The sequence below is a fragment of the Puccinia triticina genome, chromosome 1A (assembly GCF_026914185.1).
Source record: "Puccinia triticina chromosome 1A, complete sequence".
NCBI classification, from domain to species: Eukaryota; Fungi; Basidiomycota; class Pucciniomycetes; order Pucciniales; family Pucciniaceae; genus Puccinia; species Puccinia triticina.
In genome coordinates, this window is record NC_070558.1 from 5,837,501 (window position 1) to 5,907,272 (window position 69,772).

Genomic DNA, 69,772 nt, shown 5'->3' on the forward strand with positions numbered 1-69,772 from the left:
CAGCTCATCTTTCCGTTGCGCCAAACTCTCCGTCACAGAGAGAGGAGACGCGGCAGACAAAGAGGGAGATGAGTGGAGAACCCTTTCCCACACTCAGGCGGCTTGGGGAGTTGTAAGGACAGCTCCCGGGCCACCTAGGAAATCCTGGAAACACAGGATAGCAAAGAGAAGTTCACAATAGCTGAGTACCGTAGAGGATACTCAGCCCAACCCTACGCGCAACGGTAGCAGCAAGATTGGATGGTCACTTCATAAAGGATATTTTTGATCCTAGGGATATTTAAGTTCGTGGCAACACATTTTGTGCATTGAAATTCATGTTCAAAATTGTGATCACAATGAACCAAACCCAAAATGTTCGAAGAGAGATGTTCATGTGTTGGTTTTGAGTTACAGATCATTCCACAATCACTTTACCTAGAGTTATCCTTGTATTGGGAAGAAAATTTAACAAAGAGTTACAACTGAAATTGAACTCACATCATACCATTTTACTGAAAAAATTACAGTCTGGCACTCTCTAGAGAGTGCCACACATCCCCCCCTGGTGAGCCTTTCCATTTGCATGTGAACGGACAGGACACCAATGTTTTGTCCTGTCTGTTTGCGTGCAAACGGACAGGACGGAGCCGATGTTTTGTCCTGTCCGTTTGCGTGTTGGAGGGGCAACCTGTCCATTTGCGTGCGAACGGACAGGAAACCAATGTTTTGTCCTGTCTGTTTGCATGCAAACGGACAGGACAAACCATCGGCTCTGTCCTGTCCAAGGAAGAGGGAGGAGGGAAGTAGTTCAATAGCATTCAGGCATCCAGACAGCAAAATCAGCGCAGAAATAGACCTGCTCAAGGATCAATGTCTCTCCCTCTCCCTCTTTCCCCTCTCCCCCTCCCTCTCCTTCCTTACCCTCCTCTTTTGCTTGCTGCATCAGGTGGTAGGAGTGATGGGAAGCGGAAGTGAGATTTGAGGGTGGAAAGGAGTCCAAGGTTGAGGGGGGGGGGGGGGAAATGAAGGAATCAGAGTAGAGCGCGGCGTCGACAGGAACGACAGGGCGGACTAGCCAGGCTTTCTGCTCCCTTAACACGCCAGCCTGTTGGGCCGCGACTGATGAGCAAGACCGAGGCTGAGAGCAGTGGGCACGATGCCAGGCGAGTGAGTTGTGGAAGGATGGGTCAGTATCATTGCACACTAAAGAACAAAAAGAAACAAGAGAAAACAACAGAGAGAGAAGAAATGAAATGAAAAGAAATATGGCTGTACCTGAGAGCAGCGGGCACGATGCCGGGCGAAAGAGTTGTGGAAGGATGGGGAAAGGGAATCCTTCCACGCCCGCTGCCTCAGGTACACAATGAGAATTGTGACATGAAATGTAGAGCTGTGACATGTGTGAAGCATAAAGGCAGAAAAGAAAGAAACATGAGAAAGAAATGTAAATATGACTAGCTCAACACCCCCCCTTGCTGATACAATGGAACAGAAAAGAACAAAAAGGATATAAGAAACAAAAATCAGAAAAGAAGAAGTCAGAAAGAAGAGGGAAAAGAAAGGTAAAGGAAAGGAATTGGGATGGGAGAAGAGGAAGGGAAGATGAAGGGAGTTGGAAGAAAGAGAGAAGGGATAGGGGACCACGATAAGTGAGTTTTTCAGACAATACCAAACATTGAGCAATGTTTTTTGAGGGCCACCCGTGGTAGAGGCTTAGTTAGCATATCCGCTAACATTTCCTTTGTTGAGACGTGAAGGAGTGTGATGTCGCCTTCTTGCACGCACTCACGAATGAAATGATATCGTGCGTGAATGTGTTTGGTTCTTGCATGGTGGGCGGGGTTCTTGGCAAGAGCTTCAGCGCCTTCATTGTTGACGTGCAGAGGAATGGCTGTGTCTGGGCAAAGATGAAGTTCGGTGAGGAGATGTTGAAGCCACAAGCCCTCTTTGCAAGGATCAGAGAGGGCCTTATATTCAGCCTCCGTTCTGGACAAAGACACAGTTGCCTGCTTGCGGGATTTCCAGGAGATGGCTCCGTTGCCAATGCGGTAGGTGTACGCCAACGTAGAGTGTCTATCATCTTGGTCTTTGGCCCAGTCGGAGTCCGAGTACCCCGACAGGACAAGTTCACCCCCGAGACAAAGGCGGAGATCCTTTGTCGTAACAAGATAGTTGAGGATTCGAAGGCCAGCATGCCAATGGGCGTTTGAGGGGTCCCGGAGATATTGAGAGAGACGGTTAACCGCAAACAAGATATCCGGCCTGGTGCATTGAGAAACCCAGAGGAGAGACCCGATTAATTGAGGATAGGGGTCCGAAGAGGGCGGGTCAGAGAGAGAGCGATGTTTAAGATCCTTGAAGTTGACATCAGTAGGGGTCGAGACGGATACGTGTTTGCCGTCCAAGAATCTGTTGCATATTTCAGTGATGTAGTGGGATTGATTCAGAAATATGTGTTTGTTAGAAGTGTCACGAGATATTTTGAGAGAAAGAAAGTGGCTGAGCTCCTCATCAGCGCCGATCTTGAACCGCTTGCCCACCGCTAGAATGATTGAGTCAACGAAAGCCGGTTCGCCAACAATAGCTAGATTGTCAACATGAGTTGTTAATGCACCCACGAGAGCGCCCAAGTTCAGCTTGAAGTATAGAGTTGGGTCGTACTTCAAGTTTGTGAGACCTAGGTCGAGAAGAGCTTTGTGGAGTTTGATATTCCACTGTCGAGGGGATTGTTTTAAGCCATAGAGAGAACGGTTGACCTCACAAACCCAGTCGGGGTGCTGAGGATCCTCAAACCCTGGAGGTTGTTCCATGAAGACCGGTTTGTCTAGGTGTCCGTTGAGGAAGGCAGTCTTAAAGTCCACCTGGCGGCCCTTCCAGACGCGGGTTGCCAGTAACAAGAAGATCAGTCAGAGAGTTTCCAATCTGAGCTTCGGCGAGAATACTTCGTCGTAATCAAGGCCCTGTATTTGAGAATAGCCCATGGCCACCAGACAAGCCTTGAGCTTTTGGATAGTGTGGTCAGGGCGGCGTTTCACTTTAAAAACCCACTTTGATTTGATTATGCGCCTCTTTGCCGGCCAAGGAACAAGTCTCCATGTCTGCATCCCAAGGAGAGAGGCAAACTCTTCTTCCGCCGCTTTAAGCCAACGATGCTTGTTTGGCGACTTCAGGAGTTGCCGCCAAGTCTTCGGAGTATTGACGTCAGAGTCGGTCGACACATTTTTGGCCCAATTACCGTAGCGGTCAGGAGCCTTGCGTTCCCTCCCTGATCGGCGACGAGGGGGTGTGGACGGTGCAGGCGGAGGCGGAGTGGGAGATTTTGGCGGTGGAGAGGGGGATGTTCGCGGCGGGGTAGGAGACTTTGGTGGGGGACTGGGGGATTTTTGCGGTGGAGCTGGAGAGTCAGGAGAGCGAGGAGCTGTTGAGGGAAGGGGGGGAAGAGAGATTATTGATAGATCAGGAGTCGAAAGTATTGTAGGAGAGATTGTCAAAGGACTGTTGGTCAAATCCGAATCCAAACAAATTGGAATCGGGTCACGCGGAGTATTTCCAGGAGTGTGAATTGACACAGTGAGTCTTTGGTCAAAGCGAGGTTGAAGAGGAACCTGTAGTGGTGGAAGGTCCGGTGTTGGTATGCGAGGAGGCGGGAAGGAATCCGGCTGTGTTGACGGGAGAGGAGTGGAGACAGACGGGGCCGTTGGTGAGGTACTGGCAGGAACTGGATCACCTTGAAGAGGAGTCGTTGGAATGGATTCCCGCGGCTGTTGGGGCCAATCAATTTCCACTGACTGGGGAGCTGGAGACGCGTTCAGCTTACATCCGTAGGGAAAAGACGTATCATCAAAGATGACATCCCTTGATTTTACAACGGACCGTTTCTCCAAATCCCACAGTCGATAGCCGTTCCCGTCAGATAGGTATGATAGGAGAATTGACGCACGACCCTTCTGATCTAGCTTCTTGCGGTTTGCCTCTGGGATTTTGTACCAGGCTAAGCACCCAAACGGGTGGACAGATTTGATGTCGACCGACTTTTCATTTAGAATCGAGACCGGTGGTTTGAATCCTACGGGGGTGTGGCAAGGGAAGGAGTTGTAAGAAAACATGAAGTGCCGGATTGCATCAACCCAGAAGGATTTTGGCCGGTTAGCGGTCAGCAGAGACGATCGGACCAGATTGCTTATCGTTCGATTGGTTTGCTCTGCCACTCCGTTCAACTCCGGGGAATGAGGAGGACCTGGTTTGTGTTTGATACCTGCCTGAGATAAGTGAGATGAGAATTCATTGGATAGGTACTCGCCACCGTTGTCTGTTCTCAAAGAGAGAATTTTATGACGACCATCTCTCTCAAAAAATGCTTGAAATATTTTGAAACATGCAAAGGCATTGCTCTTGTATTTCATAGGGTAGACAGAGAGAGATTTGGAACAGTCATCAACAAAAGTTATAAAGTATTGGTATCCCTCCCTCGAGACCCCTACGTAGGACCCGACATCTGAGTGTATGATTTCGCCAGGGAGAGAGGAGCGGTGAGAAGCTCGAGATTTGAAGGTCTTGCGAGGCATTTTTGATTGGACACAGACCGGGCAGCGTTGGACATCGATTTCGTTCATCACAGTTGGCGTGATGTCGTGGAGTTTTAGGAAAGCTTCCAGAGGTTTGACGCCGATGTGGGAGAAACGCATGTGATAGGCCATAAGAGAGCGGTCCGATGGTTTAGGGTAGAGGGATAAAGAAGAATTGGAGCTTACAGGCTCCGACACGAGATAATAGAGATTCCCTTGGGGATACCCGCGTCCCGCAAGATCCCCTTGAACTTGAGCCAACGTGGTGGTAAGGAAATCACATGACGTCTTGGTGAAAACCACGGTGAATCCTTCATCGCACATGGCGGCGACGGACAGGAGAGGCTCGTGGAGGGTTGGGACCACCAGAGACTTGACAGATTTGTCGCCGGTAAGAGGGAGTTTAAGAAATCCCTTGTGGGATGCTTTGACGGTAGAGTGATCGGCAAGTCGAACTGGAGTGCAATCGGTTTTTGGGAGATCGACTGCATTGACGTCTGGTGTCATCGACATTGAGCAGCCAGAGTTGATGTTGGCGTCTACACCCCGCGGCAAATCCAAGGGGATAGATAGGGAAACTACAGCATTGCCGGCTGTCACCTCAATTTCCGAGCCTGAGTAGTCGGACTCTTTGTCTTCATCGTATTTGTGCGAGGATTGACCGAGAGTGGCGGCTGAAGTTCTACCGGCTCGAGCTGCGGGTTTGGTGGAAGAAGAGCCCTTGTCTTGTTGAATGGCCTCCCACCGTGCTTTTTGTGCAGCTTTATGCTCCGCGATGAGTTTGCGAGTGTTGTTGCACAAGTTGAGGTTGTGAGAATCGATGTTGCAGAGGGGGCATTGGCGGGGTTTCTTTGAGGAATCACTTCGGGGACCTTTAGAGGAGTTCGATGATGGATTTGGTTTAGAGGAAGTTTTCTTGGTCGAAGAAACGGAAACAATATCGCCCTGTGTTTTGCGATGAACGGATTTGTTTTTCAGAGCGGAAACGTACTTTTCCGTCCTCACGTCCTCCTGATTCATTAGACCCGAGACGCAGCTGATCCAGTCAGGAGATATGGAGCTAAGAATGGCTGTGTTGTGAACATCCTCTGCGGTGAGGGGCTTCTCGGGAGTGATGAGAGAGTTCAGACGCTCGTAATAGTTTGCCAACATGTCAAGATGAGAGTGAATATCATTGCCTTCCATCCGCGCTTTGAGGAGCTTACGGATCCAGTAGATTTGACCGCCAGACGATGAGTCCTGGTGGGATTTAGAGAGATCATCCCAGATTTTTGCCGCATTGTCTTTGTCGGCTAGATGACAAAGATTTGCTTTGTCCACAATCTGAACTAAAACTGCGCAAATGAGGTCGTTGTCCTTGTCCCAGGTGGGGGTTCGACGGTTAGCGTCGACTGAGGTCAGAACGTGATTAACCTTCGCCGATTTGAGAACCCGCAGAGCAACCTTTTTCCAATTGAGATAGTTGGAATCCGAACCGGGGGGTTTGAGAATCGGGAGTCTTGCCGTTGAGATCTTAGGGTTGGAAGCCGACGTCTGAGAGGAGAGATTGACGTTGGTGTGAGAAGAAGATGCCTCCTTGGTGTCGTTGGACATTGTGATTTCGGAGGTAAGATAGGTTGATCCTTAAGTAGTCCACTAAAGAGAGAAACACTCGATACGCCGGTATTTAACGTGCTTAGCGATGTTGTTGGTAGCTGTAGGCTCTCTGGGCTCATAACCTGATGAGCAAGACCGAGGCTGAGAGCAGCGGGCACGATGCCGGGCGAGTGAGTTGTGGATGGATGGGTCAGTATCATTGCACACTAAAGAACAAAAAGAAACAAGAGAAAACAACAGAGAGAGAAGAAATGAAATGAAAAGAAATATGGCTGTACCTGAGAGCAGCGGGCACGATGCCGGGCGAGTGAGTTGTGGAAGGATGGGGAAAGGGAATCCTTCCACGCCCGCTGCCTCAGGTACACAATGAGAATTGTGACATGAAATGTAGAGCTGTGACATGTGTGAAGCATAAAGGCAGAAAAGAAAGAAACATGAGAAAGAAATGTAAATATGACTAGCTCAACAGCGACGTTCTTGACACGGGTATTGAAGCGCTGATAAGCCGGAGCGCGCATCTCTTCCTGCATCATCATCATCATCATCGTCTTTGTCGTTGTTGTCGAGTCGGGGAAGTTGTTGTTGTTGTTGTTGGAGGGGAAGGAGTCAGCTTGAGTGAGTTGGCGGATGAGTGCGGATAATCCGACGGAGACTTGGTGTAGGACTTGGAGACATCCAACAAGGATAATGAATACTTCAACAGTTTGGGGAGAAGGCGGGGTTCTGCGTTGGAGGATGAGAGTGAGAGATTTGCGGGGGGAGAGAGTAGTAGTGGAGGATTGAGCTGGGGTAAAGGTGGAGAAGGGTGGACACAATCCGTCAACTCTTGTGCATCAGTCTTAAGCGTTGTCCGTCCATTTGTCGCCCCACTAGTAACAACACTCAACTAGTGACAACACTCGACTTAAGGAGTCCGAGGTGAACAGCTTGACACTCCGCTTCATGATCAATGGCTCATTCGTGAACGTGCCCATGCTCGTAGGCTTGACTACCATCATCATTGACAAGGGCCATACCGTCACACTTAATACCGTTGGTCAAGCCAGTTGAGCTACATTCTTGCCCGCCTGCACGTCCCGATAACTCACATTGACCTCCAACAGAATCATGTCGTTGTTCATCTCCTCAAACTGGGCCTCATAGAACCGCGTAAACGCGTCCGTCTCACTCATCATCCCTCCCAGATCCGCCTCGCCACCCATCTGGCTCCAAAAGAACGCATCGGTGCCCGTCTTCTCCACAAGTGTAGACTCCATTAAATCCTGGTCTCCGTTGTAGGACCATTGGCTTTGCGTCCGGTACACCTCCCGTGCCGAGCTTATCTCCACCTCCACTAGCACGTCCTGACGCTCCCCAAAGCAGAGCTGGCCTAGCTCGAGATCGGCGTGCTGACCATCCGAGGAAATCACGTGCGAGATCCCAGAGGTTTTCTTCATCTTGAACCACTTGTTCTCTGTGATCCCAATACTCACTTGCGCATTCAACCACCAAGAGCTGAATAAATGAATAATTAGTCTTGCTGTGAGTGAGCAATAATTGATTGGGGAACGCTTACCATCCCCCCCACACAGCCTGCAATAGCCTCCTTGATCAGCTGTATGTCCCGCCGGTATGGTTGGACAGCTGCCAGAGCAAACTCGGGTTATGGTTCTCGCTCCATCCAATTGACTGGATCAGGATCCTAACATCCAAAAAAAAAAAAAAAATGATCTCAACGGCCACTCTGTCTGTATACGTATGCGTACAGTGAGAAAACTTACTGAATCGCCTCGGTACAAGTCATCACCAGTGTCATCTCAGGCTTAGTAGAGCAGTCTTTCGAGTCATTGAGCAGCGTGATCCCACTGAGCGGGTTTTTCTGTTTGCGGGGCAAGATCATGTCATATGCTGAAAAACAGAGAAGAGAAACTCAGTGTAACGGAAGCGGAAGGTGTGCAGGAGAGTGTACCTAGATTGACAGCGGTGACAACAGGAACTTTATCCTCATGTCTCTCCAGCATCCGCAAGCGTCGCTGGACCTTATCCTGGATGCTCCTAGGATCATCGGAGGGTGATGGTTGGCTTGAGGGTAGGCCTTTTTTTCCGCTCTGCTGGCGTTTGTGTTTGATCAGGAGCGTCTCGAGGCCGCAGGGATGGAGCAGACCGGGCTGGTCAAGCTCGTTCTATGAGCCCAGCAGTTTGTCTTTGCGCTCGAGCTCGGATTCTGAGAGATGGGCATCCTCTTTGTACTATCAATCGTTGTCCATCATGTCTATAGCGGAACCGTTTTTGGTGATTTTGTTGGGTTCCTGGTTGTTCTTGGTTGGGGTTGGCTGGGGATGAGGATGTTTGCTTGGGGGTGTTGGAGTGCTGTCGGAGTGAGTGTACATATTGAGAATCAGTGTGTTTGGGGTGAGGGCTGGAGTTGGCTTGAGGATTTGGACGGACTTTGAAAGACGTCGCCAAACTCTCCTTTGCGGATTGTTTCCAGATCATCAAACTCAGCATCATAGCGTAGACGCCGCGAGAGAGTTTGATCAGACAGATGACGGCTGGTTCTGAACTGGTACCATATACAGCCAATCCGAGAAAGCTTGGATGCTTTGGAGGGAATTTCCACTGGAAATTCCTATGGGATTTTCCAACCTTGTATGCAATGAAGTGACAAGGTTGGACATTTTGATATATGCAGGATGCCTATATCAAAATCAGGCAAGCTCAATCAGAGACTTCTGGCTGTTTTTCCCGTATTTTGATTGCAGAATCAGAATCCTTGACCAATTTTCACCCTGGACTCCCACGCTGACAAACGCACCCGGGTGTCATGGTGCCGGTCCCCCCAGCAGCCTCCAATTTTTTTTGCTACCAAACGGCGCCGCCAATAGCAACTGCGCTCGCGGGGATGGATATCCATCTGTCAAACTTTTTTGTTGGATACACACAGGTTGGCAAATCCAGAAAGAATTTTCACTGGAAATTCCATCCAAAGAAGCCAAGCTTTTTTGGATTGGCTGTAATCACCAATCATTGGACTTGAAAGTTGCTTGTTGAATGAAGGTTGGCGCGGAGGCGGTGAAGCTGACACCACCGGGTCAAAAAATTTGATCGGTGTCCGTTTTTCCAACAAATCCTTTATCGGAGACCGTTGGACAAACCAAACCCCACCATTCTGCCGCGGTAAACCGTCCCGGTTTGAGGACGGTTGGGAGCATGTTAGAATCATGCTTGCCCCAACGTTAGACGTTTGCTTTTGTCCGCCCAACGCATACACCACCGGGTCACTTCGTGTGATCGGTGCCCAGGACAAAAATCCAAAACATCAGGGGGGAAGAAAAGGGAAGAAAAATTCAAGTTCCAGGGACGCCACCTTCACGCTTGTGACTCAGCTCCTCGCGCGCAAGACGCGATCCTCCAAACCACTCCAAACCCCGCAGTCTCCTCCAGAGAGGCATTGTCAAGCTCGCCGTTCCTCCAGCCTCAACGCAACAACCATCTCCTATGATCAATGAACAGCGACATCCAGCCTCAAATTGATGTGGGCCAGGGAAGGGGTCAATGGGGTCCCTTCCCTGCTCATGGACTCCTCAAGCGAGCAGCAACATCCAACCTCGAATCGATGTGGCTCAGGGAAAGGGTCACTGGGGTCCCTTTCCTGCTCATGCACTCCTCAAGCAAACAGCAATACAACTTATCCAACTTCCAGTCAGCCATTTGGGAATTGGCACGGCGTCAGTGAGGTCCTTCAAATTTTGTCATTGTGGTTCTGATTCAGCAAGTCTCAGAATTGACATGTGCGTCAGGGAAGGGGTCAATGGGGTCCCTTCCCTGCTGATGGAATCAACAAGCATTTCTTGAAAATCACCATCCGTTTCCTGCCTCAATCCCAACTTGGGTGTGGGTGTGTAGCAGATGTGAATAAACGTGTAAGTCCAGATGACATTTCTTACACCGCCTCGTTGTCTCCAAAAAACCAAGAGATCAAAGATCAGCATAAAAACCCGCCAAGGTATCTGGTGTTAACCTCCACCTCATCTGCCCCAACCCAAATTTTGATCACTTGCTGGTGTACATAAGCCCATTATTAGAAGACCTGCTCCTTGCGCTCAACAATAGAATAAATAAATAAATAGATTTTTTCATTTATGATCCGCAGAAGTGAGGTCGTAGGTTTTGGGCGGATAGGCTCTGGTGAATCAACAAGAGCAGGAGCCGGGTAAAAATGAAGGTGAATCCAACTCGTTCAGTCAACCCATGGAGCGGATATAATCCGTTCTACACGCTCAGTGAAAGTGGTGATACGAGTGTGAGTGTGGTTGGAAGGTTGTTGGGGACTTGTTTGACCAATCAAACCAATGATTGTTCCCGTTTAAGGACGACATGAAAACAAGGACTCAACGTTTGCCACCCAGCCAAACGCATTTGTTGCAAAAACGTTGCCTAAAAAACGTTATGAAAATGTTCAAGTGACCTGGTGGTGGAGTTTTTGGGGCCAGTTGTTAGGTGGGAGCGGGGGCCTTGCCTGAAATTCGTATCAAGCGTGGTCGCAAGGGCGCAAGGTGTGAGCCTGAGTCTCTATAGTGACAGCAGGACACAAGAAATGGGGGACAACAGTTTGATTTCTTGGGATAAAGAAAATACAACTGTAAGAGAAAAAGAGAAAGAGAGAGAAAGAAACCAAGCAGGATAAGATAGAAGAGAAGTACTAGGTTATTCTAGTGGGAATGCACGTCCACTGGCAATGCTACTCTTCAGAAGAGTGCTGCTAATCTGTGCTAGAAGTGCTACAGCTTCCTCTCAGGATGGTATCTGGATTAGATAAGTTTAATCCAGCCACAGTTTTTTAGACTTCTCTCTGGACAGTCAAGGTTCTTAATGGGAAACCTGAGGGACAGCCCTGCAACCTAGATTTTGAGGCAAAGGCCAAGTGATTATAAGGGACAGCCCTGTGATCAAGATAGAGGCAAAGGCCTGTAGAATTGAAGGGACAGCCCTGTGATCAAGATAGAGGCAAAGGCCTGTAGAATTGGAGGGACAGCCCTGTGATCAAGGAGGAGGCAAAGCAAGAAGAAAAGGCAGATCAAGCAAGACACAGAGTTGTACCTCTGAGATAATCAAGGTTCAGTGAAAGAGGTTACTTACTGTCAATATCCTAGGCGCCTGTGACGGTAGGTATACTGGGAGTAGAGTAGGCTCTTTGGTGGTGATCCTGGGGTTATCTGGGTGGTGGTTCTGGTGTGCTGAAGTCTGTGGATCCTCCAGCTGCATGGGGGATCCTGACTTCGAAAATTTTCAAAGTTGGATGACATAATCACACATGTACATGTGGTTGGGAGTGCTCGGGCGCGACTACACGGCTCTGCTGCGCATGTGTGTCACAAACCACAAACTCTATGAAGGAGTAGAGATATTGTAAAGTGATCAGTGAACACTAGGGTCAAAATTGCATGAAAAATCAGAATCTGAAGTCAAAACAACCTTATGTTGTAAGGTTAAAAAGATATGAGCACATTTAGGCATAAAATGGAGATAAAAGGCAGTTTTAGGTCAACTGTGTTGACTCTAAGGCTGACACAAGGGGTCTACAAGCAGCCTCCTTGGCGGTTAGGTAAAAAATGTTCCAGCGTATCAAGATCACAGCGGAAGGGTGCAAAAGTTTGTATCCGTCTTCTCAGTCTCCGGCCCAGTCGCTCATGCCGCACGTGCGGCAGGCGCTGCCATTTCTGAGTTAGTTAGTGGGTCCAAGTCTACAAGGAAACAAGTTGGCCTAGCCGACAAAAGGGGAGTGGGAATGGACCCCCCCCCCCCTGCTAGCCCGTGCACCCACGCAGCCAAACCTAGCCCCCCACACTCACACGTTAGGGGGTCTGGGTAGCTGCTCTGCAGACCGTCTGCTAAGGGCTTGCCTATGAAAGGGGGGGGCTTCACTACCCTACCCCAGCACCCCACCAGAGGCATCTCTTAATTTGATTTTTTTTGCTCTGATACATTTGTGAAACCCCCACCAGCCCATTAAACCCCTCCAGCGCCTCAAATCTCCCCCAGAGCATCATACCCTTTATTGCCTAATTGGATTTTCATTGTTGATAATAAACTTGTAATATCCCAGCCACCCACCAGACATGCCCTTGATACCCCTGCCCCCCCCCCCCCCCCCCCTCACTTTTACACCACCTCACCCCCCAGACACAAGGTGCAATATTGTGGGAAATTGAATTTCTTTGTTCAAAAGCTGAAGAGGTAAATTACTCCTTCCTCTTTGACTTCCCCATTCCACTGACTTCATATGTGCTCTGATCAATGTAGCCTGGTGGATGATCAATCAGCCATTGAGTGGGACGCCACAGACCCTCACCTACTCCACGTTAAGGACAAGACGCTGCTTGATACACTGCTCAAAGGCCTTTTTGCGGAGTAGAAGAAACCATACGCAAGATTCCACACCGGATGCAGACGTATGGATTTGTTGTAGTTATACAATCAGACACAAACAACTGGAACCACGAAAGGGTCACTTTCTTTCACCAAAACCTCAACTGGGACGGCCCCTCATTTTGGAACAGGATTTGGCACACTCCTCACTCTTCTTGCCGCACTTGATTTTTTATCTGTTTTTACCTGTGATTCCTCCTGTTTTCTTTTGAACCTTTCACTCCTGTGACTTTATCTATCATTCCCTGTGGGACCTTAATTTCTTTTGTTGAGTTTCAACCCTTTCTGCCTGCACTTTACTTTTTATGCTTTTTCTGTATTATGTGCATCTTTCAGATTGCCCCTTTACGTACATGGGGCAGTTGGCATAGCTTGGAAGCAGTAATTGTCCTGCTTCCACTAATGAAGCCGACCATCCTTCCTCACAAAACCCCAACTGCCCTGCATTTGCATGGCAGCCCAACTCCTATTAACGGAGTGTGCTTTGGCACACTCCTAATAACGGAGTGTGCTTTGGCACACTCCTAATAACGGAGTGTGCTTTGGCACACTCCTAATAACGGAGTGTGCTTTGGCACACTCCTAATAACGGAGTGTGCTTTGGCACACTCCTAATAACGGAGTGTGCTTTGGCACACTCCTAATAACGGAGTGTGCTTTGGCACACTCCTAATAACGGAGTGTGCTTTGGCACACTCCTAATAACGGAGTGTGCTTTGGCACACTCCTAATAACGGAGTGTGCTTTGGCACACTCCTAATAACGGAGTGTGCTTTGGCACACTCCTAATAACGGAGTGTGCTTTGGCACACTCCTAATAACGGAGTGTGCTTTGGCACACTCCTAATAACGGAGTGTGCTTTGGCACACTCCTAATAACGGAGTGTGCTTTGGCACACTCCTAATAACGGAGTGTGCTTTGGCACACTCCTAATAACGGAGTGTGCTTTGGCACACTCCTAATAACGGAGTGTGCTTTGGCACACTCCTAATAACGGAGTGTGCTTTGGCACACTCCTAATAACGGAGTGTGCTTTGGCACACTCCTAATAACGGAGTGTGCTTTGGCACACTCCTAATAACGGAGTGTGCTTTGGCACACTCCTAATAACGGAGTGTGCTTTGGCACACTCCTAATAACGGAGTGTGCTTTGGCACACTCCTAATAACGGAGTGTGCTTTGGCACACTCCTAATAACGGAGTGTGCTTTGGCATATTCCTAATAACGGAGTGTGCTTTGGCACACTCCTATTGAAGGGTGCAAAGGTTTGTATCCGTCTTCTCAGTCTCCGGCCCAGTCGCTCATGCTGCACGTGCGGCAGGCGCTGCCATTTCCGAGTTAGTTAGTGGGTCCAAGTCTACAAGGAAACGAGTTGGCCTAGCCGACAAAAGGGGAGTGGGAATGGACCCCCCCCCCCCTGCTAGCCCGTGCACCCACGCAGCCAAACCTAGCCCCCCACACTCACACGTTAGGGGGTCTGGGTAGCCGCTCTGCAGACCGTCTACTAAGGGCTTGCCTATGAAAGGGGGGGGGGCTTCACTACCCTACCCCAGCACCCCAACAGAGGCATCTCTTAATTTGATTTTTTTTGCTCTGATACATTTGTGAAACCCCCACCAGACAATTAAACCCCTCCAGCGCCTCAAATCTCCCCCAGAGAATCATACCCTTTATTGCCTAATTGGATTTTCATTGTTGATAATAAATTTGTAATATCCCAGCCACCCACCAGACATGCCCTTGATACCCCTGCCCCCCCTCACTTGTACACCACCTCACCCCCCAAACACAAGGTGCAATACCGTGGGAAATTGAATGTCTTTGTTCAAAAGCTGAAGAGGTAAATTACTCCTTCCTCTTTGACTTCCCCATTCCACTGACTTACACATATGTGCTCTGATCAATGTAGCCTGGTGGATGATCAATCAGCCATTGAGTGGGACGCCACAGACCCTCACCTACTCCACGTTAAGAACAAGACACTGCTTGCTACGCTGCTCAAAGGCCTTTTTAAGGAGCAGAAGAAACCATACGCATGATTCTGATAAACTTTGGCTAAATAGAATTTGAATGTTTAGTAAGAAAAACAATGGAAAAATGAGAATGAACTACAAAAGCGATTTACCTAAATAGAACAGGAACAAATCCTGATGAGAACAATAAAGATAAAATATAATATCCACCACAATCACAAACACTAGGACTGGGGCTAAGTAAATAAATAAATAGGGTTAGACTTTCTGAAACAATGGTCAACAAGACAAAAAAGTAAGAGAAACATGAGGATAAGAACCTAGTGATTAGCCGGCCTAGATTGGTGAACTCGACAAAGGATCCGCGGATTAAGATTCAAGATGAAAAGTTGATGAACCGCAGGATTCAATGGAGTTGTCGAGATGAGGAAAAGAACTTGGATGAACGGTCAACAGCTCCAGAAGGGGGATGGTCAAAAGCTCCAAAAATGGAGTGTTGACACTGGAGACCTTGACGTCATGGCGCACGCCCTCATTGCACATATAGAAAAAGAAATTCCGCCAGGTAAACCGCTAGAATTCAACACACCCATGCACCAAGCCCGTTAGGGAGGAGGCATACCAGCTCTTAACACTTGTAGTACCTTGAAAATTGATGACTGTCCAACTGATTTTGTTAGGAAGTCGGCCAACATCAAGTGTGTGCGTTTGAACACTAGACTGATTGTTTCGGCTATGATCTCCGCGCGCACAAAATGATAGCATAAATTCATGTGCTTTGTTTTGAAGGCGGAGTGATTGGCTTTTTTGTTTGCCAGCATAATTGCCCCCTGATTATCCTCGAAGATTTCAAAAGGCGAAGTGATTTGAATTTTCAAAGCAGAGTTGACGACCATTTTCAACCAGAGTAATTCTTTTGCAACTTCTGTAATGGCAATATATTCAGCTTCAGTTGAGGATAGAGAAATTGTCAACTGTTTCTTAGAGCACCATGAGATAAGATTATCGTTCCATAGAATTAAGTACCCCGTAGTTGATTTACCGGTAATTTGACAGCTTGCCCAGCTGGCATCAACGTAAGAAATAAAATTGGATTGATTGATTGGTGTCTTACAAAGATTTACGCCAAAATCCTTGGAGCCCTTCAGGTATTGTAAACAGTGTATTGCAGCATTCCAATGAAGGATTCCAGGTGACTTTAGAAACTGAGAGAGACATCCAAAAGTGAATGTTATGTTGGGCCGAGTAGTTACACTTAAGTAATTTAGTGCTCCAACAAGACCGCAATATCAAACATTCAGCTTGTTGAGCTCTTTGATTTCAGACTTTGAAGCCTTCACAAGACACGAATTTGGTTTCATTGGAGTGGCCAACGGAACAAGAGTCTCACAGCCGTATTTCAGTAGAGTTTCTTCTATGTAGTGAGTTTGCGTTAGATGAACGGATTCTGGCGATTGAGTGACCTTCATGCCCAAGAGATGCATAGCACTACCAAGATCTTTAATCTTGAAACGTTTACAAATGAGGTCTTTGAAGATTTCTGGTTCTCAACTAAAAATAGTGATATCATCAACATGCACGTAGGACCATGTATTAGATGACCAGAAAACGCAGGGCTCGGCATAAATTTGGTTGAATCCAACAGACAAAAGCCACAAGGAAAGCGTAAGATGCCATTCCTTGGGAGCTTGTTTAAGTCCATAAAGCGCCTTTTTCAACAATAAAATTTTGCCGGGTGGTACATTGAATCCTTGAGGAGGATTAAGCGTGATCCGTTCTCGTATAGGAGCGTTGAGAAAAGCACACTTCACATCAATCTGATGGAACTGAAGATCATTTTGAAGAGCAAAGGTGATGAGTACTTGTAATGAGACTAGTTTCCCCATTGTTGCAAAGGTGAAGCAATAGTCTTTACCAAAAACTTCTTTAAAGCCTTGGACGCAGATTCTTGCTTTATATTCCTCAGACTGATTTGAGGATTCTGGTTTGATTTTAAAAACCCAGGTGCAATTTAGAGGTTTATCTTTGGAGCTTTTATCGATTACGTCCCAAACATCATAACTCTCCATGTTTGTCTTTTCTTTGTAGAGAGCCATCATCCATTTTTCTTTGTCCGCTCTTTCCATAACTTCATCGTAGGATAATGTCTCATTTTCGCAAGACATTTGGCGTTGTTTGTTGTTACCCCCCCTCCAACGATGAGAAAAAATATTTTCAGATGATATATCTCCGATGATTTCATTTGAAGGACAAACGTCATCTTCAGAAATTGAGCGTAAGACTTCTTGATCCGGATAAGGCTCAAAGATTTCTTCAGTTTCTTCATCCAAATCTGGAATGATTTCAAAAGGATTAAAGAAGAAACTGGACTGATCCAGACTTTCTTTTGCCAGCGAAGGGAAAACAGTTTCGTCGAACACTACATTTCTGCTAGTGCAAAAGGTTTTTGATTCTATTCTGACAAAACAATAGGTTGAGAAGTCGTTTGCGTAACCTAGAAAGATAGCTTTCTCTGATCTGGGATTGAGTTTATTGACACGCAAGGCCTCAGGAATTAATAGGTATCCCAAACACCCGAATGGACAAAGTTAGATCTAGAGAGATCTGGCTTCTTATTTAAGAAGGATTCGTACGGTATTTTGAAGTCCCACATGCTTGAAGGCAATGGGTTACATAGGTCTGTAGCCGTTACTATGGCTTCTGCCCAAAAAAAAGGGGACAGGTTTGCCTGAGCAAAAAGACACCTTGATTTATCTAGGATTGCACAATTGGAACGTTTGGCAACCCCGTTATTTTCAGGTGTGTAGGCAGGCGCAAAGTGTTGACTAATGCCACGGTTTTGGCAAAATTCTTCAAAGAAAATATTCCTGAATTTGCCGCCGTTATCAGAAACGATGCGCTTGACCGTCTTGCCTGTTTGATTTTCGGCCCAAAGAACAAATTCTTTGAACTTGTTTAGGGTTTTGGACTTATGTTTTAAGAGCTTGACACTCTTAAATCCAGACTGTTGATCAACAATTGTCAGGAAGTATTGAGCACCAGCAACTGACCGAGTTTGGAATGGTCCAACCAAATCTAGGTGTATAGCTTCCAGAATCTTGGATGTTGGAGTAAAGGAGCCCTTGAACGGCTTCTTCACTCCTTTACACATCTTGCAAGTTTTGCAATTGGTATCCTCACAAGACGGTATGATCCGTTTAAGGTAAGAGAAACTGGGATGTCCAAGTCTTGCGTGCCAGTCAAGAGGTTTGACGGCCGAGTTGTACAAGGAAACAGATGATTTCATTTCAAAGGGATTCGATAACTCTAAGATGTTGTTGTTAATGGTACTGGAGAAACTAAATTTCTCATTGAAGTTAATTTTAAAGCTACTCAAATCTTTAGAGAGAGAAGTGATTTTATTAAATAGTTGATTCATAGAAATTAATGGTCTATGAAGAGTGGGGGCGTAGAGAACATTGTCGAGCTTAACACAAGCTCCAGAGTCGTCCAAAATTATAACCTCCCCAAGAGCGATAGCGTTTACTTGATGGTTTTGATTACCCGTGTAAATTTTTACATCGACGTCCTTGAGTTTTGTAAACATGGTCAAATCGTTAATCATGTGATGAGATGCCCCCAAATCAAGAACGGGAGAGGAGCCACCGTTTGACAAATTGTTGATAAACGCCGACGCTTTGATTACATCGTACTCATTATCGATAGAATTGTTGTCGGAAGCTTCAGCCAAGACCAAATGAGCCTCTGGATCGGCCGGTCTTAATGCGTCTCGCTTGGCAGCTGACAAATTGAAACATCACCAAGCGGGATGATAAGCCAATGGATTATGCTTCCCGGGAGAGCACGGATGAGCGGGTTTTGGTCTTTTGGATTTATTGGCAGCTTTGGACTTATAGGCAGAAACTGAATCCTTTTTGACTTTGACGCTTGATTTGGTTTTAAAGGTGGAGGCTACAACTCGTGTTTCTTTCATGTACACAAGTTCTTGAAGCTTTTGTAGAGTACGGCTAGGAAAGAAGATTACCGACTCGTTTAAGATAAGATTGTCGACCACGTTCCAATAATCTATAGTTAATTTCCCAAGGACTGAAATCGAGATGATGTCATCGGGAATTCCAAGTTGGACAATGGCGAATTCACGAATCATCTTTTGGCAGTCGAGGAGATAGTTCTTTAAGTCCCCACCATACTTGTATTGCATAAATTTTAGCCAGATTTGAGCTTTGTTATTGACCAAAGATGAGGATAGCAGTCCAAATCTCCTTGGGCTTGTCCTTGTTTTTGGTTGTCACAACGGCTTGTAACCCAACCTCACTGAGATGACTGATGAGGATGTTTGCGCAAGATTTGACCTTTTTCTTGCTAGGAGCCAAAGTGCCTTCACCCGTGACGACTTCCCAAAGGTCCTTACTTTTTAGGTATGTTCTCATTCTTATTGACCACGTCGGGTAATTGAGATCATTGAGTTTTCCGATCGAAGATCAGCTGGATTTATCCTTGACATCTACGTCCGACATATTGTGGTTCGTTCCTGTTCTTCGGAGCTACCGTACTGATAATGTGATAAACTTTGGCTAAATAGAATTTGAATTTTTAGTAAGAAAAACAATGGAAAAATGAGAATGAACTACAAAAGAGATTTACCTAGATAGAACAGGAACAAATCCTGATGAGAACAATAAAGATAAAATATAATATCCACCACAATCACAAACACTAGGACTGGGGCTAAGTAAATAAATACATAAATAGGGTTAGACTTTCTGAAACAATGGTCAACAAGACAAAAAAGTAAGAGAAACATGAGGATAAGAACCTAGTGATTAGCCGGCCTAGATTGGTGACCTCGATGAAGGGTCCGCGGATTAAGATTGAAGATGAAAAGTTGATGAACCGCAGGATTTGATGGAGTTCTCGAGATGAGGAAAAGAACTCGGATGAATGGTCAACAGCTCCAGAAGGGGGATGGTCAACAGCTCCAAAAATGGAGTGTTGACACTGGAGACCTTGACGTCATGGCGCACGCCCTTGTTGCACATATAGAAAAAGAAATTCCGCCAGGTAAACCGCTAGAATTCAACAGATTCCACACCAGGATGCAGACGTATGGATTTGTGGTAGTTATGCAATGAGACACAAACAACTGGAATCACGAAAGGGTCACTTTCTTTCACCAAAACCTCAACTGGGACAAACCCTCATCTTGGAACAGGATTTGGCACACTCCTCACTCTTCTTGCCGCACTTGATTTTTTATCTGTTTTTACCTGTGATCCCTCCTGTTGTCTTTTGAACCTTTCACTCCTGTGACTTTATCTATCATTCCCTGTGGGACCTTAATTTCTTTTGTTGAGTTTCAACCCTTTCTGCCTGCACTTTACTTTTTATGCTTTTTCTATATTATGTGCATCTTTCAGATTGCCCCTTTACGTACATGGGGCAGTTGGCATAGCTTGGAAGCAGTGATTGTCCTGCTTCCACTAATGAAGCAAACCATCCTTCCTCACAAAACCCCAACTGCCCTGCATTTGCATGGCAGCCCAACTCCTATTAACGGAGTGTGCTTTGGCACACTCCTAATAACGGAGTGTGCTTTGGCACACTCCTAATAACGGAGTGTGCTTTGGCACACTCCTAATAACGGAGTGTGCTTTGGCACACTCCTAATAACGGAGTGTGCTTTGGCACACTCCTAATAACGGAGTGTGCTTTGGCACACTCCTAATAACGGAGTGTGCTTTGGCACACTCCTAATAACGGAGTGTGCTTTGGCACACTCCTAATAACGGAGTGTGCTTTGGCACACTCCTAATAACGGAGTGTGCTTTGGCACACTCCTAATAACGGAGTGTGCTTTGGCACACTCCTAATAACGGAGTGTGCTTTGGCACACTCCTAATAACGGAGTGTGCTTTGGCACACTCCTAATAACGGAGTGTGCTTTGGCACACTCCTAATAACGGAGTGTGCTTTGGCACACTCCTAATAACGGAGTGTGCTTTGGCACACTCCTAATAACGGAGTGTGCTTTGGCACACTCCTAATAACGGAGTGTGCTTTGGCACACTCCTAATAACGGAGTGTGCTTTGGCACACTCCTAATAACGGAGTGTGCTTTGGCACACTCCTAATAACGGAGTGTGCTTTGGCACACTCCTAATAACGGAGTGTGCTTTGGCACACTCCTAATAACGGAGTGTGCTTTGGCACACTCCTAATAACGGAGTGTGCTTTGGCACACTCCTATTACAGAGTGTGTATTACAAGGGCTTTGGCAAATTACACTTGCTTGCAGAATCTTTGGTCAATTCTTTCAATCAATACATCAAGCTCAAGCCCACTCATGATACCAACCCAGCCATTGCCTCCCAAAACAACTTCATGGACAGTGGAAGCTACATGCTTGGAAAGATCAAGGTTCTTGAGCCAGGCACCTGTGGATCTGGTTCAACCTCAAAATACGGAGAAGTCCTAATCATCTTGGAGAAGAAGATCAGGGAGACTCTGATGTATTGCCTGATGATGCAGCAGTCAAATTTCACCAAGCAAATTGAATTGGGCATCTACAAGAAGATTGAACCCAATCCGGATGCTTTGGTGTCCATGATCAAAGATGTCAGAAGGTGATTGGGGCCGCAGCCTTTTCCAGCATGGCAATACCCATGCAAAATTAATAGCTGAGATCAAGGATTGGGGCAAGCAACATCTGGAGATGTTTGGTTCAATGGCCACATTCTTCCTGTATGGTGCGGCTGGATGGTGATTTTGCCTGGACAACAACCACCACTTCAATTCAAAGGACATCTGGTCCTTTACCAAATTGGCTCAGAAACAGGCAAGGCAGCTCTATCCTGGTGGCCTTCATACCCAGAGACGTGGCAAAGATACTCCATGGTATACTATAGACAGCTTTGTGCGGTGGCTCTTGTGTAGGGCCAAGTTTCACCAGGTCAACACCAACGTGGATCACATGAAGGAGACAACAAAGTTCTGGGATCAATATCTGACACAATCCAACATTGCTTGATTTACCTTTGAAGACATTATGGCCAAGACTCTCCAATCTGAGCCCACTTTGACCCTGACTTGAAGTAGCCAACCTGCTCGACTGGTAAAACTGGACGACAAGGAGGAGGCTGAATTGGCAGCAGCCATGGAGGGGCTCCTTGAATTACGGAGTTTGCTTTGGCACACTCCTAGAAAGGAGGCCAAAGCACACTCCTATTACGGAGTGTGCTTTGGCACACTCCTATTACAGAGTGTGCCAGTGGGTGGAGTGGCAGCCAGGGGTGGGCTGGCGCCAAGTGGGTTGCTGCTGCATATTTGTGAGCCTGAGTCTCTATAGTGACAGCAGGACACAAGAGAAAAGGGGGGAATATTTGGATTTCTTTGGATAAAGAAAATACAAATATAAGAGAGAGAGAGAGAGAGAGAGAGAAAGAGACTGAGCAGATTCAATATTAAGAAGATATTCAAAGTTATTCTGGTGGGAATGCGCGTCCACTGGCAATGCTACCTCTTTAGAAGAGTGCTGCCAAGCTGTTCTAGAGAGTGCAACAGCCTCCTCTCACCAAAGAAACGTGGAGGGCCTCTGGATTTGACAAGTTTAATCCAGCCACAATTTTTTAGCTTCCTTCTGGATAGTCAAGGTTCTTTAAAGGGAAACTTATGTGGTTTTTTTGTTACAAAAACCACAGAAAAAGAAGGATACGATGCAGCAGAATCCTTAGGTTGATGATGTCAAGATAGATGCAGACCTGTGATCAAAGATTAGGCAAAAGCAAGCAGAAGGAGAGAGCAATCAAGAGACACAGAGTTCTACCTCTGAGATAGTCAAGGTTCAGTGAAAGAGTGATACTTACTGTCAATATCCCAGGCGCCTGTGAAGGTAGACATATTGGGAGTGTGGTATCCTCTTTGGTGGTGATCCTGGGCTTACTGGGGGTGTGGTTCTGGGTGTCTGAAGTCTGTGAATCCTCCAGCTGCATGGGGGATCCTGACTTCAAAAATTTTCAAAGTTGGATGACATAATCACACATGTACATGTGGTTTGGAGCGCCTGGTAGCGCTTACACGTCATGGCTGTGCATGTGTGCCACAACTCAAGAACTCTATGAAGGAGTAGAGTTATTGGAAAGTGGTAAGTTGAAACTAGGGTTAAGATTACATAAGAAAACAGAATCTGAATTCAAATGAAGGTTAAACCTTAAGGTAAAAAAGATACAAAGTAATTTAGATATAATGGAGTAGAAAAAGGCAGACTTTAGGCCAGCTGCACTGGCTCTCAGGCTGACAATATTGGTGAGATGAGCATCCGCTTGCTCCAGCTGAGAAGCCCCCCGTCAAGGCAAGCAGCTCAAGGCGCTGGAAGACTTGAAACAAAGCAAAGTGCCCCGTCTATGTACACCATTCTACCCACCCAGTTATAATCTCTTCGGCTTTCCCGCAACAATTACTCCAGTACACGCGCTTTCTGTTGACGTGTCACATGTGTTTCCTTTGTTTTCTTTGTTTTTCAGTATGCTTTCCACCTTGTCATCTTTTCTTTCTCATTTCACAGTCTGTGACACTCTATCTTGTATGTAGACTAGGTCAGTGGGCCAGGCACGGAAACTCTCTTCTTCATCCTTTCCGCATACTGTCCCTCCTGGCCTAGGTCAGTCTCTCTGTTTCTCTCTTTCCTTTCCTTCTCTTTTCTTCTCTCATTGTGCAATGAACTGATCCTTTCCGCGTACTGTCCCTCCTGGCCTAGTTCATTGCAACACTTTCGACCTGCCCGCCACGGGCGTCAGCAAGCAGGGCCACTCAGCACGTTGTCCCTGATCCTTGCGGCTTGCCGGGAGGTGATTTTGGGCAAGATCCCTGTGAGCAGAAGGAAAGTGCAGCGGAAAGCGTCCAAGTGCCCGCTGCAGGATGTTGGTTGCCCTTAAAGCACACACCTTTCCTGCTTCCTCTGGCCGGAGGTGAGGAGTTGATGCAGCGCATCATCCACATAAATAGGGAGGTGATGTGGCAAGTGCCTCCCATCCCCTCCTCATCCGTCTTTCCCCTCCAATTTGCATATTTTGCACTGCTTCACCCTCCATATCCCGTCCTCCCGGACGTTCCCCATCCCTTCCGTGTGTTTCAAACCACTAGTACATCCACCTCTTTCTGGCCCTCAAACGCGACTGTAGGTCTTGATTATGAGATGCTGGCACCAGGAAAAAAAAAGTAGTCACTTCATGGCAAGTGACATGATGCAGCTTTGTTTTCAGCTGCAATGCTGCTCCTCTCCACCAGCACATCTACGGCTCACAGGACAGGTGTCAGGATCAAAGCACTCAATGTGACAAAACCAGATGATGCTCAGCTTTGGCCCTGGCCCAGCTGATGCTCAGCTTTTACCCTGGTTCAGCTGATGCTCAGCCTTGGCTGTAGCTCAGCTGATTCTCAGCCTTGGCTGTAGCTCAGCTGATGCTCAGCCTTGGCTTTAACTCAGCTGATGCTCAGCCTTGGCCATAGCTCAGCTGATGCTCAGCCTTGGCCGTAGCTCAGCTGATGCTCAGCCTTGGCCGTAGCTCAGCTGATGCTCAGCCTTGGCTGTAGCTCAGCTGTTCATGCTCAGCCTTGGCTGTAGCTCAGCTGATGCTCAGCTTTGGCCCTAGCCTAGCTGATTTTCAGCTCTGGTCCTGTCCAAGCTGATTCCCATTTTTTTCCCTGGTCTGGCTCGGCTGATCCTCAGAAAGCTGAGCATCAGCTGGCCAGCTTGCCCAGGACTGGGTCAAAGCTGAGCATCAGCTGGGACAGGACTAGGAAAAGGCTGAGCAAGGATAGGTAAAAAGCTTAGCATCAGCTGCATGACCAGGACTAGTATAAAGCTGAGCATCACCTGGGCTAGGACTTATCAAAAGGCTTTATTCAAATTCTGAGAGTGAGCTGCGTGAAAAAGCTGAGTATGAGCTGAGCAACAAAGCTGAGTATGAGCTGAGCAATAAAGCTGAGTATGAGCTGGGTACCAAAGCTGAGTATCAGCTGGACAGAACTGAGGATCAGTTGGGCTCATCAAAAACGAAACAGGACCTCCTTGGGAAATTTTGGAAGTTGAAGGGATTGTTGGGAGATTGGGGTAGATAGTGGATAGATATTGGATAGATGGTGGGTAGCAGGCTGGAGCTGGTGTGATGTCACTTTTCATCAACTGACTATTTTATTTTCCTGGTGTGGTGGTGTTGGCCTCCACAATTGCTAACCGGTCAATGATTCCATTAGTCTGGAGGGTGACCCAATCGATTGTTTGAGCCGCTGAATGTCTTTCGAGCTTCCCGCTGGGCTGCTCGCGCTTCACTTTGCCTGAGCCGCCGGGCTTCTTGCGCATCAGTTCATCTGAGCTGCTGGGCCATTTGAGCCTCCAAGTTGTCTATTTGCTGGACAACAGCCTTGATGATTGTTTGACCGTGCGGTACATTGCGGCATGCAGTTCTTAAACGGTCAATCAATAATCAAGGCTGTTTTCCAGCAAATAGCCAACTCGGAGGCTTGAATGGCCCGGCGGCTCAGACGAACTGATGCGCAAGCAGCCCGGTGGCTCGGACAAAGTGAAGAGCAAGCAGCCCAGGGGGAAGCTTGAAAGACAGTCAGCAGCTCAAACAATTGATCAGGTCACCCTCCAGACTAATGGAATCATTGACTGGTTAGAAATTGTGGAGGCCTACCCCACCAGCATCTCACGTCTGTTCAATGACTTAAACCCCTCCGTCAATCAGTCTTTTTGTCGACAGAGTGGCCTCAGGAACAACTGATACCACTCCTCATTGTGTACATATGTACAGCTCAATTTATACATCATTCATTATCTGTGTTAGGCTCAACCAATAAAAGCATACTCCGTTATAGGATTGTACCAAAGCACACTCCGTTATAGGAGTGTGCCAAAGCACACTCCGTTTGTAGGAGTGTGCCAAAGCACACTCCGTTTGTAGGAGTGTGCCAAAGCACACTCCGTTTGTAGGAGTGTGCCAAAGCACACTCCGTTTGTAGGAGTGTGCCAAAGCACACTCCGTTTGTAGGAGTGTGCCAAAGCACACTCCCTTTGTAGGAGTGTGCCAAAGCACACTCCCTTTGTAGGAGTGTGCCAAAGCACACTCCCTTTGTAGGAGTGTGCCAAAGCACACTCCCTTTGTAGGAGTGTGCCAAAGCACACTCCCTTTGTAGGAGTGTGCCAAAGCACACTCCCTTTGTAGGAGTGTGCCAAAGCACACTCCCTTTGTAGGAGTGTGCCAAAGCACACTCCCTTTGTAGGAGTGTGCCAAAGCACACTCCCTTTGTAGGAGTGTGCCAAAGCACACTCCCTTTGTAGGAGTGTGCCAAAGCACACTCCCTTTGTAGGAGTGTGCCAAAGCACACTCCCTTTGTAGGAGTGTGCCAAAGCACACTCCCTTTGTAGGAGTGTGCCAAAGCACACTCCCTTTGTAGGAGTGTGCCAAAGCACACTCCCTTTGTAGGAGTGTGCCAAAGCACACTCCCTTTGTAGGAGTGTGCCAAAGCACACTCCCTTTGTAGGAGTGTGCCAAAGCACACTCCCTTTGTAGGAGTGTGCCAAAGCACACTCCCTTTGTAGGAGTGTGCCAAAGCACACTCCCTTTGTAGGAGTGTGCCAAAGCACACTCCCTTTGTAGGAGTGTGCCAAAGCACACTCCCTTTGTAGGAGTGTGCCAAAGCACACTCCCTTTGTAGGAGTGTGCCAAAGCACACTCCCTTTGTAGGAGTGTGCCAAAGCACACTCCCTTTGTAGGAGTGTGCCAAAGCACACTCCCTTTTTAGGAGTGTGCCAAAGCACACTCCCTTTGTAGGAGTGTGCCAAAGCACACTCCGTTTGTAGGAGTGTGCCAAAGCACACTCCGTTTGTAGGAATGTGCCAAAGCACACTCCGTTTGTAGGAGTGTGCCAAAGCACACTCCGTTTGTAGGAGTGTGCCAAAGCACACTCCGTTTGTAGGAGTGTGCCAAAGCACACTCCGTTTGTAGGAGTGTGCCAAAGCACACTCCGTTTGTAGGAGTGTGCCAAAGCACACTCCGTTTGTAGGAGTGTGCCAAAGCACACTCCGTTTGTAGGAGTGTGCCAAAGCACACTCCTTTTGTAGGAGTGTGCCAAAGCACACTCCGTTGTAGGAGTGTGCCAAACCGTTTGTAGGAGTGTGCCAAAGCACACTCCGTTTGTAGGAGTGTGCCAAAGCAGACTCCGTTTGTAGGAGTGTGCCAAAGCAGACTCCGTTTGTAGGAGTGTGCCAAAGCACACTCCGTTGTGGGAGTGTGCCAAAGCACACTCCGTTGTAGGAGTGTGCCAAAGCACACTCCGTTGTAGGAGTGTGCCAAAGCACACTCCGTTGTAGGAGTGTGCCAAAGCACACTCCGTTGTAGGAGTGTGCCAAAGCACACTCTGTTGTAGGAGTGTGCCAAAGCACACTCCGTTGTAGGAGTGTGCCAAAGCACACTCTGTTGTAGGAGTGTGCCAAAGCACACTCCGTTGTAGGAGTGTGCCAAAGCACACTCCGTTGTAGGAGTGTGCCAAAGCACACTCCGTTGTAGGAGTGTGCCAAAGCACACTCCGTTGTAGGAGTGTGCCAAAGCACACTCCGTTGTAGGAGTGTGCCAAAGCACACTCCGTTGTAGGAGTGTGCCAAAGCACACTCTGTTGTAGGAGTGTGCCAAAGCACACTCCGTTGTAGGAGTGTGCCAAAGCACACTCCGTTGTAGGAGTGTGCCAAAGCACACTCCGTTGTAGGAGTGTGCCAAAGCACACTCCGTTGTAGGAGTGTGCCAAAGCACACTCCGTTGTAGGAGTGTGCCAAAGCACACTCCGTTGTAGGAGTGTGCCAAAGCACACTCCGTTGTAGGAGTGTGCCAAAGCACACTCCGTTGTAGGAGTGTGCCTGTCAGCGCCGGTCTCTTATGTGACTCGGTGCTGATGGGATTTTTGGTTGCGGTCCGCGGCGGTAAAGTAGCGGAAGCAAGTTTAGGGTCACACTATAGCTAAAAGCCAGTGGAAGAAAGTCCAACTCGACGCCGAGAGGCGGAGGGACTGGCACCCTTTACGTAAGTAAGGGGACGCGGCGAAAATCAGCCAAGCGCCGTTGCGGTATAAGGAGTAATCTCACTTATCTTCTAGGTTACAGGTGTGATAATAACACCTGTACCTAGGGGAAGGATACAAGAAGAGAAGATAAGGCTGTAAGGGAAGAAAAGGTTAGTAGATTATGTATAAACCCCACTCACTGTATTTTCAGTAAGGTACACGGGTTTGTATGGCAATAATCTTGGTGGGAGAATCTCTACAGGGGAGAGACCTCCCTTTTTATATTGCAGGGATCAGCTCCCTCCTTCGAGTCAAGGTCCTGAAGGATCCTTAACTCCAAGGAGGAGTGATCACGGAATTCAGAAGGGGATTTACACAAATGGGTATGTAATCTCCCCATTTGTACATAAATTGAGCTTAATCAGGATAAATACAGAGAGATAAGATTATCTCTCTTTGTATGTACAACTATGTAATCAGTGTGAAATAAGGTTAATTACATATTCAAAAGAATGTGAAATATCTAATAAGTACATAATAATAGTACATATGAATAAAAGGTACATAATTAATGTAATGACAGGGAATTGAACTCTTGACTTCATGTACATGAGGCAATTATTAAAGCAGTCTTTAACCATTAGGTTATAAGACATGTACTATCCATTGTAGACACATGGACTTAGTGTCTCAGTGTCTGACATTCGCCCCCACCAAAAAATTACTCTTCAAGAGGAATTTTTAGATCTCTTGGAAGCTCTGAATTGCCTAAGCAAGACTTGGCTGTTGCTGATATTCTCAGGTTCTAGCCATAGATCTTCATCTGGTTGGCTATTCTTGAACCTAACTAAAAACAACTTGCAATCTTTTCCCTGCTTCCTTACAGTCTTCTCTTTTAAAATTTTGAGGGGCAATTTTGAACTTTGGTCCACTTCAATTGGTGGAACAACTGGTACTGCAGAAGTTCTTACAGAGTTGTCATCAGGGTCAATGTACTTTTTACATAAGCTAATTGGAAAAGTAGGGTGTCTCTGATTAAATTCTTCAGACAAGATAACTTCTACAGCATTTCTTCCATGAAACCTATTAATAACAAAAGGGCCAATAAAAGCATCTTTTAACTTCCTTGGTCCTCCCAGGTTGTTAAAGTTTACAGTTGAGATAAGAACTCTGTCGCCTATTTCAAGGTTATGATCTTTATGGGTCTTATCCCAGCGTTCTTTGTTGTAGTCAGTTGCTTCTTTAACACATGTAGCTGCTTGTTCACCTGCCTGAAACATCATTTTTTGGAAACATTCAGAGCTAGGGTGTAAAGCAATCGTTTTAGAGAGCAAGAAATCCTTAGGCATATTTGGGATCCAACCTCTTTCGAGTTCAAAAGGAGTGATTCCTGTTGTGGAATGTTTGCTTGAATTATAAGCAAATTCTAGAGCAGGCAAGAGAGATACCCAGTCATGTGTATATCCATCACTGGTCTTGAAGTCTACTCCATAGGCACAATATCTCCTGATCATATCCTCTAAAGTTTGGATCATCCTTTCAGCCAAACCATCTGTTTGAGGGTGGTAAGCAGTTGAAAATGCCAATTTGGTTCCAAGGATTTCAAATAAATTTTGCCAGAAGTCTGACGTAAATTTTGGATCTCTGTCACTAATAATTACTCTAGGACAACCAACATCACTAACAATGTTGTTCCAGAAAATCAAAGCTATGTCCATAGCACTGCTATCCTTATAACATGGTAAGAATCTGGCTCTTTTGGAGAATCTGTCACAAACTACTAGGACAGCATTATAGCTTTCTGACCCTGCAGGGGGGAGTGCTGTAACAAAGTCCATGTTAATGACTTCCCATCTTCCTTTAGGTTCTTCAATAGTTTGTAAAAGACCAAGTTTCTTACCTGTAGACCTATTTGCTTTCTGGCATCTGTCACAGGAGTCACAGTACTTAGATACTTGGTTTCGCCATTCAGGCCACCAGGCTAAACCTTGTACTCTGTTGATGGTTCTTTCCTTGGAAAAGTGTCCAGCAGTAATGCTGTCATGACATTCATTCAAAATAATATTCTTATGATCATCTGATATGAGTACTACTGAAGAATTATGTTCTCTTCTGTGGTACAATAACCCATCTAAGAGTACAAATCTTTCTTCTAAAAAATGCTTTTTCCAAACTCCTTCAAGTTTCTCTACAAGACCTTGATCTGAATGTTTAGATTTAAGCAGCTGGAGAAGAATAACTGTGTTTTTGTTGGACTCATAGCTCTTCTCAATTAAATTCCAAAATGAACTGGCCAAACCTGAGACAGAGACTGCCATTATTGGTTGAGTGTCATCAATAATCTCTTCTTCAAAAGCAGGATTATTTTCGTCATTAGGTAGAGCCCAATTAGCAAGACACTCAGACATCCTCATGGGAAAAGGCAGGATAGATGTAACTGGAACAGCTGTTTCTTCATCTTCTGCGTCATAAGCTGGATTATCTGAATTGTTTGGAAGAGCCCATCTAGAAAGTCCATCAGCATTTTTATGGATAATACCATCTCTGTGAATTATAGTCATAGACCCACGCCATTCTTGGATGGAAATTTGCCATCTTAGCATGTGTCTATTTGGTGTTTTCATATTGACTAAAGATCTTAGTGCAATACAATCTGTGATAACATCAAATTCACAACCATCTAAATAATAATAAAGCTTATCAAGGGCCCAGACTAAACAAAGACACTCTAGTTGAGAAGCTCCATACTTTTTCTCTGAGTCTTTGAGTTGTCTGGAAATAAAGCAAATGGCCCCTTCAATAGGTTTATCATCAATTATTTGGATTTGGTGCAATGCTGCTCCTATTCCTTCCATGCACGCGTCGACGTACAATATGAAGCGTAACTTAGGATCTGGATGGAAGAGCAAAGGAGCATTTGTTAAAGCAAATTTAATTGCTTCATAAGCGGCTACGCGTTCTGCAGTCATTTCGAAAACTACACTAGGGCTACACAGTTTATACAGGCTGGAAGCCATAGCTCCAAAATTTTTAATGTGTAACCTGTAATATCCTGCAAAACCTAAAAACATTTGCATTTCTTTTAAGTTTTGTGGTATAGGTTTCAAAAGAACTGCAGCTACTCTGTGCTTGTCAATTCCTAGAGAAAGTCCACTAACAATGTGTCCCAAGGCTTTTAACTCAGAAAAACCAAATTGACACTTGGAAAGTGAAATTTTCATATTCATTTTAGTGACTTTGTTTAGGACTATTTTTAATCTGCACAAATGCTCATCCCAATTATCAGAGAAGACAATAATATCATCTATGTAGATAATGAGCCAAAGCTGATTCAATTCATTGGCAAATTCACTATCCATCATTCTCTGAAAATGTGATGGTGCATTTTTAATACCAAAAGGCATGCGCAAATATTCAAATACACCTAGATGGCAGACTATTCTCAAAAATTGTCTGCTGTCTGGGTGAATAACATTTTGGTGAAATCCTTTAAGTACATCCATGCAAGTGATGTATTTAGAATTATGCAGTTTACTTAAGGATTCCATAATTTTAGGCATAGGGTACCTGTCAGGATTAGTATAGGTGTTAAGTGCTCTGAAGTCTCCTACTAGTCTTGACTTGTTGTTATGCCAGGCAATAATAACTGGTGTAGTTATATCAACTAATTCATTTGCTCCCACTTTTCTAATTACTTTGAGCTTAAGTAGAGCCTGTATATGTTCTTCTAAAGCTTCTCTGCTTCTAGGACTAGCAGGATATGGTGCTTTACGAAGTACTGGGGGATAAGGTCTATCAATACTTAAAGTAATCTTAACCTCATGGCCTTTAATTGCGCCAAATGGTTCTTCTATCGTGGCAAAAGCTGATTTATTGTCAAAAAGTAATTGAAATAATTGTTTTCTCTGAATTTCAGAGAGATTTACATTTATTTTAGAACTCTCAATTACTTCTTGAGTGAAAGCTTCTTGTGATGATTGAGTCATAGCTACTACATTGTTTTTATCTTTCACAAATTGATGTTTAAAGTTATCTGTACCAATTTTGAAATAGCTGCCTGAGTCATTCATAATAGAAATTTTAAAGTGACTTAAGTAGTCATTTCCTATTATGAAGTAATTGACAACTGCATTTTCAATAACAATAAAATCAGTAGGGAAAACATAGTTGCCAAACTTAAGATGCACTTTAACTATTCCCAATGTGTTAAGCTTGTCTGAGCAACTGTGGAATTTGTCATAAGATTTTGATATGACAAATTTTTCCCAATCAGGGCAGAATTTAGATAAATAATTCTGTCCTACAACTGACTTGAAAGCTCCAGAGTCTAACAGGACTTTACATGTTTTTCCACGACATGTCATGGAAACAATCTTATTGCTACCACTGATAGGTGTGATGAAATAATCCAAAGTGTTAGGAATTACACAGAGGACATTTGGATCAGCCTTCTGGTTTCCAGAATCACTTTCTGAATCTGCTTCAGGTTTTTCTGTGTCATCCTCATCACCTATAGCAGCTACCTTCTTGGAATTTTTAGGGCAATTCCTTGAAGTATGCCCTGTCTTATCACAAGAATAACATTTGACTTCAGTATTGGACTTAGTTGAATTATCCTTATTTTTGTCTGATCCATTAGGATTAGAGTAAGTTTTGCCATTCTGCATATAACCAGGTTTTCTCTTGCCTATGTTAGTATATTCTGCAATATCTTCTAAAGCATTAATAAGAGAAGTTAAAGTCTGATTGTCTTTCATTGCATTTTGAGCAGCAAAACTAACATCTCCTTCCATCTGGGTCAAAAGCTTAAACATAAGACTTTCATGATTTGTTTGAGGTTCACAAGCCATGATCCTTTTATACTGTCTTGTGACCCAAGTTGCTGCTGGTGTAGTACCAGGAACAAATTTGTCTTTCTGGTAAATAATAAGAAGTCTGCGTCTCCATGCTGGAGTCCCATACTTCTGATTTATGGCATCTTTCCAGAAGGACCAAGGTTTATCTCCCACCATAGATCTAACACTGGAAAACCATGCATGGGCTACACCAGTGAACATGTTTTTCAATTTAGAAGTAATAACAATGTCCTCAATTCTAGAGTCTTGTTGAATTGTATCAATCCATTCAATAAAGTCTACGTGATTATATTCTCCTTCTCCAGAGAAGGTAGGCCAGGCTTCCATTTTAGACAAGCCTTGTAGTATAACTTTACTGGACTCTTGAGAAATATCTTGTCTAGTTGTTATTTGGGGCTGGTGAGGAGTAGTCATAGGGATTTCAAACAATTCATTTAGTCTACCAGGGTCCATTTCTGTTTTGGTCTGGTTAACATTGAAAAAATTCTCCTTTCCTTGTTGTTTGGGTACTACTTGTGGAATTTGGCCAGGAGAAAAGGTGCTTGTGTTATTTGGATTAACATTTACATTTCTCGATGGAGCACTGGACTTAGTAACCAAAGTAGTGCTCAGAGTTTTCAACTCTTCCAATTTATCAAGTAAAGTAGAAAAGCGCTCCTCATTCTTCTTCTCCATTGAAAAAATTCTCTCATTAATGTCTTTAATAGGTTGTTCTCCTATTTCTACAAGGAAATCAAGTTTGTCATTGACTTCTTTAAGGAGCTCATGCTCAAACTTAAGTTCAGAGATTTTTTCATGGCAAGAACAAATTTGCTCTGGATTTTTATGACTGTTGGAAGTTCCTACAGCAGGTGGTAATTCAACAGAATGACATTTCTCAACATTTTTCCCTTTATCCCTGCTGGATTGAGCAGTCAGGTTTGAAGGAGGAAAAAAGTCAAGAGAATTATTGCGAGAATTTTTTAAAAGAGTTTGTTCACTCAAGGGCTTCAACTTATTGACAAACTCATTCAAATTGTTTTTATTGTCTTCCAACTTATCATAGACAAGTGCAAAGAGATTATCAAACGCTTTTTTAGAGAGGTCTTCTCTCTTATTAAGTTCAACCAAAGTATCTCGAATGTTTTTGATATCAGTAATAGAGACAGTTTGTTTGATTACCATGTCAAGCTTAGAAGAGAGATCTTTACAAGTTTTATTTGTATCTACAACAAGCGGGGATTGTTTGTACAAATATTCTACTTGAGGTACCGCTCTAACAATTTGTTGCAAAGTAGCAATAGAGTTATCGGAAGAAAAAATGAGAGAGCGAAACTTCTGCTCATACAAGTCGGATTGTCTATTCAATAAGTTACCCAAGCTAATAGTTACATCGCTGTTAACCTGTTTTGATAACAAAGAGCAGTTAGAATCAACTACCTTTTCGATACTTGTAAACAAGTTCTTAAGGATTGGGATGAGCTCACCTGAGGTTAATCCTCGAGCATCTGCTCGTCCTCGGGGTGTTGATGATGATTGTCGTATCCGGCGTTCTGATTGCGCAGAGATTCCAGCGCTTGATATTGCGCTTGGGTCGTACGGTTGAGGCGGATCATCTCGTAATGTATGGATATTTGATGAGAGATCCGCCGGCGCTCTCTGGCGTTGGTCGAGTTGTAAGGTTGATGATTCCTCGATTGCGCTGGAGGAGGGATCCAGGGGTCGGATCGGTTCTGTCTGGAGTTTCTCCGGCCTCTCCCCCTGCGATTTCCTCCCGACGGAGGGTTGCGGCGGTTCTGATCTGAACTCTCGGCAGCTCTTGGGGGAGGAGGTTGAGGAACCGTCGCCTGTGGATACTGGGGCGGAGGCGGGAGGGAATTTATGTTCTGAGTCAAGTTGGCCGTATGCTGAGGAAGCGGCCAAGCTGTCGACGGAGGAGTGTCCGTTACCATTGGTTGGTGGCTGGACAGCGGAGGGAAATGGAGCAAGGACTTCTCTTGCATCTGAGGGGTCATCGGCTCCAACGACGGTGCTAGAGGAGTCGGGCTCAACTCTTCCATAGGTTGGGGACCTGGGGTCGGAGTCGGTTCTTCGCCCCTCTTCCTCATATACATCCGGTGCTTCGGGCCGGATTGGTAATCCTCCCACTCCGCTTCGATGTCCCAATTCCCGTACAGTATTCGGAATTGTTCCGGACTGATGATATGAACGATCGTCGAGTTGAGACTCTTCGCTGCCTCGAGGCACAGGATCATCATGTCGTCGTCCTTCATCTCCTCTGCTAGATTCCGGCCGTCCAGTTGACTTTTCAGTCCCTGGAGCATCGGGTGGATTCTGGGGTTGAGATTTTTTAGCATGTCGGCCCCTAGGGGCCCCGGTAAGATCTTGGGCCTCGAGAAGAGCTGGGCGGTTGCTCCTAGTACGCGAGCGAGACGAGTTGTTAGAACTCATCTTCGGTAGTTAGGATAAAAATGAAAGAAAATGCTGACCAGTGATGATATCTAAATCACTACTGTCAGCAAGTTGATGAGATTCACGAGTATCTTCGGAGCTCGGGATGATTGACGAAGTCGTAGAGTAGTTTGATACGACAGTTCTTCCCCGAGGGACGAAGTAATTCTCGAGCTTCTCTTTCGTCTTCGGATCGAAGGTACCGTCGTCAAATACGGATTTTTTACTCGAAGATTCACTTAGAGCGGGTTGAGAGGGGTTAGATTTCGTCTTTGACTCTACAGTCGCGGAACCTTGAGCAGGTTTGTAAACCTTTTTTATTTTAATCTGAGTGAGAGAGCCAGGAGTGTCTCGATCGATAAGCTTAGAGACTGGTTTGTTGCTTTTGAAGGGATCAGCCGATGGGGCGGCCTTCTTCGCTTTTGGTTTCGTCACCGTAGGACCGGCGGGGTTAGCCGAACCGCTGGGAAGATTGGGAGTTTTAAGGAAGGGAGAAGGAGGACGAGCGTTGTTATCGACAGGCTCCAAGTCCCACTCAGAAGGGACGACAGCTGGGCTCTTTGGTTTGCAAACTATTTTCGGTTTCTTGGGGGCCGCTACCGTTTGAGAGCTCTCTGACGCTGCGGTTGGGATCTTCTTGACAGGTTGTCTAGTGATCGCAGGGACCGGATCGGAGGTAGGAGTGGTTGAACGGACGGCTCCAGCGTACGTAAGCTTAGAAGTAGACACTATTGAAACGCAATAGAAAGATTATCGTTAGATGGTACCGAAGAAAAAAAACACTAAAATATTAGATGATCTCTTACTGTTTATGATACAGGATCAGGTGAAGAGTTCGGAGAGCTCAGTCGTTTCAGTCAAGAGTACTGGTTATCGTGCGATGACCGGAAGCGAGGCTCAAGTCTGTGAGGATAGCAAGAAGAACTCTTTATCAGCCAAGGTGTTAAGTATGAGCCGACCGTGATCGGGGAAAGAGCTATAAAAGCTTCTAAGAGAGGAGGGTTGTCTTAGAAACAGCGACCGGAGTCGGAGCGGACTTTTAATGTAAAGAGATTCTTTATATGTAAGAATTATATGGTTTGCTGGGTACACAGGAAAAGATTCCCGGCCAGACCCCCAATTGTCAGCGCCGGTCTCTTATGTGACTCGGTGCTGATGGGATTTTTGGTTGCGGTCCGCGGCGGTAAAGTAGCGGAAGCAAGTTTAGGGTCACACTATAGCTAAAAGCCAGTGGAAGAAAGTCCAACTCGACGCCGAGAGGCGGAGGGACTGGCACCCTTTACGTAAGTAAGGGGACGCGGCGAAAATCAGCCAAGCGCCGTTGCGGTATAAGGAGTAATCTCACTTATCTTCTAGGTTACAGGTGTGATAATAACACCTGTACCTAGGGGAAGGATACACGAAGAGAAGATAAGGCTGTAAGGGAAGAAAAGGTTAGTAGATTATGTATAAACCCCACTCACTGTATTTTCAGTAAGGTACACGGGTTTGTATGGCAATAATCTTGGTGGGAGAATCTCTACAGGGGAGAGACCTCCCTTTTTATATTGCAGGGATCAGCTCCCTCCTTCGAGTCAAGGTCCTGAAGGATCCTTAACTCCAAGGAGGAGTGATCACGGAATTCAGAAGGGGATTTACACAAATGGGTATGTAATCTCCCCATTTGTACATAAATTGAGCTTAATCAGGATAAATACAGAGAGATAAGATTATCTCTCTCTGTATGTACAACTATGTAATCAGTGTGAAATAAGGTTAATTACATATTCAAAAGAATGTGAAATATCTAATAAGTACATAATAATAGTACATATGAATAAAAGGTACATAATTAATGTAATGACAGGGAATTGAACTCTTGACTTCATGTACATGAGGCAATTATTAAAGCAGTCTTTAACCATTAGGTTATAAGACATGTACTATCCACTGTAGACACATGGACTTAGTGTCTCAGTGTCTGACAGTGCCAAAGCACACTCCGTTGTAGGAGTGTGCCAAAGCACACTCCGTTTTAGGAGTGTGCCAAAGCACACTCCGTTTTAGGAGTGTGCCAAAGCACACTCCGTTTTAGGAGTGTGCCAAAGCACACTCCGTTTTAGGAGTGTGCCAAAGCACACTCCGTTTTAGGAGTGTGCCAAAGCACACTCCGTTTTAGGAGTGTGCCAAAGCACACTCCGTTTTAGGAGTGTGCCAAAGCACACTCCGTTTTAGGAGTGTGCCAAAGCACACTCCGTTTTAGGAGTGTGCCAAAGCACACTCCGTTTTAGGAGTGTGCCAAAGCACACTCCGTTTTAGGAGTGTGCCAAAGCACACTCCGTTTTAGGAGTGTGCCAAAGCACACTCTGTTGTAGGAGGAGTTTTGTTTCCTTTTTTATCTTGCCGTCTGGTGAGCTGCAGCTTTTACATTGTTTGTTACATCTTGGATATTGAGATTTGAGATTTTTATTGTTTGTCATGATGGAAAGGATGAGGGTGGTTATCTGTGTTGGAATATAGATGATGACAGAGCTTGTTGGTGTAGAATGAAGTTTGTTGGTTTGGATTGTCAATTGTGTAAAATATGGGGTTAAACTAAGGGCCCTAACCCGGGATAACTTAGCGCCTGGTGTGAATGGTCTCAGGAGACTGCCCCTAAACCCAGGGCCAACCCAACCTCCATACAATGGCATTGGGTTGGCGGGTTTGGCCAGCTTATTTTCCAATCTGCCTCCACCCAACCCAAAACAAATAGGCTGGCTGCTATGGTTGTCGGCACCATCCCCCATGGTGCGCCTAGGTGTGCCCGCCCCACACCTGCGCACTTTTTCCAAAAAATGGGGGTCAGTGCACACCCAAGAAGGCTGGTTTTGCAAGTTGGAAAATGGATTGAAACAAGTCCCAGGGCCATCAAATGGTACCTCACTTGGTAGATTCAGAATTAGTGAATAAGCTTGCTATCAGTCTCCTGCAGATTGTTCCTCATGCTGCTGGAGTCAAGGGACTGTTTTTGATGATGGCCGCTATGAAGGCCAAAACCCAAAATCAAATTTTGCCAAATACATTGAAAATGATATCTCAAATAAAACTGCTAAGAACTCAAAAACAGTACAAAGAAGACTCCAAGCATGAAAGCATGAAATCATAAAACTCCTTTCTTGCTCCAGCCAAACTATAAGCATTTGAAGTAAGGATGAACATTGGTACCTGTTTGGGGGTACCCGGCACCAGCCAGCCCGGTACCGCTGGCACCAGCCAGGCACCAGCTGGGTGGTGCCAGGTGTCTGTTTTGGGACAGAAATCCAGGAGGTACCCTGGTACCCTCTGCATGTACTGCCTCACCCCCGTAATATTCCCCAGGGGGGCTGCCATGTGCGGCAACAAGACTGTACAATGGACCTGTGATAGGGATGATAATTTGGCGGGCTCAAAAAAATAGTACATTTTTTTATTTTTAACATTAGTTTTGCCTTTTACTGCGTTATAATGTGTTCCTAACTTATCACAAGGGAGGGGCAACCTGTCCATTTGCATGCAAACGGACAGGACACTGATTTTTTGTCATGTCCGTTTGCGTGCAAACAGACAGGAAAGAGCCAATGTTTTGTCCTGTCCGTTTGTGTGCAAACAGACAGGACAGAGCCAATGTTTTGTCCTGTCTGTGTGCGTGCAAACAGACAGGACACCAGTGTTTTGTCCTGTCCTTTTGCCTGCAAACAGACAGAGGTCCTGTGACACTGTTTCAGACTTGTCACAGGTCCGTTGTTTGCATACATATCTGATTGCACTCACCACCTCAGATCCTTCTGGTACTGCTGGTACCGCCGGCACCAAGCGTGGGATGAGGTACTTGTCTCACGGGAAGATGCCTTCATGGGATGTTGTCAGCCGGGCTACTATAATAAGTTAGAGCCCGGCTAACTATTGTAGCATAATAAAAATTGCACGTAATAATAGCGGCGCAGAGCGCCGCGTACATAATATGGTTCTTTCTGGTAAAAAGACCTAACTGCGGCGCAGAGCGCCGCGTACATAAAAAATAAAGATTCCTTAGACAAGTAAGGAAAACAAAGCTCCGGCCGAAGAATCGGCAAGAGAAAGAAAGTTAGTTCAAACCCGTTCTCAAGCCAAGAGAACGGGCCGTCAGATAATCTCAGGAGACTACTAAACCGAGAGTAGTCCCCATGAGAAATAGAAGACTTCGGCCAGGGAGGAGAGAAACAGAACTATACCATTCCTCCTCCCCTGGCCAACGATTAAACAACTGATCACGCTATTCCTTGAGCCGAGGAATAGCAAATGGATCTTATGACAAATAGAAAAACGAACGGGAGTGAAGGGACCAATAGAATCCCCCTTCACTCCTGTCACTCTTGTCAGAAGCACGCTTCCTCCGGCCGAGAACCCAAGGAAGCCTGTGCAAGAAAAGCTACAACCCTACCGGTTGTAGCTCGGATATTTAAACGAGGGCCTTCGGGCGAAGGAAGGCCCCTCAGATACCTTTCATAACCAGCTCGACGCCCAGCCAGTCTCGTCACTCGTCCTACTGACCAGTACGCCAGCCTGCCTTCGCCTCGACTTCGGTTTTTATTGGATCGCTCGTGTTTTTTTTGCCGCAGACTTCCTTTTACAAGTAAGTCTGCGTTTTTTTCTTTCTACCGGGATTTCCATCCCTTTATATCTCCTGGGAGCGTTTCAACGTGCAAATACCCCCTTGTTAAGGGCCCCAGACGCCACAGGTCACAAAAACCCCTACGCATTTCGTGCGCAGGCCCTGTAAGAACTGCGGAGGGCACTAAAACACCCCAGGCGCCCCTGGCCCCTCCGTTAAACCTAATTTTTTGGTTCATTAGAAATAGCTTTCTAAAGCTATTTCGCACTTTTACCACGCTTTTGCTGCGCGCGCTACTGTACCGTGCTCTGTCGCCGGCGTAGCTAGAAGAGCACTCGTGCTCTTGGCATCACCAAGCCTGACAGATGTTGTGGCAGACGGAAAAGTGAAAAAATCAAAAGTTTTTTCTATACTACATATTTACTCACAATATGCCTCAAGATACCACCAAATGGACCTCATAAATGGATTCTACGGCCAATTTTACCCCTAGTCACCACTGGAAGCCTCACTGGAAGCCTGCTGGATTGGAAGTTACACCCTCTTGGACCCTTATGGACACAGCCAGCCCCAGTCATCAACCTGTCACACCCCTCAAGTCACCTTTCCCAGGTATACACATACTCAGCCCCAGCCAAACACATACTTTTGCTTATCCCTCTTATCTCCACTGCATATGCAGGGGCCCAACCCCATTTCTTCTGTATTTGACATGTCCCCGCTTCATTTATGCACCCCTTGCAGCTGCATGCAGTCTTCTGACCCCATTTCTGCACTCCTTGCATTAGTCTGACACCACTCATGAACCCCTGTATTTGAAATTTCCCCACTTTGTTTATGCACTCCTTGCATTATTATGGGATCATCTTTCATTTCTCACCCCACTTTTTGCCTGTATTTAGTATCTTCTGTCACCACTTGTACGCAGCCCACCAGCTAAAATCCATCATCCAGGGTCCCCCTTGTAGCTAAAATCCCTCACATTTGTCTTTATAAGGAGCTCTCTCCCCCCCAGTTGTTTTTCCTCAGTCCAGTACCCACCAGTTATACAGACATCACCCATCAGCCATTATCTTTATCCTTATACTTTATATCATATAACATACCATATCATCCCTCTCATCTGCAATAACACTGAACTCACTCTCATCTCTCTTGGTTGACATATCACATGCCTGTCACAAGTTACCGCGTTCTTGGTTCAACTCCCGACTGAGACATATACACTTCTCAGCCTAGGTACTCCTCTCAATGTTTTATATCACCCTCTTGAGGACCTGTGTCCAACCCCCACCGGAAACATCAATTCAACTTTCACCCTTCCCACTCCTCATAAACTCTCTCATCTTTCACATACAGAAAGGCCAGGAAAGCTTGCGGGTCCGGCAGCCAGAATATCCACCAAACATGCCAGTCCACCTCCGCCACCGGACCTTCCAAACCTTCCAAACCTTCCAATTATTCCCCCTTCTTCCACCTTTGTCCGTCCCATCCCCCCCCCCCCCCCCCCCCCCTCCAGCAATGATGCCCCCCGACAAAATCCCCCCTCCCCGCCCGACCGGACCCACCCACAACCCTGCCAGCCAGCCAGCCACCCCACCGCCAAACGTTTTCTTTTTTGCCGCGATCGGTGAGCCTGCCCCTCCCCCCCAAAAAAAAAACCCTCAGCTGACCCCCCAACCCCCTCCGTCCATTGCCCGGCCCACCTTCCAGACCAGCACGAGGCTGTTGACTGCACCGCCAAAAGATTATTGGCCCTTGTACACCCATCATTCAAGAAGCTGGTGCGTTGTTTCCCCTTCCCTACTGCGCCCCGCATCATTCCGACTCTTTCTGACCGTTTGCCCATCTGATCAGACCATGCAGAACAAAACCCCCGCAACCACCCGTTTTACGCTCACCCGGGGCACCTTGGAGCCGCTGCTGTTTGCAAACGTCCCGGGTGAGACACAGGAGTTGTACCTTGGTCCCTCCCAGCCACCGGACTTGCAGGTGGCTGCCTGCAAGCTATTCTACAAGGGTTTGACAACCCAACGCGACCACCCAAATGCCACTGGACCCCCAACCAAGCCGCCCCCACAGCCGCGCAACATTCACATCAAGCACTGCATCTTTCAACAAACAGTGGCGGGCCAGCTGGCCATGGCCAATCCAAACGCGGTCGTCCACATAAAGCAAGCGCTTGCGGAGGTGCAAAAACACTGGGAGAAGGTGACCCCAAATGGCACCGCCGTCTTGTTGTCGTTTGTGCAGCGGGTCACCTGGGCGCAGTTCCGTTTGGATGTTGTGGTGGCCCTGGGTAAGACCAAGACGCATCTCGGGACGCACATTGACTTGATGGACATCAACGGTCTCCTCAAGTGGCAGGTAGCGGTGAAGAAGCATCCCGTCTTTGGAGTTGGCCGGAACACCATCATTGCATCGGACGCGGACTTTGATTCTTACGTGGACGCAATCGTGTCAAAGCCCGACTCCGAGGTGATCATCCGGGTCATCATGGCCAACCCCTGCCAAATGGCCAAAGACCGGGAAACTGTGAGTTCAGCGGTTCTCTGAACGCTCCCTCCTTTGAGTATTGACGGCTTGTGTCATGCTGCGCAGGAGCGCGCTCAGTCCGACGCCCTGGCAATAGCCTATGGGTCCAACGACAACCAATTGGTGCTCAAAAGGGCCAGTGTCCAAGTTGCCCGCAATGTAAGTCGCGGACAAGCTTTTTTCTTCAACTGGAGAGGGGCTAATATTTTTGATTGGTCAGCCCCATGCAGACGTTGATGCTCAGGAACGGATGAGGATCACCCAAGATCTCTACGAGTATCACCGCCAACTTTACGGTGGCAATCGCGGGTCCATGCGCATCAAAGACCCAGCCAACCCCGCAAGATCTTTCTGTGTCACTGCCGACGGATATAAGACTTGGGCAATGGCGATAATGCACAGCGCACGGGGGGTTGATCAGGATCACCCACCCAGAACTGATCAGTTCGTCTCGGAGAAGGAGGTTGTTTACTCCCTGGCCGAGTTGGCTGCCCAGGCATCCAATTGCCTGTCCAAACACAAGTCCGCCGCCACCGCTCCAGAAGATCCACCATCAGGACTCCCAACGCTTGCTCAATCTACCCCGGCTGTGGATAAGGGGGGCCCACGGCTCCCAGTGTTTGCATTGGTGAGCCAACAGGCGAGCTCAGAGGGGGCTGGGTCCCCACGCCCGCGCTTGGCCACGGATACAGCCGACCCCAGCAGGGCCACGTTGCGTCCCCCCATCGGGGCATCAACACCTTCCACCCCTGTGTACACGCCCGTCCGCAGATCCGTGTCTGGTCAATTTTTACCGCCACGTGTGGTGCCAACAGCCGCTGGGGCGCAACCAAGCCCTCCGGCCAGATTCAATATTCCCTTGCCGTCGCCCACAAAGGACTCTGTGGATTCATTGTTTCCAATAAGCGAGGCGGCTCAGGCGGCCGCAGACAAGCTTGACCTCTCAGACCAAGACAAGCTTCCTTTTAGCCCGGACCCATCTGTACACGTGTGTTCAACCCGTCAGAACAGCTTGGCAAGCACCAACATCAAAATCCTCCCGCCGCCCAAGTCAGACGTAGATAGGAAGGGGTTTGTCCATTGATCTCCTGCATGCAAGATTGCGCGCAGCCCGCACGGGGATGGCATTGCTCACACAATCAGCCGCCTCAACTTTGGGAGGGCCATATCCCCAATTCGCGCCCGGCCCGTCTCGCCAACTCGCAAGACTCCTGCAACTTGTTCCCGCTCTGATTCCATGGCCTCATGGTTTACCAAGTCTGTGCCCACCGCCAACTACCCGCTCAACGACGCGGGGAAGGCCCTCACAATGGAAGCCTTTCTAGACTTATTGTGTTTTGACAAGGGGGATGTTATCACCCGCGGGTTACTCGCGATGTCCCACATCCGCCGATGGGACTTTTTCCTGCAGACCTCCCCTAGGGTATTGGAAACAAAGTTTGGCTTTCCCTATGCAATTGCTTGCCAGTAGATCAAGGGGGCCATGTGGCTCATTCTGACCCACGTGATTGTCCCCAACCCAAAAGGACATACAAGCCCTCCCCGCCAACCAATCTCACACAACAAATCCCTGGCGGCCCATCCAAGCAATATCTCCCACGAGCCGCCCATCACGACGGCAATTGCCCCACCCCCTCAAAACTCTGCCAGCGCCGGCGGCCCGCCTGCTCACACGGAGGATCACCCCACGGGCCATGGTACCGATGAGACCACCGCCGACGGCACCCGCAGGGCGTGATTGACCATCTAGTTCATGGCTGCCAGGGGAGCCATTATGCACAAGCTAGGCCTGGATTCGTGGCCGGCCGGGCTACAATATAACTATTTTATCTAGTCTCACTCTACTTATATCTAGTATCAGTAAAAATATTGATCCCGGCGTTGATTGCTAGCCGCTATGGCCCATTTCCTCTTTATCTTGCTCCCACTTTATCTTGTCCAAATAAAACCATCAACCCCGGCTCTGATTGATGTCCGGGCGCGGCGCGCAGTTACCAACTGAAATATAGCTGTTTTTCCTTTTTTCTACTGTTTGTTCCCAAATGGTGATTCCACCTGTTATCCGCCATTTGCCACAGTAATACACAACTGAGAGAGACCCAGGCGCCGCTGACGCCTTGTGCGGAAAACTGCTTGCGAGACCGCCCCCAGGGGCGACTGCTGACTTGGCGGATAACAGCCCCCAGGCGCAAATGAGGACTTGTGCGGAATACTGCTTGCAAAGCAGCCCCCAGGGGCTAATGCTGACTTGGTGGATAACAGCCCCCAGGCGCAACTGAGGACTTCTGCGGAAAACTGCATGCAAAGCAGCCCCCAGGGGCAAATGCTGACTTGGCAGATAACAGCCCCAACGGGCGACTGCTGACTTACGCAGCCAACAAGGACTTGCCCGTGGCAAGCGCGGGACTTCAGCCTTGACCAATGACTTACGGGCCGCTTTAAAGTGATGTGGGGTGTCAATATCTGGAGCCCCACAAAGGAGGTATAGCTAAATTGCAAGAATAAATTTCAATTTGATTGATTAAAAAATGATTCAGAAAGGAGGAAGAAAAAGAATAGAAAAGGAACAAGGGGAGACATGGTGGGCCTCCGTTGAATCAGAAAGGAGGAAGTCAAATAATAGAAAAGGAACAAATAATAATAGCAAAGGAACAAGGGGAGACATGGTGGGCCTCCGCACCGCGCTGATGCCCACCATCAGAAGCCCCCTGCAGAGTACCCACTGCCAAGCAAGAGGTTCCTCATCATACGAGGATTGGCAACGATTGGGAGCACATCCTTAATGATCTGAGCGTCCTGCCGGGTCGCTGTCAGAATCTCCATGCGCTTCAGGTAAGTTTTCAGGGTGGCAAACGCCTTTTTGATTGGGTTGAAATCCGGAGAATAGGTCGGCAGATACATTAGGAGGACGCCTGTGTTTGCGCATATCTCAGCGATCCGGCCACCATGGTGGATAGGGGTGTTGTCCATGATTAGGACACTGTTTTGGCCGGGGAATGGAGTCATAACTGGCATCTAGGGGGACACAAAAAGCCAGACGTCAAAAATCAGAAGATCTTGGCAGATAAGGAAACAGGGAGGCCAACATACCAAGACGTCCTCCAGGAAATACTCCATGTCGATGTGGCGCATCGTTCCCACCTGAGCAATGCACTCCAGACACCCGTCCAATGAGACCGCCGGGAGAACCAAAACACGTGGGGCCCCCAGGGGCTTAGGGATGCGTTGAGTGCGGCGGCCGCGTAGTGCCCAGGCTTTGTCACGTGAGTGTGTCCCAAGCAATACTCCCGCCTTGTCTATAGAAGAAAAGAGGTCAGACAACGTTTTTCCTGTGGGCTGGAAAAAATCTGGAGAGTGGCTTACCCACAAACACCAGAAAATCCGCAGGATAATACCCCACGCGGGCCACGTAGCTTGCCCGTGCCTCGGGGCATTGGTTTGGATTCACGGTCCGGGCGGTTTTCTTTGTCATGAGAAGGCGGTACTTCAACTCCGCTTGTATGGTGCTGATGGGATGTCGAGTGCCGGTCATTGCCTGGATGTGATTCTGGATCTCATCCAGGTAAAGGGTGGGCTCTGCCTCCAGCGCAGCAAGGACGAACTCAGCCTCCTCGCGGCTGAACGCCAATGGGCGACCCCGCTCGGCGTAAAGGGCCGGGTCTCTGACAACATCGCGGGTGTGTCGGTACAAGTTCTTCCACTGGAGGAGGGAGTCTTCGGAGACTTTGTGGTTGAGCGTTTGATTCATCTCCGCAAGCGATTTGCCTCGCACCGCCAATTTGACAACAATCACCTTCACGTTGCGCAAATACTTCACAAACACCATTGGATCTGCGCAAAAAAAACACATTGGTGAGTGGGGGGAGCGTGAAGAAACACCCCAAACGGTGACGGCACATGGCTCACCACTAGCGGTATGGAGATCAGAGGCTGGAGATTCTGTGATCTTGTTGGCGGTGCAGTCAACGGCCTCGTGCTGGTCTGGAAGGTGGGCCGGGCGATGGACGGAGGGGGTTGGGGGGTCAGCTGAGGGTTTTTTATTTGGGGGGGGGCAGGCTCACCGATTGCGTCAAAAAAGAAAAAGTTTGGCGGTGGGGTGGCTGGCTGGCTGGCAGGGTTGTGGGTGGGTCCGGTCGGGCGGGGAGGGGGGATTTTGTTGGGGGGCATTGTTGCTGGAGGGGGGGGGGGGGCGGGGGAATGGGACGGATGAAGGTGGAAGAAGGGGGAATAATTGGAAGGTTTGGAAGGTCCGGTGGCGGAGGTGGACTGGCATGTTTGGTGGATATTCTGGCTGCCAGACCTGCAAGCTTTCCTGGCCTTGCTGTACCTGTCATCAAACAGCCTCATCTGGAACTAGACCAGACCTATCACTTGATCAAAACTTGCCAAGCTTAGCTTGGTGGGTCTTGTTATCTGACAGCAGAAGGGCAGAGTTTTGCACCTCCATCATCCCCTTCACCATCCAGCAAAAGGGTTTCACAGCCACTTTTGAGCCTTTCAACGTTCTTTGACTTCAATTTGTTAGAACAATTTCCTCTGCTAAACAAGGACAACAGGGTCATTGATGTTGATGCAATCAATACCAACCCTGACAAGGATTCAACCTGGAACCCCCAAGACCTCATGCGCTGATTTGCTTGAAACTGTCATGGTTTCTTTATCTATATAAATACTTAAAAATTTCCTTCATAAGCTTAAACATTTCACGTATAAGCAATCCATCCATTTTATGGTTTTACCAAAAACAAAAACAATGAGGTGCCAGCTGGCGCGCACTTCTTCAGAAATGGCGCCCACAACCATGCTGGCTGCAGCATTTCCCCTGCATCCAAGGGCGATTTCCTCAGCCACCGTTCCGCCAACTGGCTCCCAGGTGGAGCAGCCCCGCCCTGGCCCCCAGGCCGCCTCGCCCCCGACCCAAACACACCCAAGCACACCCTGCATATCCACACACAAAGACAACAACCAAGCATCGGAAAAGAGTACAACAACAACAACAGCAGCCGGGAGAGAGAGGACGGGTATGGCGGGTATGGATGGCAGAGAAAGCGGGGAAGGGGGGGGGGGGCGGTTATTCCTCGACGGGCTCGACGACCCTGTACCCCAGGTCCGGGCGAGCCCGGCCGTCGGCGCGCGCGCCCGGGACGCCGCGCCACCATCTACACACAGACAGGGTCAGCCAGAGCGTGGGAGGGTCGGGGAACAGAGAAGAGGACTCAACTGTCTGCCGTACGCTTTCCAGATCCAGATTCCGCCGGCGGCCGCCGCCGCAAGAAGCGCACCGGCGGCGACGGCGAGGACGAGCACGCGGGCGATGCGGGTCCAGAGGGAGGGCAGGTACGGGACGAGGACGTGGTCGAGGACGAGGACGCCGCCGACGCTGCTCCAGGGCTCGCCCCGTTCCTCGACGATCGCGGGGGAAGTCCTGCCGGAGCGGAGGACGGCGGAGGCGTGGGAGGAGCCGTCGGAGGCGCGGGCGCCCCTGATCCCGACCACCCAGCGGCCGCCGCCCGTCCGCTCCTTCCCCCCGTCCCCATCGTCTCCATAGGCGTCCGAGGAGAGCGGGGCGGCGCGGAAGAAGACGGCGCCGAACGGGCTCGGCCCGCCTTCCTCGCGACTCAGCAGGGTGGGGTACACGGCGCCGTCGGCGAGGATGAGCGGCGCAGGGCCTTGGTCGACGGGCGCGGGGGCCGGCGGGCCCGGACGGGGGACGGGGATGAGGTGTTGTTGGACGAGGGCGGTGAGTCTTTGAGGGTGTTCGAGGAAGTAGGTGAGGTTGATCTTGGTGAACGCGGCGTCGGAGGGACACAGGACGGTGAACGCCCTCCTGCCCTTGGTACCATGATGGGTGGTGTTGAGGATCCAGTCGAAGTTGGTCTTCTGGAGGAGCTCGAGCATGGTCGCGGCTTTGGCGCCCAGGAGCAGCTTGCGCAGGTCGATGGGCACCGAGGGGGGGAGGAGGACCTGGTCGACGAGGAGGAGGTTCCCGTTAGCGGTGAGGGAGTCGGCGGGGCTGAGGACGCGAGCGTCGCGGAGGTCGCCGTTGAGTGGGATCCCGGCGAGGGTGGGCCCGTGGAGGGAGACGTTGCGGGCGTCGGGCTTGCTCAGGAAGAGCTCCGCGCCGGCGGGCTCGAGGGTCGGGTAGCGGCGGCTGGCGCCCAGGGCCAGCTCGGCCAGATAGACCGGCTCGGCCACGCCGTGGTAGCGCAGCACCCGGCCAAGCTCGGCCTTGGAGCGCTCCAGCAGCAGATAGTCCATCACGAGCCCCAGCCGGCCGAAGGCCCGGTTGGTCGGCATCATGTAGGTCAGCTCGGCCGTCCCGCGCAGCGCGTCCTCGAGCTTGGCCGAGAAGATCGAGGCGACACCCGTGGAGACGCGGATGTCGGAGAGGGCGACTTGGAGCAGGTCGGCCGGAGGGGCGACGATCTGGGAGAGGATGTAGATGGCCGTGTTGCCGACCTGGACCGGGTCCCCGCCGAGGACATTGGCGCCGCCGAAGCCGACGATCGCCGTCGTCTTGTTCTTCTTCTGGTCGCTGCTCGGCTCGTCGTGGGAGACAGAGACGGGCATGCGCTGCTTGGCGTGCGAGGCCGGGGCGGCGAAGGCGAGCTCGGTGGGGAGCATCATCCCGTCGCGCAGATCGGCGGGCAGATAGGTGCCTTCGAGGACGTGGTAGCGGAGCGACTTGCGGAGACTCTCGGTGTCGTTCGTGTCCAGCCGGCCGAACGAGGCGGAGGCGGAGGCGAGGGCGTCGTCGCGGACGGCCAGGATGGTGTAGTTGCTCGGGGCCCGGTTGGTGAGGTATGTGCTGCTCAGGTTGGCCTGGCGGAACAGACTAACAAACTTGGTGCAGTTGAGCGCCAGGAGGTATTTTTCGGCGGTCAGTTGGAGCGGGTTGTCGCCGCTGGAAATGAGCAAGTTGGGGACGATGTGCAGGACGCCTGTGCGGGAAAGTGATCAGTAGCAGCGACTCGGGCTAAGATATTTTTGGACTGACCGTTGCTGGCCAGGATGTCCTGTTCGACGACCTCTGAGCCGTTGATCGAGAGACGATCGGAGTCGGGCGAGCGGCCGATGGCGAGGGCTTTCCCGTCGAGGGTGAGGAGGGAGGAAGCATGGCGGAGGCGGTGAGCGTAGCCGACGCCCTCGGGGCGGAGGACGTTGTCGGCGGCGGCCTGGCGGAAGAGTTTGGCGGCGTCGTCGGCGCTGAAGGAGGAGCGGAGATAGGCGCGCTCGACGGGGCTGAGGGCGTCCCAGGCGGCGTTGACGGGGGCGAAGAGGGTGAGATGGGGCAGGAGGCTGAGCTGGGCGAGCAGGCGATCGGGCAGGATGGCGAGATAGGAGCTCAGATCGGGGGTCGCCCGGAGCAGCTCCTGGAGCGAGGGCGGGGGACTGAGGACCGCCTGGATGGGGACGAGGGTGGCGTTGGGGGCGGTGCGGAAGGCGGCGGGGGGCGGGAGGGCGATGCCGGCGAGTCCGCGGGCGTCGACGCCGATGTAGCGGACCTGGTCGCGGAGGGCGATTCGCAGTTTCTGGGGCTGGTGGCCGAGCAGGAGCTTGTGCTGGCCGTCGGGCGACTGGGGGAAGAGCAGGGTGTCGAGCAGCTCGGGCGGCTGCTGGCTTGTTTTGGGCTCGGGCAGGGATGCGTTGAGGAGATGGTAGAGCAGCGTCTGTCGGAGTGCGAGGTGGACGTTGTCCTGTGCGGCGAGCAGGCTGCTGAGTGCGGGGGCGTTGGCGATGGCCTGGTTGGTGGGTGCGAAGAGGGTGGCTGTTGGGAGCTGGTTGAGGGTGGGGACGAGTCTGGCGATCTGGATTAGATGGAGGAGGGAGGAGTGTTCGGGGGAGCGGGCGAGCAGGTCGATGAGCGTGGGGCGGCTGGGGATGCTGAGGATGGTCTGCTGGGCTGCGATGCTGGTGGAGGCGAGCAGCAGCAGCAGGATTGCGAGTAGGACCATCGTTGGATGGATGGATGGTGGTTCGTGGATGGATGGATGGATGTTTCGAGGAAAACAAGGGGATTGCTATTGATACATTCCCCGGGACACTCCCCCGGGGGAAAACACACAAACACAACAACAACTACAGATCGCTGGGAACATCATCGTACTCGATGGTCTGCTCATCGGGCACACAGAACGAGTCGAAGCTGAACCGGTCGTCGCTCTTCGCGGGCTCAGAAGAGTCCGGCAGCCGGCTGGTAGACTGCAGCTGGACGGGCGGAGCGGGGGGAGGGGGAGAGCGGGGGCGGCCGAGCCTGCGCCTGACGACGGAGAGCGGCTGGGACATCATCAGGATGCTGGCCCGGTAGAAGCTCGCCATGCTCTTGTCCGGCGAACAGGCGTCCTCGAGCCGCGACGACGACGAGCCCTCGACCAGGAAGTCGCGGTCGACCGAGTTCTCCGACGCGATCTCCTCCGAACTGCTCCCGCCCTTCCGCTTCTTCTTCTTCCTCCGCTTCCTCTTCTTCTTCTTCTTGTCCCCGCCATCGCCAGCCCCAGCCTCAGGCGAGGAGCCCGAGCTGGAAGTGTCCGACTCCGACGCTTCCAGATCAAACCTAAGAGCACCTCTCTCAGCATCCCCCATCCACTTCGATTTCGAGAGAGAGAGAGAAACCTACAGCCCAGTCTTCAGCGCCCATTCGTTGCCCCGCACGGCCTCCTTCTGCTTGCCCTTCCCAGCCGCCGCGACCCTCGTCTTCTTGGGGCCCCTGGCAGGCCCGGGCGGGTCCTGGGCCCGCGCCTTGCCGGCCGCCGCGCCGCGTCGTCTGCGGCGCTCGTCGTCCGACTCGTCGTCGGCGCTGTCGGCGGCAATCGTCCGCTTGGCGCGCGCCTCGAGCCCGGCCTCGTCAGCGAGCGCCGGCCGGCGTCTGGCGCGGGGCATCTGGGTGGTGGGGAGGGGCGCGACGAACGCGTCGCCGTTCGAGTACTCGCTCGGGCTCAGCGGCGGCGCCGCCGGGGGCCTGTTCTGGGCGCGCGCACGGACCAGCAGCGGCGACTGCTGCTCGTCGCCTGCGTCCGCGAACCGGGCCCGGCCCAGCAGCCGCTTCGTCCCCGCCGCGGGCTCGCCCGATGGGCCACGGGGCGTCACCGGCGCCTCCTCCCGTCGTCGCACCGGCACGTCCGCCTGGAACGGCGCAGGCTCGGCCACCGCGCTCTTGAACCCCGCCAGCCGCCGGAAACCACTCGACTGGCCGTCTGCCCGGGTCGAGTCGGCGAGACGCTGCTGCTGCTGTGCAGAAGACGTAGATACCACCGGGGGCGAGCGAGCGACGATCGGAGGCGGCGGTAACAGGGCTGCCGGCTTAGAAGAAGTCCTCGTCGAAGGAATGAACGCGTCGACCTCCGGGAGCTCGTCGTCCATCGAAGAAGGGGCTGCGAGGACTTGGCTCGATCCGCGGATACCAACCCCACCCGCCGAAGGACTCGACAAGAGTCGGGGGGAACTGGGCACAACAGGCGGCACCGAACTTTCCTCTGCGCACGGAGTCCAGCGACGGGCCACAGAGCGCGGCCCGCCGGAGCAGAACCGGAACGGCTTCTGGGCCCCAGTGCCCCTTGCCTCGACGGGCCACCAGAGAAGCTTAGAGGACTCGAGCCCGGCCACCTGGCGGTCCCTCCACTGCTCGTAGCACGCCTCGTCGTCCACGAACGCCGCGCATCGGCCCATCAGCCGCGCGTATGTCTGCGACGGCAGGATGTTCCGCGCCATCCGCTTGCTGGGCGGGACGGCGTCGAGCCGCGAGCCGAGCTCGCTCTTGGTCGCCAGAGACTCGATCCGCACGTCCGTCGGGTCGATCGGCGCCGGCACGGAGGAGATGTTTCGGGCCCAGTGGCGCGCCAGTTCGGCGGCCTGGGCGTCCGTCAACAGGGCCGCCTCCGCCCGCTGGCGTAGCCCTTCGGCCTTCGACTTCGGGCCCACCGCGTAGTCCTTCGCACTCACGAAGCCATACACCCCGCCCGCGGGAATGTCCTCGACACCGGGCCGCTTGCGCTTCGTAGCCTTTTCCTTCTTCTTGCGCCCGGAGGGAGGGGCGGCCGCCAGCTCGACCTGCTCGGCTATGTAGGGCTGCACATCCAGCTCCTTGTCCACCGGCGTCGGGCGGACCTCCTCCGGGACGAGCCGCTCGCAGTCCTCGTAGAGCTCCAGCACCTTTTTCGAGAGCAGCGCATTCTGCACGTGTTGGTATTGGTCCTGCGCCTTCTCCCAGTTCTTGTCCTCTCGCCCCTCAGCAATCAGCACGATCACCTTGCCATCCTCATTCCGTCCAGTCCGTCCAAGACGTTGCAACTATATAATCAATCCGGTTACTATGTAGCAGTAATCAAGATCGGCCAGAGAGAGAGAGAGGCATACCATTCTGAGAGGGCTTTTCTGAGCCTCATAACAAATGATAAAATCCAGAGCGCCGATATCCAATCCTTCCTCGCCGATCGAGGTGGCCACCAAGACGTTGAACTCGTTATTCTTGAACCTTTGGATGGTCTCGTTCTGAGTTTTCTGGTTCATGCCGCGGTTCCCGCGGACGTCGTTAGACTGGCCGACGAACGCAGACGCCTTGATGAGCGGGCGTTCCTGGTTGAGGTAGTTGACGATGTCGGTGACCATGTCCCGGAAATGACAAAAGATCATCACGCGGGACGATTTGCCCTGCTCTTGAGCCTCGACAAAGAACTCGAGCACCAGCGCCTTCATCTTCTCCATCTTGGGATGCGGCACGAAGCCCGCCGATTGGGTGAGCTCGCGGATCTCGCTCATCAGCGACTTGTAGCCCATTTGACTGCACACGCCGGCCGCGCATCTACCCGATTCCTCCTTGAGTTCCTGCATCTTCTCGAACGCCAGTGTAATCGAGTATTCGAGCAACTTGGCCATCGCCGTCGCCATCTTGGACAGCACAGCGAGGTTCGGGCGCAGATAGCTCTTCTCCTTGGGGATATGCATCTGCGCAGCGGTGATCGAGAAGGCATGGATGTAGGCCGGCTCTTTGGAGCCGTGGAACAGCGAGCCGCATTGCTTGATCAGCGGCAGCATCAGCGTTCCCCATTTGTCGCGGATCGAAGCGAGCTCTGGGGTCAGTGAAATCTTCTCGAGGACGATTTCTTTGTTTTTCGTGTAGGGCACGATGTCCATCGACTCTTCGGTTCGGACCTCGATATGCCCAATCTGAACAAGAAGGAGGAAACGTTAGATGTGCTGTGACATGCGCGATAAGCTTGACTCACATGTAAGTTATCGATCACTGCCTGTACACGCTCGGGATCACTTCCAGGCGTGGCAGTCAATGCCAAGACTCTGAAGTGAGGATTGAATCTCATCAAGAGCTTGACCACGATACAATACGCGTAGGCGCCGGTGGCACGGTGGGCCTCGTCGACGACCAAGCAGATGATATCCTCCGGGCGCAAGCTGCCGCGCCTCAGATCGTTGGCGACCGTCTGGGGCGTCGCAAAGATCACCCGCTTCTCGCGCCAGGCTATCGCCCTCTTGGCCGCCGACGTCGTCCCCGTGAGGGACACGCAGTCAACCGACGGGATCCCCGCGATAGAGTGGCATGCTTCGATCTGGTGTTTTTCAACATCCAACTCGTCACTCCTCGCGATATCTCCAAGCAACATATCAATCTCACCTGTTGTTGTACCAATGGTCTAGTGGGGGCAAGAAAGATGACTTTCCCGCGAGGGTACCAGCGGTAAAAGCTGTTTTTTTTTTTTTTTTGACACAAAGGGATATGTGAGTGGTCCGAGTTTAGATGTGGAAGCTCAAGAGAGAGTGTATGAGTAGGGAAAGGGTCTCGCACTTAAGCATTACGACGGCAGCGATGAATGTTTTCCCTAAGCCTGTTGGCAGACTTACCAGGCAGTTATTGTAGAGTGCTCTGGCGACGATATCGTACTGGTACTTGCGCTTGGGCTTGTTGATGCTGTAGATCCAGGTCTTGATGGCCTCGGGGTCAGATTCGAGCTTCATGGGCACGGGCTTCTGCGCGGTTTCCAGGAGCGCCTTGGCCAGCAGATCCGTGTCCGAGTCCAGCTCCTCCTCGTCGACCATCTCCTCGTCATCGTCCTCGGCGGGCGCGAACCTGGACTTCTTCTTGCGCTTCTGCTTGCCGTCCTGGAGGATGTCGGGGAGCACCTTGATCGCGCTGAGGGTGTCCCATTTCTTGACCTTCTTGACTTGGGGCTCCTGCTGTGTTGCTCTGGGCACGGGCGGCTGGTACTGCGAGCTAGTGGATTGTTTGCTGGCCCGGGTGGGCTTGGCGGGCACTTGGCTGGCGCCGAAGATGGTGGTCTGCGTGTACTTCTTCTGCGTCAAGCAGCTGCTGGGTCCGGCGGTAGGCCGGGTGGGCGGTGGAGGGGCGGATGTGGCGGCACTGACAACTGCATCGAATGCGGCGGCGTCGATGTCGTCGTCGAAGCAGTCGTCCGAGCTGCTTGCCAGTACCACTGCGGGCTGGCGGGAGGGTGGCGGGACGGAGGTGGCGGCGGCGGCAGTGAGGACAGCATCGAAGGCAGCCTCGTCGATATCATCGTCGAAGAAGTCATCGAGATCGGACATGGTGGCTGTTGGGATGGTAGGAGGACATGAACCGTGGAGAGATGGAATAGTTGGTTGCGGGTGAGGATATGCTGGGGTCACGGATATCGAGATATCCGGATATGTATCCCTTTCTTCCCGGGGAGCCCCGAGGCAGACCCCCGTGATCGAGGGTAGCACCCCTTTCCCCTCCTGGCGAAGAGAGTTGCCCACTTCGTGACTTCCACTTCCTCGGATCAGGATGGCCGAGCAGACTAGTGCAGCGAACGGCATCGTGCCGACGATCTTGGATCCCGCGACGTGTGCCAAGAAAGGACTCTGCACGGTGGCCCAAGGCCGGGCAGTCGAGACCCACCAACTCTACTTCGAGCTCCATGGGGCCCTCGATGGCGCCCAGAAACTGCTCTTCGGTTCGTCCATTCTCCTCTGGAAAACCACTCCACCAGCGCCGCTCTGTTTCTGACACGCCCTGTTGACTGCCTTCTCCTCAGTCATGGGTAAGCCCTCATGAAGCAAATTCGAAATTGCTCAGAGGATTCACCCATCCAAGTTTGTAGGTCTCAATAATTCATGTTCTGGCTGGGTGAATCAAGTGAAGCATTTCTCGCGCAAGCCCGACCATTCCGTGCTAGTCTTTGACAACCGGGGCGTGGGGAACAGCGAGTGAGTTTCCGCAGCCGTCTGGGTCTGACTGTCCACAAAAAAAAAAGAGAGGAAGATTGGGCTGATTATCTGTCGGGTGTCTGCAGTGCGGGTCCGCTTGGGATCTACAAGACCTCAGAGATGGCCAAGGACACAGTCGACTTGATGGAGTATCTGGGATGGACCGCCGACCGCTCGGTGCATCTGTTTGGGGTCTCCATGGGCGGGATGATCTCTCAAGAACTGGTGCACCTCTATCCCTCACCGTCCAGCAGTCTCCTTCCCCGCCCATGCTCATCTTGGTGGGATACCCTCTCTTCGCTAGTGCTTGTTGGTCCCCAAACGCTTCAAGTCCGTCAGCTTCATCAGCACCAAGGCTGGCAACAAGTTCGACCTTCCTCCTGTAAGAAACTTTTATTTTCCATTTACTATAGGGGGAAGCTTGAAAGCGAGTCGCTCACTGTCGGAACTTCTTCCTTGTTTTGATAAACGCAAAAGCTGAGCGGACTGTACAAGCTGACCCGATTATTGTCGCGGACGGTGACGGAAGAGCAGAGCATCGAGATGCTGATGACCATGTTATTCCCAGCGGAGTTCCTAGCCCAGCCGACGGAGGGAGGGGGCACGAAGCGAGAAGAGATATACGAGTCGCTCTTGCAGCGTATACGGAGGACGCGAAAGCAGCCGGCGGCGGGCGTGGCCGGCCAGCTGAGTGCCGCGCTAAGCCACTCCTGCCCCGCCGCCTCGCTGGCCCGCATCGCCCGCGACCTCGCCCCCGCCAAGATCCTCGTCCTCGTCGGCGACCAGGACCAGCTCATCGAGCCTGCCAGGAGCATCGAGCTCCACAAAGACCTCCCGGGCTCCGAGTACCTCCTCATCCCGGGCGCCGGCCATGCGATCTGCTCCCAGCTTCCTGAGCAGTCTAACGCCATCCTCGAACGCGTCATCGACGAAGGCAATCGGGCCTTCTCCTAACCGCCATCCCCTATCTCAAAGCGTCCGCTGTGTATCTTATGGTGTATAAACAATCGGACTTCCCTTTTTTTGTTCACAATCGTATTACAATGTCTCATCAAGCATTTTAAATTTCTCGCTCATCGCTGTAGGAGTGTCAACCCTGTGTGTCTAGTAGACAGTGTAGGAACAATCCCAGAAAACATGTGTATCTCTTGTTGAACTCATAGGCTGCAAGCACTTGTTTGTTGGCCCATTCTCTGAGTCCTGCGCCGGAGAAGGATTTCCGGTGCGATGATGATCCATCCAAAAGTGTACCCCCCAAGCCAATCGAGAAAATGAACCCCAACCAAAACTACAACAGGGAGAAACAAGCTCACTCCTCCCACACACACACGCAACCCCCTCCCCTATCACACATGAGGAGACTTGAATCGAAGGTTCAGGGATGGATGCGCCGCACAGAGATAAATGAATCCTGATAATTCACAATGGATTAGTTGCTCAATGAACTATGGGCATATTTCGGTACAACAAGATATTGCGTCTAGAACAATGTAAAACGAGACAAGTGATCTAGGTAGAGAATGAACTTATGTACGTAAATCATACATGCAAATATTTTTTTTTTTTTGTGGAAAGCGATATTTCTAGAGATCAAATGTCTACCGGATGGCCAGCAAGAATGCAGACCAATCCGGCGAGAGAAGCGATGCCCCCGGTGAGGAAGAAGGGGGCCCGCGGGGACCAGTCCGAAAGGATGCCGCCGAAAGATCCGAGCAAGATTCCGAGCCCGCCGGCCAACGAGTACACGCCGGCGATGGCGCCACTGATGTCCTGCAACGGTGGTGGGCGATCCGATGGGAGAGGATGCGGGATGAGCGGGGTGGATTCGGACTGGCGGGCGATGGCGGACTCGGAATGGAAGATCTGCCATCGACAGCTGGCACACAGGCTCAGAGACACCACGATCCCCGTGATCTGCGACAGGCCGAGCAAGATACAGGTCGGCCAGACTAGGAAATAATTCGGCCGTGGGAGCAGGCCGAATGCGAGGAAGCCCAGGGCACTCAGGATATTCGAGACGGCCAGGATTCTGGGCTGCGGGTAGACCGATGCCATCCATCCCACCACGGGAGAAAGTAGAAGGGCCGACAGCTGGTGCGGGCAACCAAAGTGGACTATCATTAGTAGGGCTTATTTGTGATAAGAACACCAGAGCAAGCATCAACCAACCTGAACAGTTCCTGTGAGCGCACTGGCCAATGCAAACGCAGCATGACAGCCTTTTTTCACTTCGTCAGCTGGCGCGTCTGGTCTATCGAGTTGGCATTGTCCTGTTGATATGTAGTATTGATTTACAAACACCGGGATGTATCCGGTGACGCCAATAGTCGTTGCCCGTGCCTGGAAGAGAGCAAGGATTGGTCTTAATAATGATGATTAGGAGCAAAACCGACAAGCGGGCTTACTGCAAACCCAGCAGCGTAAGCTACGATCAAATGGCGATGTTGCTTAATCAATTTGAACCCCAAGGTGAGCGCTTGGATAGATGTTTTCCAATGAGTTGACGGGTTCGACGAAGGAATCTTTATCGGCCACACATTTTCTCCTCGTCGACAGAGACCGAAGACCATCAAGATGCTAGTGAGAAAGGCGATGGTGGATGCAACATAGAATGACGCTCTGACGCCCGATTCGAGAGCTTCGCGGACAGGAGAGTGGCTCCAGCTGGCGAAATACGAGGGCAATCGGAGGAGAAAAAACACTGCAATTGTTCCGGACGGCCAAAAAAAAAAAGGTTAAGCGGGAGTAAGAAGGGATGAATGAGGACTTGACGGACCTCCGAACAAAGCGCCCAAGCCGCTGGTGAAGCCTATCAATCCCGACAGACGGGATGAACGCTGACTGACGATTAACGAGCGTTTCTTGATCCTGGATATCAGATTTCCCCGCTCATCGGCGCTGTTTGCAGATTCCTCGCAAGCCGCAGGGATCGGGGGCGGCAGACGGGCGGCTGTCATCGAGGCCAGAATCGTGCTGAGCATCGTCGTCAGTGCCGCAAACCCGATCTACAGAGCCTACACATCGATGAGAAAGATTCAAGACCCCTCAAAGGACTCGAATCGCGTTCATTTGCTTCGACTGACCGAGAGAATGACGCGGCATAGAAACAATTGGTATTCGAATCGTGACTGGATGTATATTGATAAAGATATTGCTGCACCAGGAAAAATCAATATTCGTGAATGCATCTATGAAAGACTGGCGTTGGGGAGCGGGACCCGAAGTCTGCATACCGACGGCCAGATGTCCGATCACAGTGACTGTGCGATAACCATAAATATCAGCCAATCGCCCCCAAACGAGAACTGCAGGAAGCGCGACAAGCTCGTCCAACAAGATGAGCGCGCTTTCAAATCATCAGACCGGAGTCAGCAAGAGAACCGAGGGGGGTATTGTGATTAGAAGAAGAAGTATAGGGTACCAACCCATTGGTTCGGCCGATCCGGTCGGCGGGTAAATGGATGACCGCGGTCAAGACGAAGCTCGTCGAGGCGCTGATGAAGACCAGGGAGGAGACCGAGACAAACGAGGAGGCGAGGTAGGCGAGCACGTTGAGCGGCTTGACATCCTGGGCCAGGCCTAAGCTTCGGAACAGCTTCGAGTCTTCCCGGCGGGTTCCGGGTGAGGGCGTCATTGCTGGCGATCTTGTTGGTTGGTGGCCGGCCAGATCCCTGGGATCCTCCGCTGGGCGCATGAAGCCCGGCTACGTCATTGCATAGCACCACTCCCACCGGATAGCTGCCGGATATACCATGAACTCTCCGGTTCACATCGCAACACAGAATCAAGATTCAAAACTATGTCTTCTCAAAAGGGGCTGTCATTCACCAGAGAATATAAATCTTCCGAAGAAATCACCGAATCTCCTTTTGTAAACCTTCTTCCCAAATAATCCATGAGCGAAATAAAAACCAATAGGAAAACAACTCTGATCAAGTTGATGAGTCTTCATGAGTATAGGCCAAAGGATCCCATTAGAGAGGAAAATATGTTACAACAATCTTTTCAGGTCAGCAAAGCACACTTGAATGCCCCCGGACGGCATGCTCCGCTTCATTTGAATCCCTTGTTCACAGAGGGGACAAAAGTGTGCCCGCAAACACGGCTATATGTTTTCTCATGGGGTTGATGTGCCTCAATTTGGAGAGGGATTTATATCCAAAAGAGGGCTGGCCTATGGGCTAAATGACAAGGCGGAAAATGGTCGCTGTGAAGCTGGGAGAAAGCTCAATGTTCAACCACTCAATATTGAGAAGGACGACTGCATGGCACAGGTCATTCAGCGCTGTTCGGTGGACACTCTCTAATCTCGACAGTGATTGTGAGATACAGTTGGTAAAACGGTGTTTCTGACGAGTGAAAGTGTGCAGCATAAAATTGTCCAGGATATATGCAGGGAAAGAAAGACTATACAAATGCGAAACTGGAAAGAGTGATAAAACTTTCGCCTAGTTACATGGTAGGGTACATAGTGCGAAGCTCAACGGATCAGGAAAGAGACCGGGCAGGTGAAGGGAAATAGAAGAAAGTCTCTATTTCTTCTGGAAGGCCGACTGTTGGAAGGCTGGGGCGAGCGAGGGCATGATGGGTTGCATGACCTGGCCGAAGTTCTGGGGAAAGATGCTGGTAGAGCTGAACGCCGAAGAGGTGGAGGTTCTCTGATAGAGCTGCTGGAGCGACGAGCTAAGAGTCGTCAAGGCTGTAAAATAGCAAACGGATCAGTATGGAGTTTGAACTTCTAACAGATGGTGGTAAGACGACATGGTACTTACGGGAAGCGATTTGGATGAAGGTGTTCCCACCGAAGGTGGATTGCAACGAGCTGACAAAGTTGGTAAACTGACTGATGGTGCTCGATGCAATGCTGCCGAATTGGCCAGGGTCCTGGATCAAGAGGAAAAAGGATAAACACGCAGCCCTCAGAAAGAAGAGATGCTTCGTTGGACAGCTGCTCACTTTGAAGCAAGTGCCACAGTCGTTGGCTTGGCTCAAGGCGGCCTGGAAGGACTGGGCGAGTTGCTGGCATCGCTGGAAGGCGACGTCCCGAGTGAGTTGCCCGGCGGCAAGTTGGGATTGGAAGCCGCCGATGAGCCCGTTGAGGCTTTGGAAGCTGGAGCTGACCGAAGAGACGCTGGAGCTTTGCTGGGTGGATGAGAAGCTGCTACCGCCGGCCGCGAACCCACCAATACCTCCAGCTTGGAAGCTGTTGCTGTCCGATTGTTGGTTGAAGCTGTTGGCGCTGAACTGCTGGACGAGCGAGGGCATGATTCCTTGGAAGACAGGGCCAAAGTTCTGGGGGATAAGGCTGCTGGTGCTGATCGCTGAGGAGGCGGAGGTTCGCTGAAAGAACTGCTGGAAGGACGAGGTGAGACCCACCAAGGCTGCGCGCGCAAACAGGAGGGTCAGTGTGGAGTTCATTTGGCAGGTACACTGGTGAGTGCTCACGAGAAGCGATTTGGCTGAAGGCGTTTCCACCAAAGCTGGTTTGTAGCGAGCTCACGAAGTTGGTGAACTGGCTCAAGGTGCTGGAGGCGATGCTGCCGAATTGGCCAGGGTCCTGGATCAAGAGGAAAAAGGATAAACACGCAGCCCTCAGAAAAAAGAGATGCTTCGTTGGACAGCTGCTTACGCTGAAGCAATTACCACAGTTGTTGGCTTGGCTTAAGACGGCCTGGAAGGACTGGGCGAGTTGCTGGCATCGCTGGAAGGCGACGTCCCGAGTGAGTTGCCCGGCGGCAAGCTGGGATTGGAAGCCACCGATGAGCCCGTTGAGGCTTTGGAAGCTGGAGCTGACCGACGAGACGCTCGAGCTCTGCTGGCTGGATGAGAAGCTGCTGCCGCCGGCCCCGAACCCACCAATACCTCCAGCTTGGAAGCTGTTGGCATTGGCGCTGTTGGCGCTCAAGGCATTGTAGCCACCGCCTTGGAAGTTGCCGAAACCGGCGCCACCACCGAAAACAGGATCAACACCACCGGCGAAAGCGAGGCCATTTCCGAGACCGCTGTTGTAAGCGGAGCCCGAGTTGTGGCTGTTGGCGGAATTGATTGTGTCAGAGCTGCTCATGCTGCTGCCCCATGGGGTAGAGGACGCTTGCGAGGCACGGGTCCGATCAGCACTGGCCGCGTCTTGGGAGTATTGGGCGAAGCCACGAGGAGCGTGACTGTCGCGGAGCAAGCAAGCGTCAGTAAAAGTCAAGCAGCTCGGCACTGGTCCACAGGCACCACTCACCTGGCGGGGGTAGCAAAGGCAGCTGCAGCAGACAGAAGAAGAACAGCACAGGGCGTTAGCTTTAGAGGCAGCGAAAGGCTTCAGGAAAAAGCTGGCAAGCTTGGGGACGTACAGGCAGCTAAAAGGCAAGCAACGTAAACAGTGGACAACATGGCGGCGGGTCTGAGTGTTTTTTCTGGTTGAAAGGAAAGACTGTTGGAGGGAAAGTATTCAGGTGTGGTAGGTGCTATATACAAAGTGGTGGATGGTGAAGGGTGGGGCAACTCTGCAGCAGCGAAAGGCAGCTGTTTTTATAGACCTTTCTGGCGGTCCAAGGAGTCACTCTCTGGACTCCGGTTGGCGGCGCTTCGCCATCCATGAAGCTGCTCTCGGGGGACCGCAGGGAGCGACCAAAGATTTGCGGTTCCTCCTGGTTTAGGCACGCAGCAATTGACGAGCCCTCATCATGGTTGGCAATGCTGATCCGACAGGCCGTCCGACCCTACAGCCGCAAAGGACCACGGAATGAGAACAACGAACCAGTTTCCGCGAAGTTTTGCTCCCGCTCATAGCCCTGTTGGGAGATGAGTGCCCCCTGCCCACCTGACGGAGGGAAGCCACAGTTCGATGGTCCGATGGTGTAGTCCCTGGAAGACGGGAAAGCTTTTCGCTTTTCCATCTCCCTCCTCGTCTCAGGAGGACTAGGGGAAAACGCGGCGCAAACGCCGCGCGATCAGTGATAGGAAAAGGGGTAAGGGTATGGATGAGAGCAACTGGGGTCAATTTGGCTCCAGGATGATCCTTGGGCCCCCGAAGAAATAAATTATATAACATAGCATTGAAGGCCCATATTGTATATACATGTGCAAAGAATCCTGATCTCTGGTTCACTCAATCTTGTGCTGGTGAGTTGTGCACCTCCTGATCACGTCAAGGTTAAAAACATTGGTTTTTGAATTGGTCTGTGTTGGCTGTGTGACAATCCCTATTGAGAGAGTGGTGATGGATGTTACCTGGGAGAGGGCAACATACAGTTGGCCATGGCTGAAAACAGAGTATGGGAGGTACACCATGACCTTTGCGCAAGTGATTGGCCCTGGGACTTGTTGATTGTGAGCAGAAATGCTATTGCAACCAGGAATTGGAACCAACTGAACAATACACCATTAGGGGCATTAGCTTTGTGGATAAGTTTGATCTTGGGGATGGTGCACATAGAGCTGACATGCAATCTGGCAAGTATGCTGCACTTGAACCCACCGGGGGCAATCTCATCTATCAATAGTCTGGTCCCGCTCCCAGGTCAAGGTTGTGGAGCAGGATTATGAGTATGGCAAACTTGATTTGGAGGGTTGATTCTGGCAGGCCGGGGATCAAGAACATACACCAGGAAAAATTAATGATCACTTGTCTGCAGGTGACACAGCAAAGTGCAAAGGGGCCTTTTTACTATTTCATGTCACTTGTAGGCAAGTGATCATTGTTTTTTCCTGGTGATGTGGGAGACTTCTTCTGTCACTGCTTCCTCTTCATTGATCCCATTCATATTGGTGGCCATGGCGTCAATTGCGAGGAATTCAACAAATCTCCCGGGCAGGCACCGGGAACAAACATCATTGATGGTTGAGCAACACCAAAATCACACGTGAGCCATAGTATTTGATGTTGTTGGCTCAATCTCAGGAGTGCAGAGGTGAACTGGGGTACACGGTGGTTATAAAATGATTGGGAACAGCTGTCTCAGTCAGGCTTGCATATACGTCTCCAAAGTCAAGTGTCTGGGGGGTATGATATTTGTGCTGCCTGGTACTGTTTCCAATTGTCAGTAGCCAGCGGTAGAATGAAGCATTCAGCTCTGTCAGTGCAGAGTCTGAACCACCACTCAGCCTCAAGTTCTTGGTCAAGGAGAACTTGATAACATGGGCCCATAGAGATGAGGTGATCATGAAGGCTGCCTCCAGGTCAAAGATAGTCCCGTTGCGCACAACCAAGAGTGTCTGTTGGAAATCCCCCCCTCCCAAATATGACTAACTTGCCACCAAAAGGTTGGCCGTCTTGCATAAGATCTTGAAGAAAGCGGTCTCTGCAACCACATCAACAGCATGTCAGTGTTGCATTGAAACCTTGTCTCATGTGATCACACCTGCCTCTTTCAATACCTCAGCGCATTGAGATCAAAGGGCAAACATGAAGGTGCTGGTTGAGTAGATTACTATTGGAAATTTGAGCCGGGAGTGGACAGTGGAGCCATTGACTGACATGAGGGAAACAGCATCTGAGGATGAAACCACTACTGCGGGGATTCACATGGCTTTCAGGGAATGGATAATAGTATTCATTGTGTAGGTTTTGCCACACCCACCGGGCTCATCCACATATAGCATGCTGGCAGAATTTGCTTCCGCCAAATGCACAGCTAAGTCAACAATGATCTGTTTTTTATGGTTCAGGGTTTGGCACATTTTTTGGAATAGGTCCGCACACTCCGCTTACCAGAGATCTTCTTCATGCATAGTGCTTTCAATAAGTCCCCCTCCCCAGCGGCGGGGGTATGGAGTCCAACACCGGCAAGAGCTTTTCCACTCTTCTGAGGCTTCCTTGCCATTAGGTAGTAGCAGAGCAAGATGTGAAGTTGATCTGAGGGGTTTTCAACCCGGTAGACCATTTGGAGTTGGTGCGGCAGGTCATCCAAGAGCTCAACAGCAATGTGGTTGAAAAATTCTTGAGGGTTTGAGAGTGGGCTGTGGATAAGTAGGATGCAGAAAAAATGATGTAGGGCTTTGCCTGTCTGCCAGCCTGCGGTTTTGTGCCAGCATTGGCAGCAATGCAAGTCTGAGGACCTCTGCTGTTTTCCAGTAAGTGTCATAGGTCCCTCCGTTGATTGTGTCCATGTCTTTGAAGCTAGTGATACCTTGTCAGTGTAACAGTAGAAGACAAAGGTAATATTTCTGGCCTTTATTGACAGTGGGAAAATATACCGGGCCCATCCTTTTTGTGTCTTTTCCTTGCTTCAAACCTGTTGATACCTTTGACGCGGAATGTTGCAGGACCTTGTGATGGATTTGCCTGCTTGCCCGGAAGGCTTCCTCTTGGGCATAAAAATTACACCTGCTTTCCAAGGTCTGGGAATCATCTTGGGCAAGCGGTTACATGTACATATTACTTGGGGATTGTTCCGCTGGGCACAATTCCAAGGAAGATTCCTCCAAGCAGTTAAAAATGGTAACTGCTTTCCGGGGGGGCTTTCCAAACAGGTACACCTTTGTACTTGGCGGGATGGATTTTCTTCCATTCCCCCAATGACTTGTACCTGCTTGTTGAGGAAGATTTCTTAGCAAGCAGGTGCAAGGTCCTTGGACAGGAGGAATCCTCCCGGGAGAGTGGGGATCCGCTTGCCAGGGATGATTCCAACAAAGATTCCTCCCCAGCAAGCAGTGAAAAGACCTGCTTGCCGGAGCAGCCTCCTCCTTGGCAATGTTCTCGCCGTTGAGGACACCTTTCCAGAGAGCAGCTACCCAGCACCTGCTTGCCAAGCAGGATTTTATCTGCTAAGCTGCGTTGTATGCACCGGCACGCCGGTGAAGAATCATGCTCGGTCGCTTGGCTCTGAGGGCTGGTGTCTATAATGTATGGGCTCATCCCGGCTCTCTGGCCAGGGACAGTTGAAACTACGTGGTGTCAGACGCTTCGTGAATGATATTCCGCATAAGGTGGTGCATGTGTTTCCTTTGGGGAAAAGCGCCGGGCTGGGATCGGCAGCCCGTGACTAAGTGCGAGCAAATGAGCGGACTCGCGGTCACTACCCAGATTGGAAGTCTTGGGGCTGATCGTGGCATGACTTCATCGGAGATGACCCCATGTTACAATTCTGTGGGAGGACCGGGATACAGTAGCTGCGAGGACTTTCTGATTAGCTTAAATAGGGCTCTTCTTTTCATCACAGAATGCCCCTAGTCTGCTAAGGCTGCAGCGCATCAGCGTAAGCCTTCCTAGCCATCAAAATTTGTTTGTGCGCATTGGTGTCTGAACCCAGAGCATCAGCTCAGCCCCAAACTTCTTCGAGCACCAGCCCTCGAGGGGCCGAGCATCAGCTCTACCCCGCCCCGCGGCTTCGCCGCAAAATTGCTGCTCCAACGGAGTGGGCGGCTTCGCCGCAAAATTCCTGCTCCTACTGAGTGGGCGGCTCCGCCGCCAAACGCGGCTTCGCCGCGACCCAACTTGCGGCCCCAAGGGGCCAGGTTCTTGAAGAAACAGCAAGAGTAAATGCCAAAACCGAAGAATTCATCCTCCGTACTTGGTCCAGAGCTGAGCAAGGCCTTCCCTATGATTCGATCTTAATCCCAGGCAATCGTCTACGCTTTCAACGGTGCCCTGGCCGTGTTTGTATTAAAGGGGTTCACTTTGCGCCAACATGCTTGCTAATTTTGACTAGGATCGGTCACTCATGCACACTTTCAGCAAAGGTTATTCGTGCCAGTGTTGCTGAAGCCGTGGAGGGGGGCTGCCCACCAAGCATCAACACTTTCTGTTACTGAGAATAGCTGCCAAGGTCAATTTTAATAAGGCTTGGCTACTGCTTTTGCCAACAGCACTACGTCAACCCCCCTACACATCAAAACCCCAGTGTGACATCAACAGGGGCAACCTTGATCTGTTGGAAGCTTTCGGCTGCGGGTACGGGTGCGAGGTGCCAACTTCAACCAAGTTCCGTGAGGGGAAGCAAGGGCGAATGAGCGAGGTCCACTGCCTCGAGAATTCCGTTGTGACTGTAAAAGCAACGAGTTTTAATACAAACTCAGCTCAAACCGGTTACCATCCGCACCGAGCTGTAACACTGGGCTAGATGCTTACAAGGGGAAAGGGAACAGTTTCTATGCATGTCCGTTGTTGCTAGTTGGCAACCGTCTTCGGTGGCAGCGGTTTCTTAAAACAAGTTCCAAGAAGTCAAGTTCCTCCCTGCCTTGTTTTAACAGTTGTCCACCCTTTCAGAGACCTCTTGATCCAACCATCCGCCTTAACCCCAATCTTCATTACGTATAGACACCCATATCTACCGGATTATAACTAGTTTCTGTTGGAGCTGTTTTTTTTTTTTTTTTTTTTCCTTTTTGTGAAGCAGTGCCGTTCTTAACATGGCGCAAATTGAAGACGCCGGGCCGGAGCTGATACAGTCAATGAAGCCGGAGACACCCGTACACATGATGCGGCCGATGGACTCGCCGGGCCCTCCGACAATCAAGCCGATCTGTCGCTGGACGGAGCAGGACGACCTGACTTTGATCGCCGTGCTCAAGGCTGAACTGCAGAGAAATCCGACGCCTGCTAATGGTTTCAGGGGCTCCACTTGGCCCACTGCCGCTCAGGCACTTGCCGGCTCCGAGGTGAAAACGGGCTCGAAAGCTAAAGACCCGACCGGCTGTCGCAGTCGTTACTCTTCAGTAGGTCTCTCTGCTTCTTCCCATCCGCCATCTTGTCAACTGACATCAGCATTCTCTATTTCTCCTAAACAAAGCTTAAACGCAGTTACCTTGAGCTCAAGCATCTTCGTAGTATGGCCGAAGCCCGATGGGACGAGCACGTCAAACGGGTCATCCTCCCGGAAGAGATATGGGCGAGCTTCCTGGCCAACTCGAGTGAGAAGGGGAAGAGCCTGTACCGATGGCGTCAGAAGCGGTTTCCGTTATACAACCAGGTCAGCGATCTGATTGATGGACATCTGCCGGTGGCCGACGGACCCAAGCAGGCTGGAGACGCCGTGCGCTCGGCCTCGAGAGGCTCAAGCACGGACCAAGAAAGCCCGCCGAACGACTCCTATGACCCGCTTCTCTGGCAGGCGGAGAGGCCCGAGATAGAAGAGGAGGAGGAAGAGGATGAGATCCAGGAGCACCCCCAGCTCGCCCGACCGATTCTCTCCGCCCCGCCCTCTGCCAAGCGCCGTCGGATAACCCACGAGGACATGTTCCTCAAGCATCTCAAAGAAATCGGCGACAATCTCAAGAGCAGACCCAGTCTAAGGGTTGAGGCTATCAGGTTGCTCCAGCTCGACGGCCAGCTGTCCGAACCTGAGCTCCTCAAGGCGATCGATTACTTGGGTCCACTCGAACATGCCGAAACTTACATTGCTCTCGAGCCTCGACTTCGGACCACTTGGATCAGGACTAAATTAGGAGATGTCCGACCCCTCTAGGACCTTCAATAAACATCCTTCCCGTCAATTTCTGTTTGTTCCAGTTCAGTTTTTCCCCTTTTGTTAGTGCTCTCGTTGTCTCACCTAGCACAAAACCAAGAATGGTTGTGCTCAGGTTTTCTTTAAATCTGTCCAAAGTCGAGATGAAACATGGACAGTTTGCTTTGTTTGTTTTTTGGTGCAAATAAAGACGGATAACAATCAATAGACAGTTTTGTTTTGTTTTCCAGATATAAAAAATGTAGATTCAGTTGCAGCACAGATTTGTTTTTTCTTCTCCCTTTTTCTCCCGCAGTTTTTCTCTATACCCTCACCCTAATAATCTTACTCATAGCTCACCCCACACAAAATGTATTGTCTACGCATGTCTCTATGGTCGTTCTTCTGCATAAACTTCACCCCGCAATCAACAACAAAATGTCAATCTAGAAAACTCAATAGCTGACCCAGACCCTTTTTTTTTGGCAATGCTAACAAAGAGAGCTGAATATCCAGCTATTTCTGGCCATCAGATCAACACACATACTGCGGTTTAGTCACCTGCTGAATGCCAGCTTTGTTTGTACAGTGAAATGGGATTTTTGATAAATATGTAAATGCGGACCAATCACTCAACTGCTCCACTTTCCAGCCCTCTCAAAGCTGTTTGGCATTAAGTGGAGGACTTCCTGTTGATCTGGAAGTTCTCCCAGATCTGCAGTTCTAGAATCCCGAGTTCTGGTGCGGCTGCCCCATGGACCCCCCAGAAATATATATTTACGGCCTAGGTCTGGATTTGGAAGGGGTTTACTGATGGACGCCATCGGAAGTGCTCTAAGCTCCAAAGCTTCGTGTCTCGCAGGCATATCCGAACCCAATCATGTGAGGATAAGCGCATGTAGTCTTCAGGCACAAGATTTAATGAAGATAAAGATAAACACGGCTGGTCATTGGCCAATGGTTGTCCATTGCTATCAGGCTCTCTATGGGCGCTGCCGAAAGTAGCAAATCAGGGCCATCTGTCTATCAACTCAGCTGTTTGTTACTCGGGAAAATCAGAGAAGCAGACACAGCATCATTAAGCGATAGGACACATGATCTGGCAGATAAGCTACAATGCCCATGCATTGATTAACTTGAGGATTCGAATACTTTTTGCGGAAAGTCGACAGGGAGCCAAGGGGGGTCTTTTCCGAGCCAAAGGGGGTCCAAAAGGTGTCTGGCTCAGCCGTTGCCAAGGCAACCACTCTCTTCTCCAACCACCAACTCACACTTCAAGACTCGAACCTCCCTGACAGAGGGAGACAAGAACGCCCATCAACCCGAGTTCATACCAAAAAAAACCAAGTCAAGCTCACTTTCAACCGGGAAATATCATCAAGAAAGAACAAACGTGTCAATCAACCTATACTCAGCCATGTCTTCCTCAACAAATACCCCTATCCCAATACCTAGTTCGTCCGCATCACAAAAGCTCAGCTCACCTTCAACACAGACAACCGATAAAGATAACGAACTGAAGGCCTGGCTAGCACTCAATCCGAGTCGACCGTTTCCAATTGACCGTCTTCCAGAGATGCTGATTCTTCACATCTTCAGCTCACTCGACTTGCCCGACCTAGCATCGATAGCCGCGACGGGAGACGGCCTATTGACGAGTCTGTCGAAGGACGCGGTGCTCCATCGGACGAGGCTGCGCTCCGTAGGCCCGCAATGCATCTCGCCGCACCTCAAGCGTCGCCCGAACATCCTCGAGCTGGCCAAGTCAGGCAAAATGAAAGGCCTCAACCTGGAGTCGAAAATCCAGCGCGGCTGTTATCTCTCCTCGCCGAACTCGGTCCGACTGCTCGAGAACTCCCACAGGGTCGAGCGGCTGATGATCCGCGAGAAACTCAACAGACTCCTCAGCCGGCGGCCCTCCTCCAGATCCAGCCTCCTGCCCCTCAACCTCATCGACAAAGAGCTCCTCTTCTGCTCCAACATCCTCGCCCCCGTCCTCCGTCGTCTCAAGCGCCAACAAGCCAAGGATCTCCTCGCTCGCAAACTCAGGTATTCGGCTGCCGAGGTCGGCCACTTTACTCTCAGCCAGACTGGCCACTTCGGCACCCTCTTAATCGAAGACTCTCCTCACACCAACAGATATCCATCCAGCCCGTCATCCCCTCTCTCAATACATGCTAGCTCTTAACAACAGACCATCGCATCCATCT

At 50.1% G+C, this 69,772-nt stretch overlaps 8 protein-coding genes across 8 annotated transcripts; 3 read left to right on the forward strand and 5 right to left on the reverse strand.

Annotated features, from left to right (window-relative positions):
* Nucleotides 1-7,097: 7,097 nt before the first annotated feature.
* PtA15_1A655 (uncharacterized protein) lies at nucleotides 7,098-7,579 on the reverse strand (the record flags this gene model as incomplete). The annotated part of the gene is made up of 2 exons (XM_053165705.1): nucleotides 7,098-7,166; nucleotides 7,232-7,579. 2 exons carry the CDS (start codon nucleotides 7,577-7,579, stop codon nucleotides 7,098-7,100), a joined length of 417 nt encoding a protein of 138 aa, XP_053016870.1.
* A 154-nt stretch (nucleotides 7,580-7,733) lies between these two features.
* PtA15_1A656 (uncharacterized protein) lies at nucleotides 7,734-24,883 on the reverse strand (the record flags this gene model as incomplete). The annotated part of the gene is made up of 6 exons (XM_053165706.1): nucleotides 7,734-7,824; nucleotides 7,904-8,030; nucleotides 8,092-8,305; nucleotides 8,373-8,492; nucleotides 8,571-8,685; nucleotides 24,759-24,883. The coding sequence occupies 6 exons, from the start codon at nucleotides 24,881-24,883 to the stop codon at nucleotides 7,734-7,736; spliced, it is 792 nt and encodes a 263-aa protein (XP_053016871.1).
* A 22,179-nt stretch (nucleotides 24,884-47,062) lies between these two features.
* Nucleotides 47,063-54,533, reverse strand: PtA15_1A657 (uncharacterized protein; the record flags this gene model as incomplete). Its single annotated transcript, XM_053165707.1, has 11 exons — nucleotides 47,063-47,150; nucleotides 47,213-48,932; nucleotides 48,989-49,394; nucleotides 49,497-49,799; nucleotides 50,089-50,410; nucleotides 50,609-52,278; nucleotides 52,345-53,154; nucleotides 53,232-53,636; nucleotides 53,845-53,991; nucleotides 54,067-54,418; nucleotides 54,490-54,533. 11 exons carry the CDS (start codon nucleotides 54,531-54,533, stop codon nucleotides 47,063-47,065), a joined length of 6,267 nt encoding a protein of 2,088 aa, XP_053016872.1.
* Nucleotides 54,534-54,766: 233 nt separating this feature from the next.
* On the forward strand, nucleotides 54,767-56,142 carry PtA15_1A658 (uncharacterized protein; the record flags this gene model as incomplete). The annotated part of the gene is made up of 7 exons (XM_053165708.1): nucleotides 54,767-54,935; nucleotides 55,017-55,022; nucleotides 55,119-55,188; nucleotides 55,275-55,413; nucleotides 55,493-55,570; nucleotides 55,666-55,917; nucleotides 55,975-56,142. The coding sequence occupies 7 exons, from the start codon at nucleotides 54,767-54,769 to the stop codon at nucleotides 56,140-56,142; spliced, it is 882 nt and encodes a 293-aa protein (XP_053016873.1).
* A 636-nt stretch (nucleotides 56,143-56,778) lies between these two features.
* PtA15_1A659 (uncharacterized protein) lies at nucleotides 56,779-58,882 on the reverse strand (the record flags this gene model as incomplete). The annotated part of the gene is made up of 7 exons (XM_053165709.1): nucleotides 56,779-57,279; nucleotides 57,358-57,528; nucleotides 57,594-57,889; nucleotides 57,965-58,193; nucleotides 58,272-58,342; nucleotides 58,422-58,534; nucleotides 58,614-58,882. The coding sequence occupies 7 exons, from the start codon at nucleotides 58,880-58,882 to the stop codon at nucleotides 56,779-56,781; spliced, it is 1,650 nt and encodes a 549-aa protein (XP_053016874.1).
* Nucleotides 58,883-59,720: 838 nt separating this feature from the next.
* Nucleotides 59,721-62,075, reverse strand: PtA15_1A660 (uncharacterized protein; the record flags this gene model as incomplete). The annotated part of the gene is made up of 8 exons (XM_053165711.1): nucleotides 59,721-59,887; nucleotides 59,961-60,072; nucleotides 60,145-60,569; nucleotides 60,634-60,745; nucleotides 60,818-61,349; nucleotides 61,418-61,439; nucleotides 61,530-61,643; nucleotides 61,937-62,075. 8 exons carry the CDS (start codon nucleotides 62,073-62,075, stop codon nucleotides 59,721-59,723), a joined length of 1,623 nt encoding a protein of 540 aa, XP_053016875.1.
* A 4,453-nt stretch (nucleotides 62,076-66,528) lies between these two features.
* Nucleotides 66,529-67,583, forward strand: PtA15_1A661 (uncharacterized protein; the record flags this gene model as incomplete). Its single annotated transcript, XM_053165712.1, has 3 exons — nucleotides 66,529-66,834; nucleotides 66,909-67,151; nucleotides 67,278-67,583. 3 exons carry the CDS (start codon nucleotides 66,529-66,531, stop codon nucleotides 67,581-67,583), a joined length of 855 nt encoding a protein of 284 aa, XP_053016876.1.
* A 1,396-nt stretch (nucleotides 67,584-68,979) lies between these two features.
* PtA15_1A662 (uncharacterized protein) lies at nucleotides 68,980-69,750 on the forward strand (the record flags this gene model as incomplete). Its single annotated transcript, XM_053165713.1, has 1 exon — nucleotides 68,980-69,750. The coding sequence occupies one exon, from the start codon at nucleotides 68,980-68,982 to the stop codon at nucleotides 69,748-69,750; it is 771 nt and encodes a 256-aa protein (XP_053016877.1).
* Between the last annotated feature and the right edge of the window lie 22 nt (nucleotides 69,751-69,772).